Below are 63,164 nucleotides of genomic sequence, written 5' to 3'. Positions count from 1 at the left end.
AAGTCCTTCTTTTCAGGTTTGAATTTTTCATTGTGACAACCATTCAGGTGTGCTTATGTTGTTTTGCTATTTTAGGTCAATGCAAATAATTATACCTTACCTCCTTTTCTCTTTTGTGAGTTTGGTCTTCTATAAGAAAAAAGTTTAAGAAACAAAGATAATAGAAAGCATCACGTTGTACCACATATTGTTGGTCGAAGGACATTTCAAGTTGTTAGACGTGATCGGGTAAATAGTCTTAAACTGTTTAATTTGGTCTTATATTTTCTGCTATGTCACGTTTGCACTTAACTACATGCTAAATTTTAAACTTCCAAAAAATTTGCAGCGCCATCCTAGAACCGGTGTCGAGCCTGACATTCAAGAATTGACAATGAAACAAACTAGACCCTAAAGGTACTCCTAAAGTTGCTTATGGCTTTAATACATTTTCGTAGATGATTCTCATTTTATATTAGTATACTTTAATTTGTATATGGATCTATCTATCACATTTTGCTTGTGTCATGGTTGAAAAATGACAAATGTCCTATTATTTGGTTTGATAAATTTGGTTGGGTATGGCTGAGACATAAGTTGCGAATTGGTTGTGTTTGTTAGAACCGTGGACGGTGAAAATATCTAAATTTTAGGGGAGGTTCTGCCGAAATTTTTCTAAATATTTTGGATAAAACTTAGTGGAAAAAATAAAATTAGTGTTATATCTTGTTTCTAACTTCTTTGTTTCGGTTTTTCTTATTTACAGAAGTGCTGAAATGGTGATCATATGCTACCAAGAATTAGCTCAACAATGTTTTGATGCATAGAGACATTAATCTATGTTAGAACTTTTATGTTTTGGTTGAACTTTGTATGTTAGAACTTTTATGATAGGAAAAAAATTGACTGTCACGAAAAATACCTTCAAGATAAAAAATTGTTACCACTTTTGTAACGGCTTATGGTTTTTTGTATCAAAAAAAGTGTTACAAAATATGCTTTTGAATTGTAACAGTTCCATTTTTCGTTACAAAAACTTTTTGTAACGGGACTTACTGCAATGGACCCTTTTTTTGTTACAAAAAACTTTTGTTTCAAAATTTCGACGTTTTGTAACAATATTTTTTGTTACAAATGCGCCTTTTTCTTGTAGTGGTTGGAGTAGAATCCATTGATTCTTTTGCGTTTGTCATCACGCCCAACCTTCAGGAGTTTGAAGCTCGTCACAGTCATTCAATACCGGAATCCTACTCGGAATACCACAGACAAGGTTAGACTTTCCGGATTCCCGAGATCCTACTCGGAATACCACAGACAAGGTTAGACTTTCCGGATCCCCATGAATGCTTGCCATCTATCTAGCTTATACCACGAAGATTCTGTTGGGGAATCTAAGAGATATGCGCCCGGCCTAAAGTAGAACGAAAGTGGTTGTCAATCACGCGCGTTCATAGGTGAGAATGATGATGAGTGTCACGGATCATCACATTCATCAAGTTGAAGTGCAACGTATATCTTGGAATAAGAATAAAAGAGAATTGAATAAAAAGTAATAGTAATTGTATTGAAACTTGAGGTATAGCAGAGCTCCACACCCTTAATCTATGGTGTGTAGAAACTCCACCGTTGAAAATACATAAGTGAAAGGTTCAGGCATGGCCGAGAGGCCAGCCCCCTGAATGATCAAAAGACCGAATGGCCAAAAGATGACTAATACACTAGTAAAAAGTCTTATTTATACTAAACTAGCTACTAGGGTTTACATGAGTAAGTAATTGATGCATAAATCCACTTCCGAGGCCCACTTGGTGTATGTTTGGGCTGAGCTTGATCTATTCACGAGCTGAGGCTTTTCTTGGAGTTGAACGCCAAGTTATAACGTGTTTTGGGCGTTCAACTCCGGATCATGACGTGTTTCTGGCGTTTAACTCCAAACAACAGCATGTACTTGGCGTTCAACGCCAAGTTACGTCGTCAATTTCCGAATAAAGTATGGACTATTATATATTGCTGGAAAGCTCTGGATGTCTAATTTCCAACGCCGTTGAGAGCGCACCATTTGGAGTTCTGTAGCTCCAGAAAATCCATTTCGAGTGCAGGGAGGTCAGATTCCAACAGCATCAGCAGTCCTTTTGTCAGCCTTTTTCAGAATTTTGCTCAAGTCCCTCAATTTCAGCCAGAAATTACCTGAAATCACAGAAAAATACACAAACTCATAGTAAAGTCCAGAAATGTGAATTTAACATAAAAACTAATGAAAACATCCCTAAAAGTAGTTTGAACTTACTAAAAACTACCTAAAAACAATGCCAAAAAGCGTATAAATTATCCGCTCATCAACTATCCACTTGATGCCCTACTCAATCTATCTCTATTAAGATTAGGTGCCTGGAGCATTCAGATCCTTGGTTTCTATGAAAAGATTTTATTTTCGTTATCTTTTTTTAATAGATTTTTTAAAAAAATAAAAAATTTTATGTTTAAATATCTCATATAAAAAATATTTTCATCTATCAATTATATTTGAATATAATAATATAAAAATATTTTTTGTGTATTTATTATGTAAAAAAAATATCTTTTTGAAAATATGTAAATATTTCTTTTTATATTTTAGTTCTTTTATTTTGTTATTAGAAATTTGTCAATATTAAAAAATAAAAAGATCTTTTTTCATTAAACTTTTTTTATTATTTTAATGATACTCAAATAAATACTGAGTCATATTTATAAAATTTAAAGACTAAATTAGTGCAAATAAAATTTAAGAGACTAAATTAAGATTTATATGTAAGTTTTTTTTTTTTAATTTTTGATGACTGATTTATATATAAGTTTAGTTGACCAAATTAAATATTAATATGTACACTCTATCTAAAAAGAATAGAATAAAGAAAATTCACACATTTGATAACAACAACTTGCTACATTCCATTACAAATAAACTTTTCTTTTCTATTTCCGTTCCAAGTTTGTGAGGATGAGGCTGTTAAAAGTTGCCATTTGCAATCTCAACCAATGGGCCATGGACTTCAATTCAAACACTCAGCGAATCAAGGACTCCATTGCTGACGCTAAACAATCCGGCACCGTCATTAGACTCGGCCCTGAGCTCGAGCTTACTAGCTATGGCTGTGAAGACCACTTCTTGAAACTCGACATCATCACACATGCGTAATAACTTCACTCGTTTCTTTTTTCTATTTTTCTTTCTTTTCAATTAGAAAATGATGGAAATTGATTTGATTAGGTTGTGAAGCATGCGGTGGTTTTTGTAATACCCGGTCTAACCGAAATTAATTAAATAATGAGTTAAGTAGGAGCGAATATGGTTGGAAGATTTGGCAATTGGAATTTGATGATTTCAATATGATATTTGGATTCAGTGAATTTTTCCGAGTCGGAAGACATAGTTTTCTGCGTAAAAGCGCGCAGTGGAATTTTGATCGGCAGTACCGGCTGAGACCTGTCTGGTACTGCAGCTGAGAAAATTGATTATGAGTAAATAAGATTAAGAAATGAGGAATTATGATTAGGGGAGGTAGAAATATTTAAAGTGCGATTTGGAGCGCTAATCTTAAAGGTTTTAGCCCAAAATTGGACCAACGGACAAAAATAAGTGAACTGGGCCTAAGTGGGCCCAAGACCCAACATATATAAACATTAGTTATGAGCATTTCAGCTCATTTTACCCTAAAGAGAAGGGTTGGGGCGCTGAATTAAGAAGAGAGAAGAGAAGAGAGAAAACCTAACTCTCTTTGATCTTCAAATCACCATAACTTGAGCTACGGAACTCCGATTGACGAGCCGTTTGTGGCCACGCGTCGCTCTTCTCATCCTCTACAATTCTATCTAAGTTTTGTGGTGAGTATTCCATTCATCTCTGTCCAGTTTTCGAAATTCCCCACTGTTACACGTTTTTGGGAAGTTAGTGTTGAAATCTTGTGATTTTGGGTGTTTAGGGATACTCCAACATGGATTCTAAGTGGGTTCTATCCCTAATTCATATGGGCTGAGGTAAGAAGTGCTCAAACCCTTGTGATTTATCATCTTTATGAGCCCTAGGTTGATGTATGTATGTGATATTGGTTATGTTAGTGTATTTGGTGATTTTGATGCACAATTGGGAGGTTGGTATTGCTTGTGGACCTTTGGTGAGGCTTGGAGCTAAGGGTGGTGGAGACTTCCATAGAAGAGGCTCAATTGATTTGGCTACAAGAGGTACGGTTTAAGTTTCATTTAAGTACCGTGTGTGTGATGAGAATTCCTAGGCTAGATGCCCCTAGGATTAAGTTTGGATTGTGTAAATGGTTGATGCTAATATGCATAGTTGGTATGTAATGTGAATTGATGATTGGGTTGAGAATTGTGTGGCCTTGTATGCTTGGTGTATTGAAAATTTGAAGTATTGGATAATGAGTATTAATTTGTGGTTTATGCATTTAAATTGTGAAATTGGGCCGGAGGCCGTAAATTTTGGGCCGGAGGCCGGAAAGAGGTAAGGGAGGTAAGTTGATGTGTGCATTGTATGATGACACAAGTGATTGGATGAATTTCATATAATGAATATGCGAATGATTGGGTTGATTGTTGAATAATGAGGTTTGAGGAGTTGAAGGGTGAAATTATGTAGATGAAGTATGTTTGGTTTTGGGTTGAGAAATATTATGTGGTCATATATGTGATTATGATTATTGATGTCTTGATGGTATGGTGATGCATGAGAGGTATATATGTTGTGATATATGCTTGAGGGATGATTAAGGTTGATTTGTGGGTGAAACCACGTGATAGTGATTATGATATTGATTATGTATAATGATGGTTGATTGGAAATAGTATTGTTGGAAATTGAGATGAGGAAGGATGTATGACATGTTATTATGTTTGTAATTTAGCCATTTGCTTGAAATGGGTAAAGATGGTTATATGATGGTTTTGCGATTCGTGGTAAAGTGTTAATGTATGAGTTGAGGAGGCTTGATGTTGATTTTGGGTATATTTTGATTGGTTTCAAAAAGGGTTGAAATTGGCATGTTTTGGTTGATTTTGAAAAGAGTTGAAAATGGCTTGTTTTGAAAATGGCATATTGTAGTTTTGTATGAAAATATGGTGTTTGGGCATACTTTGATGGGACATAACTTGGACTACGGATCTCTGTTTTGTACCAAATCTGTTTAGAAATGAAATTGGATCCGGGATGTCCATGCCGTTCGAAGAATGGGTGAAAAACGATTTAAAATGAGGAAGTTATGTCCGTTGGAAGATTGGGGTTTAAATCTGTGAATTCTGCAGTTTTTAACTTAGAAAATTTTTAGCAGAATGACCCCTTGCGCGTGGGCGCACTTGGCGCGTACGCGCCGTTCTTCCGAAAAGTGCCATCCACGCGTGCGCGTGATGTGCGCGGACGCGCCGATTGTGCTGCACCCAATGCCCAGCCATTTTCCAGAGAGTTATGCCAGGACTGTGCCAGTGTTGTGCCTGGGGCACGAGAACACCCGCGCGTACGCGTGGTTGACGCGTGCGCGTCGATTGGCAAGTTTGTAATCCACGCGTTAGCGTGCATGACGCTTGCGCGTCGATGAGTTTTTAAGGCCATCCGCGCGTGCGCGTGGAGTGCGCGTACGCGTGGCCCTGCTTTCATGCCAAAGTTGATTTTTGAGTTCTAAGAGCCAAATCTCATACTTTTAAGCCTCCGATCTCACCCCTTATGTATTAAATCATTATGATATGCCTATCAATGAGAAAAGAGTTAGGGGATGTGGTAACTTGCGAGTGAAGCAAGGGGAAAAGTTATGATCAATGATGATCAACGATGAGTATATGAGATATGGAGGATGACGGTGGGAGTACCGTGTATGCCATGAGCCGAAGGGCTATATTTATTGATAAATGGCTGGTTCTTGATTGGACCATGAGCCGGATGGCTGAGTTATTGCCGGGTCACGGCAAAGCCATTATTGATTATGGCTGAGAATAATTGCATATATGATTAATGAATGAATGTATTTGTGATACCTGGGTAGTAGTAAGGGTGGTGGTTCGTCCCACTTGCTCCAGGTTAATGTTTGAGATTTGATAACAATGAGAATTGATAATATGAATTGAGATTGAATGAATATATGTTTGAGATACCTGGGCAGTAGCAAGGGTTGTGGCTCGTCCCACTTGCTCCGGGTTAATGTTTAAGATACCTGGGCAGTAGCAAGGGTTGTGGCTCGTCCCACTTGCTCCGGGTAATGGTGAAAAATGTTGAATGTAAGCATGCTTGTGTTTTCTCTCTGGTTGTAAGGGTGACAGGGCACTGATACCCTCTAATGGCGACAGGGCGCAGATACCCTCTAATGGCGACAGGGCGCAGATACCCTCTAATGGTGTTGGTGGATGATGGGGGCTGTTCTTGATGAGATGAATTGATAATGCGATTGCATAATGATGATGATTTTCGAATGAGATCATTTGAGCTCCCTGGGTAGACGCATTGATGTGATTTCACTAGCTCCAGGCGAGGGTATGATGTATTGATATAGAGTTGCTGAGGCAGAACAACTGATGATGGTTTTGCTTATGATTCTGAGTCTGATTCGTGAAAGAATCAGCGAATTGGGAAACATGTGTAACATGAACTAGATTTAGTATCCCCTTACGACGGATGCCTATTTATGGATTAGTGAGAATCTAGGCTGGATACTTGGTGAAAAGGAGTTTAGGACGCTTAGTGAGTTTTTATTGCAGTGCATTGTATTTATTTGGCACTTTTACCGTACTGGGAACCCATGGGCCCGGGGTTCTCATTCCGTATATATCTCTTGTTTTTCAGATACAGGTTCAGGTGCTCAGAAGTGAGCTGCGGTTCGTCTGAGAGACGGCGAAGATATTTATTTTCTTTACTTTGTGTTTTGCTTAGAATCTCTCCACCTTTGTTTTGAAAGGATTATATTATGTGTTGAACTCTTTTGGAACTTGCCTATAGAGGCTCTTATGTTTCCTTTGGGAGAGATTAGGATGTACTGTTGTCAACTACTTTCATACTGTATCCTAGCCGGCCTAAACTTCGCGGGTCGCGACTAGTGGCTATTACTTATGTTATATATATCTATCCGTTATTTATCTCTTTATCTCCTTTATGCCTTGTCCGCATATCGCATTCGGGCTAACAGTTTAACTTTTCGTTGTCGAAACGTGAGTGAAACATATTCGCAAATTTTATTTCTACTCTTTTCAGGCTTCTCGATTAATATTCCTTTCGAATTTACCTATATTTATATATTAAAAATCCACTTGAGAGTCGTATCACCATAATATCATTGACTTATGACTCGAGCATAAGGATTTGCATATTAGGGTGTTACATTATGGTATCAGAGCAGTTCGTCCTCGTGAGCCTGAGGGATGGAACTGCTTATGCTTCAATGCATACTCTGAGTCTGTGCCTGTGCTAGTTAGGGTATCTAACCGATACATCTAGCATGAAGTTCATGAGTGTACCTTTGGTACTTTGAAGCACTATACTTCCGATATTGAGACTGATCAATTTGATATCGATTGTTTGGTGTGTATAGGAACCAGATGGCGCCTCGTGGACCCGGTCGGGGACGTGAGAGAGATCGTACTAGTACTCAGGAACCGGAAATCAACCCGAATAACCCGGTAAACCTTATGGCGGCGTTGGAGAATATGGCTGCTGCTATGCAGGCCACTGCGGCGGCTCTTGGGCAACAGATAAACAATAATGGCAAAGGTGGAAGTGGAGCTCAGGGCCCGATGACACTGGCAACTTTCTTAAAGGTTAATCCACCTAAGTTCAAGGGAACCACTAATCCGACTGAAGCTGACACCAGGTTTCAGGCCATGGAGCGAGCACTGCAAGCGCAGTTGGTGCCTGAAGGACAGTGTGTTGAATTTGCTACCTATCTGCTCACGGGGGAAGCATCGCATTGGTGGCAAGGGGCTCGACGTCTCCTGCAGCAGGGGAATGATCCTATCACCTGGGGTGCCTTCCAAGTGGAATTTTATAAAAAGTACTTCCCAAATTCTGCTAGAACGGCCAAGGAACTTGAATTACTGCAACTGAAGCAGGGTACAATGTCCATATCTGAGTATACGGATAAATTTGAGGAGTTATTCAGGTTTTCTCGTATGTGTCAAGGAACCCCGGGAGACTTCGAGGAATGGAAGTGTATTAAGTATGAGGGGGGACTTCGAAGTGAAATCCTGAGCTCCATTGGACCGATGGAGATTAGGGTCTTCTCCGAACTTGTAAACAAGAGCCGTATTGCTGAAGAATGTGTGAGGAAGACTGTTGAGGCGAAGAATGACCATCAGGAGTCCCACCGCAGGGAGCACAATCAAGAGTACCCAACAAGGGGTCAAGAGTTTAAGAGAAGAGGATACCCACAACGTTCTCCCCAAAGGCGAAATGACCTTGCGACGAATAAAAATTCCCAAGAAAAAGGTAGGGAAAAACAAATAGTGGCTGCTTCAGATGTTTTGAGCTGTCAGAGATGTGGAGGTCATCACCCAAATAGACCGTGTCGTTATGGTTCGGGTTTATGTTACAATTGCGGAAAGCTAGGACATTGGGTCAGAGATTGCCCACACCGGAAGGATCGGGAGACTGCCAGGTCCGATTTTCATACCTGAGGTAATAAGAAAACTGATAACTTAATTCTTTACCACTTTAGATAATGCTGAAGGCGGGTATTCACTCATAATACATGGTTGAATGAAAAATTATGATTTGTTCTAGATAACCCTAAGTTATCTTAATAGAAGGTTTGGTGAGCATAAATGATTAGGTAGGCCTTTAACGGAAAGCAACCTCAGAATGGAATGACTGGTGGGCGATGTCAAAGCCATCATTCGAGAACTCCGTGTCGAGGTAGATTGGGACTTTGCCATGGTTGTAGAGGAGTTGGACATGTGTCCTAGAAACGTCCTAAGAAGGTCAACCGGAATACTACCAAGAGCCAACAACAAGGTCGTGTGTTCACTACAACAACGGGGGATACCGTTAGATCCGACAGTTTGGGAATTGGTAAGCGAAAGATTGGTAACAACGTGCTAAAAGTACGATTAAGTTGGTATGTGGTTTTGGCTATCATAGATAGAAATTTAGTGAATGCCAGTCAAGCTAAGTTGTGGTTGAGCACTTGAGGAAGTAAGTGATAGAGCTCGTACTAGACGAGAGATCAGAATAAAGCAACGGAAACTTATGGAAGCAGTAACACAGGATAGCTACGAATGAGAGCTGTAAAAGTTTACTATAGTATCTTATGTTTGAATACTAGAAGGGTTAAGCGGGTTACTGCAAGTAATGATCCCCAAGTAGTTTGAAATGATTGCGGCTGCGAGCTTTGATGGTTCTAAAGCGGATGAGGAAATTATCATTAATGCACAATTGGATTTAGATGATGAGAGAGTGCAAGTTGTGGTGTTGAGAGATGAGTACTGTGATGTTTGGTCATAGTGACCTTGGTTTTAGTTTGAGATTTATAATGATTGATTTTGAAAGACGAATGTGAAAACCATTAAATCGAAATGCCGATGCGGTATTGGGATTGGTTTGAGGGAACCCGTGACGGGTGGTAAACTCCAATTTTTGGAGAGGTGCTGTTGAAAATTTTTCCAAGAATTTGAAGGAGTATTTGGTTATGTTTTTGAAAATGATTTTTGATCTGAGTAACTTCAACAAAAGAGATGTGTCTCGAAAGCTTTTATAGATTAGTAAAGGAAAGCGGATTCTTAAGAGTTTGTCAGTTTGTTAGCACAAACTCGTTGAATTCTAAAAACGAAGAAAGCTTTGATTGATTATAGTGATGTGGGATGATGGCTATGATTAACGAATATGGCAATATTATTGATGACATGATTCGAGATTTAATAAGGTGTGAGTTGATAAGACGGTAAAAGTAAGGAACGAGGCTGTTGGTCGGCGTTGAACAAATGACCGAGACCCTTGGAGATAGAGAAATCAGAGCGCGGCAACGGAAGCACGTAGAGTAAAGGGACCTTGGAACTGTTATGTGTTTGATATAAAGGCATACTATGCTCGCGTACTCGTAGGGATGGATGGAATTTTCGAGGGCGAAAATTTCTGTTAGGGGGGTAGAATGTAATACCCGGTCTAACCGAAATTAATTAAATAATGAGTTAAGTAGGAGCGAATATGGTTGGAAGATTTGGCAATTGGAATTTGATGATTTCAATATGATATTTGGATTCAGTGAATTTTTCCGAGTCGGAAGACATAGTTTTCTGCGTAAAAGCGCGCAGTGGAATTTTGATCGGCAGTACCGGCTGAGACCTGTCTGGTACTGCAGCTGAAAAAATTGATTATGAGTAAATAAGATTAAGAAATGAGGAATTATGATTAGGGGAGGTAGAAATATTTAAAGTGCGATTTGGAGCGCTAATCTTAAAGGTTTTAGCCCAAAATTGGACCAACGGACAAAAATAAGTGAACTGGGCCTAAGTGGGCCCAAGACCCAACATATATAAACATTAGTTATGAGCATTTCAGCTCATTTTACCCTAAAGAGAAGGGTTGGGGCGCTGAATTAAGAAGAGAGAAGAGAAGAGAGAAAACCTACTCTCTTTGATCTTCAAATCACCATAACTTGAGCTACGGAGCTCCGATTTACGAGCCGTTTGCGGCCACGCGTCGCTCTTCTCATCCTCTACAATTCTATCTAAGTTTTGTGGTGAGTATTCCATTCATCTCTGCCCAGTTTTCGAAATTCCCCACTGTTACACGTTTTTGGGAAGTTAGTGTTGAAATCTTGTGATTTTGGGTGTTTAGGGATACACCAACATAGATTCTAAGTGGGTTCTATCCCTAATTCATATGGGCTGAGGTAAGAAGTGCTCAAACCCTTGTGATTTATCATCTTTATGAGCCCTAGGTTGATGTATGTATGTGATATTGGTTATGTTAGTGTATTTGGTGATTTTGATGCACAATTGGGAGGTTGGTATTGCTTGTGGACCTTTGGTGAGGCTTGGAGCTAAGGGTGGTGGAGACTTCCATAGAAGAGGCTCAATTGATTTGGCTACAAGAGGTACGGTTTAAGTTTCATTTAAGTACCGTGTGTGTGATGAGAATTCCTAGGCTAGATGCCCCTAGGATTAAGTTTGGATTGTGTAAATGGTTGATGCTAATATGCATAGTTGGTATGTAATGTGAATTGATGATTGGGTTGAGAATTGTGTGGCCTTGTATGCTTGGTGTATTGAAAATTTGAAGTATTGGATAATGAGTATTAATTTGTGGTTTATGCATTTAAATTGTGAAATTGGGCCGGAGGCCGTAAATTTTGGGCCGGAGGCCGGAAAGAGGTAAGGGAGGTAAGTTGATGTGTGCATTGTATGATGACACAAGTGATTGGATGAATTTCATATAATGAATATGCGAATGATTGGGTTGATTGTTGAATAATGAGGTTTGATGAGTTGAAGGGTGAAATTATGTAGATGAAGTATGTTTGGTTTTGGGTTGAGAAATATTATGTGGTCATATATGTGATTATGATTATTGATGTCTTGATGGTATGGTGATGCATGAGAGGTATATATGTTGTGATATATGCTTGAGGGATGATTAAGGTTGATTTGTGGGTGAAACCACGTGATAGTAATTATGATATTGATTATGTATAATGATGGTTGATTGGAAATAGTATTGTTGGAAATTGAGATGAGGAAGGATGTATGACATGTTATTATGTTTGTAATTTAGCCATTTGCTTGAAATGGGTAAAGATGGTTATAAGATGGTTTTGCGATTCGTGGTAAAGTGTTAATGTATGAGTTGAGGAGGCTTGATGTTGATTTTGGGTATATTTTGATTGGTTTCAAAAATGGTTGAAATTGGCATGTTTTGGTTGATTTTGAAAAGAGTTGAAAATGGCTTGTTTTGAAAATGGCATATTGTAGTTTTGTATGAAAATATGGTGTTTGGGCATACTTTGATGGGACATAACTTGGACTACGGATCTCTGTTTTGTACCAAATCTGTTTAGAAATGAAATTGGATCCGGGATGTCCATGCCGTTCGAAGAACGGGTGAAAAACGATTTAAAATGAGGAAGTTATGTCCGTTGGAAGATTGGGGTTTAAATCTGTGAATTCTGCAGTTTTTAACTTAGAAAATTTTAGCAGAATGACCCCTTGCGCGTGGGCGCACTTGGCGCGTACGCGCCGTTCTTCCGAAAAGTGCCATCCACGCGTGCGCGTGATGTGCGCGGGCGCGCCGATTGTGCTGCACCCAATGCCCAGCCATTTTCCAGAGAGTTATGCCAGGACTGTGCCAGTGTTGTGCCTGGGGCACGAGAACACCCGCGCATACGCGTGGTTGACGCGTGCGCGTCGATTGGCAAGTTTGTAATCCACGCGTTAGCGTGCATGACGCTTGCGCGTCGATGAGTTTTTAAGGCCATCCGCGCGTGCGCGTGGAGTGCGCGTACGCGTGGCCCTGCTTTCATGCCAAAGTTGATTTTTGAGTTCTAAGAGCCAAATCTCATACTTTTAAGCCTCCGATCTCACCGCTTATGTATTAAATCATTATGATATGCCTATCAATGAGAAAAGAGTTAGGGGATGTGGTAACTTGCGAGTGAAGCAAGGGGAAAAGTTATGATCAATGATGATCAACGATGAGTATATGAGATATGGAGGATGACGGTGGGAGTACCGTGTATGCCATGAGCCGAAGGGCTATATTTATTGATAAATGGCTGGTTCTTGATTGGACCATGAGCCGGATGGCTGAGTTATTGCCGGGTCACGGCAAAGCCATTATTGATTATGGCTGAGAATAATTGCATATATGATTAATGAATGAATGTATTTGTGATACCTGGGTAGTAGTAAGGGTGGTGGTTCGTCCCACTTGCTCCAGGTTAATGTTTGAGATTTGATAACAATGAGGATTGATAATATGAATTGAGATTGAATGAATATATGTTTGAGATACCTGGGCAGTAGCAAGGGTTGTGGCTCGTCCCACTTGCTCCGGGTTAATGTTTAAGATACCTGGGCAGTAGCAAGGGTTGTGGCTCGTCCCACTTGCTCCGGGTAATGGTGAAAAATGTTGAATGTAAGCATGCTTGTGTTTTCTCTCTGGTTGTAAGGGTGACAGGGCACCGATACCCTCTAATGGCGACAGGGCGCAGATATCCTCTAATGGCGACAGGGCGCAGATACCCTCTAATGGTGACAGGGCACATATTCCCTCTAATGATATTAATACGCAACAGAGAGACTGTGCCCGGGTTAGCTACCGGACACGTCGGGTTGGCTTGATAACCGACAGATGATATCATCAGCCATAGGGCAGGCATTCATCATTTGCATATGTTTGAATTGTTTGGGTTTGCCTATTTGTTTTGGATTTCTATATCATATATGCTATGTTACCTGATTACATGCTACTTGTTCTACTTGTACCTTATTTGTGTATTACTTGTCTGTATTGCTTGTGTTTGTACAACTGAGAGATCCCTCATGATGGTGTTGGTGGATGATGGGGGCTGTTCTTGATGAGATGAATTGATAATGCGATTGCATAATGATGATGATTTTCGAATGAGATCCTTTGAGCTCCCTGGGTAGACGCAGTGATGTGATTTCACTAGCTCCAGGCGAGGGTATGATGTATTGATATAGAGTTGCTGAGGCAGAACAACTGATGATGGTTTTGCTTATGATTCTGAGTCTGATTCGTGAAAGAATCAGCGAATTGGGAAACATGTGTAACATGAACTAGATTTAGTATTCCCTTACGACGGATGCCTATTTATGGATTAGTGAGAATCTAGGCTGGATACTTGGTGAAAAGGAGTTTAGGACGCTTAGTGAGTTTTTATTGCAGTGCATTGTATTTATTTGGCACTTTTACCGTACTGGGAACCCATGGGCCCGGGGTTCTCATTCCGTATATATCTCTTGTTTTTCAGATACAGGTTCAGGTGCTCAGAAGTGAGCTGCGGTTCGTCTGAGAGACGGCGAAGATATTTATTTTCTCTACTTTGTGTTTTGCTTAGAATCTCTCCACCTTTGTTTTGAAAGGATTATATTATGTGTTGAACTCTTTTGGAACTTGCCTATAGAGGCTCTTATGTTTCCTTTGGGAGAGATTAGGATGTACTGTTGTCAACTACTTTCATACTGTACCCTAGCCGGCCTAAACTTCGCGGGTCGCGACTAGTGGCTATTACTTATGTTATATATATCTATCCGTTATTTATCTCTTTATCTCCTTTATGCCTTGTCCGCATATCGCATTCGGGCTAACAGTTTAACTTTTCGTTGTCGAAACGTGAGTGAAACATATTCGCAAATTTTATTTCTACTCTTTTCAGGCTTCTCGATTAATATTCCTTTCGAATTTACCTATATTTATATATTAAAAATCCACCTGAGAGTCGTATCACCATAATATCATTGACTTATGACTCGAGCATAAGGATTTGCATATTAGGGTGTTACAGTTTTGGTTTTTAAATGGGATGTTTGAACGATATCTTAGTATGTGATTTGACGGATGGAATTATGTGAAGCATTGGAATGCGTATTATCAAGGACTCTGAGTGCTACAATTTTCAGGTTCTTTGTTTGAATCGCAAGATACTCATGATACGCCCAAAGATGTGGCTTGCAAACAATGGCAATTATAGATAACTTCGATAATTCACGGCATGGAAGCCGAGAGATCATCTTGTCCATTTTCAGCTTTCCGGCGAGATAGCTGAGGCGTTAGGTCAGTCATCGATTCCCTTTGGTTATGGATTTTTGAAGTTTAACGACACGTATGTTGCATAGTCACAAGTTATATTTTTAAAGTGTTTATTATTTTAGTTTTTTTTAAGGGTTATTTAGTGTGTTTACTTACAAATTCTAGATAATGTGTAAATGCATGTTAATAACTAGTGTGTTCCAACTACTGTGTATGCTTAATTTATTTATTGTTATTCCAACTTCTAATACGATGTTTATTTCAAAATTGTAGAGCTATTTCGGCTGAAGTTTATGAAGAGCTGTTTACTCCAACTCCCCCATATTCTGAGCTTGCATTGAAGGGGGTTGAAGTATTTATGAATGCCAGTGGAAGTCATCACTAACTTAGAAAGCTTGATGTTCATCTTCGTCCCTTTATAGATGCCACTCACACTTGTGACAGAGTATACATGTATAGCAATCACCAAGAATGTGATGGGGTCGTTTTTACTATGATAGAATATATTTCTCTTAATACAATGATATAATGCTTTGTAGTTGGTGTCTGATGCATAATCTGGAGAATAAATACCTTCAAATATATGCAAGTTGATATATAGACACGTTAACTGTTATTTTAGCTTCTTTTCCAGCTTCTGGAGATTTTACTTATGTGGCCTTTTTGTTCATTTCTTAAAATTTACTCTTAACAGATGGCTGTGCTTGTGTTGTGGTCAATGGCGATCATATTACACAATGGTTACAATTTTCTTTAAAGGTTGTTGAAGTTGTGGTTGCACAAATGGATCTAGACATGGTATTTGTTGCATGACCTCCCACCTATAATGCATGCAATGCCAATTTAATCCTCAACTGTTGACATTAGATTTAGTTCGATAACTCTATTTTTTCTATAGGTAGGTAGCAAGTCTAAGAGGATCTATAAGTAGCTTTCAAGAGCAAGCAAGATGTAAAACTAAGGTTCCTTCAGTGGAAGTACCATATAGTCTTTGTGTACCTTTTAATCTTAAACATCGTCTTTCCATTCCACTAAAGGTAATGCACGTTGTTACCATTTTGAGTTACAATTTTTAGATAATGTCACAATATTCTTCCTTCAATTGCTCAGGCTGCCAAGTTGCTAATTGAATAGATATATGCTTTACAGATCAAGTATCATTCTTCTGAGGAGGAAATAGAATTTGGAACTGGTTGCTGGTTCTAGGACTATCTAGAAGAAGTGGAGCATCTGGTTTTCTGCTTCCCCTTTCTGGTGGAGCAGACAGTTCATTAGTTGCTATAATCATTGGTGCATGTGTTTGCTAGTTGTTAAAGGTACATTTAGATTGATGTCAAGTGCTGTTGGATTTTGATATACCTTCAAGGTTCTATCACCTGCCCAACTTGTTGCATACAAACAAATACTGCTTATTTAGGAACAAGAGTAAACCATCAAAAATGCATCCAAAGTATTTTATCACTGACAAAATTGTCTCTGAAATTTATTATTGACAAAAATATTCTTAAATTATTTAAAAATGTGACAAAAAATGCACATCTATGAACTGAAATGTTCTACGTTAATGGAAAAGAACGATGTGACAAACGGAGAATGTCAGAGTCTCACTTGCCACGTTGAATACTCCGTTAGCCAGGTCACATTTTTTCTATAAACAGAACAAGCCTTTGATCATGATTCGGCATTTTGGCATGTTTTTAAATATTTTGAGGGCATTTTTATTGATAACAAAATTGAAAAATAGTTTTGTTAGCGCTAAAATAATTTGGGTGTATTTTTTGTGGTTTACCCTTAGGAACAAGCATACTATTAAACAGACCACTAATCAAACCTCTGTTAAGTACCACCAATAAAAGGATCTCAAGGAATGATGGTTAAAAGGTGATACATAATTAGATAATTATTGAATTACCTATAGAATTGGAATTTCATCGATATTGTACTTTTTCTTAGTTCTATGTGTTTTGAATTCTATCATTGAAACCAATCTGAAACAATTTCTAGTAATAAATCAGGATGTCTATCTCTTTTTTCTTTTACAGTTTTCAAATGTAGAAGAGGTGGAATATACAAAACCTTGTAGTTTATGTGGCATTCATTAGTGATTCACTACTACCTGCAGAAATTGTAAATGGAGATGAACAAGTTAAAGCTGATGCAATAAGAATAGGAAACTACAAAGATAGACAATATCCTACTGATAGCAGAGAATTCGCCAAGCGAATATTCTATATTATTTTTATGGGATCTGAAAATAGGTAAGTAATAAATTTAATGTCCTTCATTTTTTCAATCTTTATCCTAAATAAAAGCTTGGAAATCTGATGTGTTTAATTGTTTATGTTTTCATGCTGTTATACGTCAAATAATTTCTTTCTATGCCTTTACAGGTAGATGGTGGATCTAAGGTTGAGAATCTAAGCTTGCAAAACATACAAGCTAGAATTAGAATGGTGCCTGCTTTAATGTTAGCATTACTATTGCGTTGGGTTCACAACAAACCAGGGTTTTATCTTGTCTTAGGGAGTTTAATGTGGATGAAGGATTACGTGGTTATTTAACAAAGGTCTACACAGATTTCAATTATTATTTTTTGAATTGCTTGCTATTATTTCCCATTTTTGTGGTCCATTACACATTAGTTACCAAAGTTTATCTCTTTTACAGTATGATTGCAGTGCGGTAGATATTAATCCTATTGGTAGGATAAGTAAATAGGACCTTAGGACATTCCTGCGATTGGCAGCCGTTCGTCTTGGTTACTCATCTCTGGCAGAAATTGAAGCAGCTCCGCCTACTGTTGAACTGGAGCCTATACGTTCTAACTACACTCAGGTAATGTTTTGTTATCTTATATCTTCTGGAAGTGATCTTGAATCTCTTTAAGAAACCTTTCAGTTGTGTTTTTTAAATTGCAAACCATATTTAGTATGTGTTTTGTTGCCATATGAGATTTTTGTCAAGTGGAGGTGGTAATGGTGGAATATATCTTTACAACAACATGGAGTTCCATGCACTCAATCTTCTATCGAACCCCATCTTTTCTAACCCAATATCAACAGAGATCCACTTGACTCTGTCATAGGCTTTCTGGAAGTCCAATTTGATGATTGTTGACGCCTTCCTCTTTAATTTTAGTCATAGTACAGTTTCACAAATAAACCTTTCTTTTCTGTTTCCGTTCCAAGTTCGTGAGGATGAGGTTGGTGAATCTTGCCACTTGAAATCTCAAACAATGGGCCATGGAGTTCGATTCAAACACTCAACGAATCAAGGACTCCTTCGCTATCGCTAAACAATCTGGCGCCGTTATTAGGCTCGGCCTTGAGCTCGAACTTACTGACTATGGCTGTGAAGACCACTTCTTGGAATTCGACACCGTCACACACGTGTAATAACTTCACTCATTTTTTTTCTATTTTTCTTTCTTTTCAATTAGAAAATGATGAAAATTGATTTGATTACGTTGTGAAGTATGTTGTAATTTTGGTTTTCAGATGGGAATGTTTGAAAGATAGCTTTGTATGTAATTTGACGGATGTAATTGTATGTAGCATTGGAATGCCTATTATGAACGACTCTGAGCGCTACAATTGTCAGGTTCTTTATTTGAATTGCAAGATTCTCATGATACGCCCAAAGATGTGGCTTGCGAACGATGGCAATTATAGAGAACTTCAATGGTTCATGGCGTGGAAGCCGAGAGAACATCTTGTCCATTTTCAGCTTCCCGGCGAGATAGCTGAGACGTTTGGCAAGACATCGGTTCCCTTTGATTATGGATTTCTAAAGTTTAAGGACACGTATGTTGCATACTCACAAGCTATATTTTTAAAGTGTTTATTAGTTTAGTTTTTTTAAAGTGTTATTTAGTCTGTTTACTAACGAATTCTAGATAATGTGTAAATGCATGTTAAGAACTAGTGTGTTCCAACTACTGTGTGTTTTTGTTTGTGTATGCTTAATTTATTTATTGTCATTCCAACTTCTGATTCGATGTTTATTTCAAAATTGTAGAGCTATTTCGGCTAAAGTTAGTGAACAGTTGTTTACTCCAACTCCCCCACATTCTGAGCTTATATTGAATGGGGTTGAAGTATTTATGAATGCATCTGTCAGCTGGTTGTTAAATGTACATTTGGATTGATGTCAAGTGCTGTTAAATTCTGATATACCTTCAAGGTTCTATCACCTGCCCAAGATGTGGCAGTATGTAGAAGCTATGTTAATTGTGCATACAAACAAATACTACTTATTTAGGAACAAGAGTAAACTACCAAAATGAACCCAAAGTATTTTATCACTAACAAAAATGTCTCCGAAATTAATTATTAACAAAAATATCCTCAAACTATTTAAAAATATGACAAAAAATGGACATCTGTGAACTGAAATCTTTTACATTAATGGAGAAGAACGACGTGACAAACGGAGAATGTTAGAGTCTCACTTGCCACGTTGAATGCTCCGTTAGCCACGTCACATTTTTTTCATTAATGGAACAGGCAATGTTTTAAAATTATTTGAGGGCATTTTTGTGGATAAAAGTATTCAAAAATATTTTTGTTAGCGCTAAAATTATTTGGGTGCATTTTTTGTGGTTTACCCTTAGGAACAAGCATACTATTCAACTGACCACTAATCAAAACTTTGTTAAGTACCACCAATAAAAGGATCTCAAAGAATGGTGGTTAATAGGTGATACAAAATTAGATAATTATTGAAATACCTATAGAATTGGACTTTCATCGATATTGTAATTTTTCTTCGTTCTGTGTGTTTTGAATTCTTTCATTGAAACCAATCTAAAACAATTTCTAGTAATAAAATCAGGATGTCTATCTCTTTTTTCTTTTAAATTTTTCAAAGGTGGAAGAGGTGGAATAAACAAAACCTTGTAGTTTATGTGGCATTCATTAGTGATTCATTTCTACCTGCAGAAATTGCAAATAGAGATGAACAAGTTAAAGCTGATGCAATAAGAATAGGAAACTACAAAGGTGGACAATATCCTACTGATAGTAAAGAATTTGCCAAGCGAATATTCTATATTGTTTTTATGGGATCTGAAAACAGGTAAGTAATAAATTTAATGTCCTTCTTTTTTTCAATCTTTGTATGTACAACTGAGTTTAAACCTGCTATTTCTATAGATCTTCATCAATGTTTATAAAGATCAGTCTACTTCTGCTACTTGATCTTTCCATTGATGGAGTTGTATCTGTGTTTTTGTCAATGTTCCAAACACTTATAGGAAGAGATCATGCTATAAGTTAAATGAAGCATGGACTAGTGAATTATTTTAGTCATAGCTAGCAAGTACCAGAACTCTGTGTTTTTATACACTTGGACTTCTGCCCAAGAGTATGTTGATATTGAGATATATAAGTGTTGCAAATATAAATAGTTATATGTAGATCTCCATATTGATATTAGGACTAAGCTACTGACTGGTTAAACTGGCAGAAACTTAGTTTCATTGGGGGGAATCTAACATTTTTATCCTAACAAAAATCTTGAAAATATGATGTGTTTAATTGTTTATGTTTTCATGCTGTTATCGGTCAAATAATTTATTTGTATGCCTTTACAAGTAGATGGTGGATCTAATGTTGAGAATCTAAGCTTGCAAAATATACAAGCTAGAATCAGGATAGTTCCTGCTTTCATGTTAGCATCACTATTGCCTTGGGTTCACAACAAACCAGGGTTTAATCTTGTCTTGGGGAGCTCAAATGTGGATGAAGGATTACGTGGTTACTTGACAAAGGTCTACACAGATTTCAATTATTGTTTTTTGAATTGTTTGCTATTATTTCTCATTTTTGTGGTCCATTACACATCAGTTACCAAAATTTATCTCTTTTACAGTATGATTGCAGTGCAACAGAAATAAATCCTATTGGTAGAATAAGTAAACAGGACCTTAGGACATTCCTGCGATGGGCAGCCGTCCATCTTGGTTACTCATCTCTGGCAGAAATTGAAGCAACTCCGCCTACTGCTGAACTGGAGCCTATACGTTCTAACTACACTCAGGTAATGTTTTGTTATCTTATATCTTTCAGCACTAACCTTGAATATCTTTAAGAATGCTTTCAATTGTGTTTTTTTAATTGCAAACCATATTTGGTATGTGTTTTGTTGCCATATTAGATTTTTGTCAAGTGGAGGTGGTAATGGTGGAATATATCTTTACAACAACATGGAGTTTCATGCACTCCATCTTTTACCGAACCCCATCTTTTCTAGCCCAATATCAACAGAGATCCACATGACTCTATCATAGGCTTTCTGGAAGTCCAATTTGATGATTGCTGACGCCTTCCTCTTCAGTTTTAGCTATTGTACAGTTTCACAAATAAACCTTTCTTTTCTGTTTCCGTTCCAAGTTCATGAGGATGAGGCTGTTGAAGGTTGCCACTTGAAATCTCAACAAATGGGCCATGGACTTCGATTCAAATACTCAACGAATCAAGGACTCCTTCGCTATGGCTAAACAATCCGGCATCGTTACTAGGCTCGGCCCAGAGCTCGAGCTTACTGGCCATGGCTGTGAAGACCACTTTTTGGAACTCGATACTGTCACACACGCGTAATAACTTCACCCGTTCCTTTTTTCTATTTTTCTTTCTTTTCAATTAGAAAATAATGAAAATTGATTTGATTATGATGTTAAGTTTGCTGTAGTTTTGGTTTTCAGATGAGAATATTTGAAAGATATCTTAGTATGTGAATTGATGGATGGAGTTGTGTGTAGCATTGGAATGCCTATTATCATGGACTCTGAGCGCTACAATTGTCAAGTTCTTTGTTTGAATCGCAAGATTCTTATGATACGCCCAAAGATATGGCTTGCGAACAATGTCAATTATAGAGAACTTCAATGATTCACGGCGTGGAAGCCGAGAGATTATCTTGTCCATTTTTAGCTTTTCGATGAGATACCTGAGACATTAGGCAAGACATCGGTTCCCTTTGATTATGGATTTCTAAAGTTTAAGGACACGTATGTTGCATACTCACAAGCTATATTTTTAAAGTGTTTATTAGTTTAGTTTTTTTAAGGGTTATTTAGTGTGTTTACTTACGAATTCTAGATAATGTGTAAATGCATGTTAAGAACTAGTGTGTTCCAACTACTGTGTCTTTGTGTTTGTGTATGCTTAATTTATTTATTGTCATTCCAACTTCTGATTCGATGTATTTCAAAATTGTTGAGCTATTTCGGCTGAAGTTTGTGAAGAGTTGTTTACTCCAACTCTCCCACATTCTGAGCTTACATTGAATGAGGTTGAAGTATTTATGTATGCTAGTGGAAGTCATCACCAAATTTGAAAGTTTAATGATTGTCTTCGTGCTTTTATAGATGCCATTAACACTCGTGGCGAAGTATACATGTATAGAAATCACTTAGGATGCGATGGTTGCCGTCTTTACTATTGTAGAATACGTTTCTCTTAATACAATGATATAATGCTTTGAATTTGGTGTCTAATACATATACTGGTGAATGAATACCTTCAAATATATGCAAGTTGATATATTGACATGTTAACTGTTATTTTATCTTCTTTTCCAGCTTTTGGAGATTTTACTTATGTGGCCTTTTTGTTCATTTCTTAAAATTTACTCGTAACAGATGGTTGTGCTTGTGTTGTAGTCAATGGTTATCTCATTGCACAAGGGTCACAATTTTCTTTATAGGATGTTGAGGTTGTGATTGCACGAATGGATCTAAACATGGTATTTGTTGCATGAACTCCCACCTATAATGCATGCAATGCCATTTTAATCCTCAACTGTTGACATTGGATTTGGTTTCATAACTCTATTTTTTCTATTGGTAGGTGGCAAGCCTAAGAGGATCTGTAAGTAGCTTTCAAGAGCAAGCAAGCTATAAAATTAAGGTTCCTTCAGTAGAAGTACCATACAGTGTTTGTGTACCTTTTAACTGAATATGATATATGCTTCACAGATCAAGTCTCACCCTTTTGAGGAGGAGATATCATTTGGACCTGGTTGCTCGTTATGGGACTATTTAAGAAGAAGCAAAGCATCTGGTTTTCTGCTTCTCCTTTCTAGGGGAGCAGATGGTTCATCAGTTGCTGCAATCGTTGGGTGCATCTGTCAACTGGTTGTTAAATGTACATTTAGATTGATGTCAAGTGTTGTTAATTTCTGATATACCTTCAACGTTCTATCAGCTGCCCCAAGTTGTGGCAGTATGTAGAAGCTATGTTAATCGTGTAAACAAACAAATACTACTTATTTAGGAATAAGAGTAAACTACCAAAATGAAACTAAAGTATTTTATCACCTACAAAAATGCCTCCGAAATTTATTATTGAAAAAAACCTCAAATTATATAAAAATGTCACAAAAGGTGGACATCTGTGAACCGAAATGATCTACGTTAATGGAAAAGAAAGATGTGAAAGAATGTTAGAGTCTCACTTGCCACGTTGAATGCTCCGTTAGCCACGTCACATTTTTCCATTAATGGAACATGCAATGTTTTTAAATTATTTGAGGGCATTTTTGTGGATAAAAGTATTCGAAAATATTTTTGTTAGCGCTAAAATAATTTGGGTACATTTTTTGTGGTTTACCCATAGGAACAAGCATACTATTCAACTGACCACTAATCAAACCTTTGTTTAAGTACCAAAAATAAAAGGATCTCAAAGAATGGTGGTTAATAGGTGATACACAGTTAGATAATTATTGAATTAACTATAGAATTGGACTTTCATCGATATTTTACTTTTTCTTAGTTCTGTGTGTTTTGAATTCTTTCATTGAAACCAATCTGAAACAATTTCTAGTAATAAAATCAGGATGTCTATCTCTTTTTTCTTTTACATTTTTCAAATGCAGAAGAGGTGGAATAAACAAAACCTTGTAGTTTATGTGGCATTCATTAGTGATTCACTTCTACCTGCAGAAGTTGCAAATGGAGATGAACAAGTTAAAGTTGATGCAATAAGAATAGGAAACTACAAAGATGTACAATATCCTACTGATAGCAGAGAATTTGCCAAGCGAATATTCTATATTGTTTTTATCGGATCTGAAAATAGGTAAGTAATAAATTTAATGTCCTTTTTTTTTTCAATATTTGTCTGTACAACTGAGTTTATATATGCTATTTCTATAGATCTTCGTCAATGTTTATAAAGATCGGTCTACTTCTACTACTTTTGATTCATGGTACCTTGATCTTTCCATTGATGGAGTTGTATCTGTGTTTTTGTCATTGTTCCAAACACTTACAGGAAGAGACCATGCTATAAGTTAAATGAAGCATGGACTAGTGAATTATTTTAATCATAGCTAGCAAGTACCAGAACTCTGTGTTTTCATAACTTGGACTTCTGCCCAAGAGTTTGTTCATAATGAGATAAATAAGTGTTACAAATATAAATAGTCATATGTAGATCTCCATATTGATATTAGGAACAAGCTACTAACTGGTAAAACTGGGAGAAACTTAGTTTCATTGCGGGGAATCTAACATTTTTATCCTAACTAAAAGCTTTGAAATCTGATTTGTTTAATTGTTTATGTTTTTATGCTATTATAGGTCAAATAATTTCTTTGTATGCCTTTACAGGTAAATAGTGGAACTGATGTTGAGAATCTAAGCTGGCAAAACATACAAGCTAGAATCAGGATGGTGCCTGCTTTCATGTTAGCATCACTATTACCTTGGGTTCACAACAAACCAGGGTTTTATCTTGTCTTGGGGAGCTCAAATGTGGATGAAGGATTACGTAGTTACTTGACAAAAGTCTACACAAATTTCAATTATTATTTTTTGAATTGCTTGCTATTATTTCTCATTTTTGTGGTCCATTACATATCAGTTACCAAAGTTTATCTCTTTTACAGTATGATTGCAGTGCAACAGAAATAAATCCTATTGGTAGAATAAGTAAACAGAAGCTTAGGACATTCCTGTGATGGGCAGCCGTCCATCTTGGTTACTCATCTCTGGCAGAAATTGAAGCAGCTCCGCCTACTGCTGAACTGGAGCCTATACGTTCTAACTACACTTAAGTAATGTTTTGTTATCTTATATCTTCCGACACTGATCTTGAATCTCTTTAAGAACCCTTTCAGTTGTTTTTTTTTTAATTGCAAACCATATTTGGTATGTGTTTCGTTGCCATATGATATTTTTGGCAAGTGGAGGGGGTAATGGTGGAATATATCTTTACAACAACATAGAGTTCCATGGACTCCATCTTCTACTGAACCCTATCTTTTCTACCCCAATATCAACAGAGATCCACTTGACTCTGTCATAGGCTTTCTGGAAGTCCAATTTGATGATTGCTGACGCCTTCCTCTTCAGTTTTAGCCATTGTACAGTTTCACATGCTATCAACGCTCCATCATGTATCCTCCTACCCTTGACAAAAGCACTCCGTGATTCCCCAACTAAGCCTGACATTACGCTTCTCATTCTTCTTGTCAACACTTTTGATATCATCTTATAAATGCATCCAACCATACTGATTAGTGTAAGATCATTTATCTCCTTTGCGCCTACAAATTTCAGTGACAGCTCTACCCAAGTAACATTAGAATCTGCTGGTAGCCTTGCCGTCTAAAAGAAGGTCATCACAGATTTAGTAAATTTCACACCAATCTCCTTCCAGCATTCCTTTATAAAGTTCATGTTATGTCGATCACTACCCGGCGCCTTAGATGATTCGCAATCCCGTACTGTGTCCTCCACTTCCTCCTCCGACGGTAACACCTCTAACGCTTGAGCTTCTTCCATCTCCAACCGATTGACTAGACCATCTCGAAAGCTAATATTTGGCGAAGCTTTCTGTTGGTATAGTTTCCTATAGAAATCTCTAGTGACGACCATAATTCTTGCATAATTCCTTACCAATCTCCCATTATTCACTAAAGACTCAATCCGGTTATTCCTTCTTCTTACTGATGCAATATTGTCAAAATATCTTGTGTTCCTGTCCATCTCCTTGGCATGTCGAGATCTGGACATTTATTTTCAGTGTATATCTTGTCTCATATGCCATATCTCACAACATCTTACTAGCGCCTTTCTTCTTGCTTTTACTATACAATCATATACCCCATTGCTAACCATAACATCCTCTTGATCTCGTCCTCAAACTTTTTTATCTTCTCAGGTATATTCCCAAAGCGCTGCTTGTGCCATCTACCTAGCTGTTTTGACAACGCCTTCAGTTTATCCAGAAACTGTGCATCTCCCAAACCCCTCCATTATTCCTTCACCATCCTTAGGAAGCCTTCATCCATGAACCACGAGTCTAGGCTGCTGAATGGTCTTGGACCCTGAACTATTCTTCTATCTTCTAGTATCAAGGGGTAATGATCTGATAAATCTCTCGGCCTTCCTCTAAGTCGAGTATCTGGCTACGCGTCTAAGCATTCCAAGCTAACCAGGCTTCTATCTATACGATTACAAGACTGGCCTCTAAACCATATATACTTGCGATAATTAAGCATCAAGTCCACGAACTCTATATCATTTATCCATGCTCTGAAGTCTTCAGAAGATGTTGACAAGCTAGTCTCCCCTTTTCTTTCCTCCATATGCACAATTTCATTGAAATCTCCCATGTAACAAAAAGGAATTCGACACAGCCTTGTAATATAACTTAATTCCTCCCATAGTAAAAGTTTTTCATCTCTCACATCCGGTCCATATACCAGACAAATCGTGTAGTAAAAATTATCTTTAGTCATCACTCCTTCTACACATAACTACCTATCTCCTTTATAGAAATTTATCAATTTAAAAATAGATTTATCGCATATTGACAGTAAACCTCCCGATGCTCCAATTGAATTAACGCACTCCTAACTAGCTCTATCATTATCCCAAATACTTGCTACATCAAATTTATTCACCACCTCTTTTTTTGTTTCTATCAAACCCAACATATCTAATATATACTTATATTTGAAGTTTTTTTTATCATATTCAATTTTGCAACTCCTCCCAATCCCCTAACATTCCAAGAGCTTAAAATCATTTATAAATTTTATTACACACCTGCTTACGAATTTTTTGGCGAATTCTTTTGATTTTCTCTTTTTGTTTTGACTGTCTCTGTTTCATAGCTATTGTTTCATTTTGCTCTTGGAGAATCGCCATAATGTTGTCCTCATCACTACACGGGATCGCACCTGATTCTACTGCTAATTTTCAAGCCTCTTTATTCTCTGCCATTTCCTCTTCTTGACTCTGGATTTGGTTGCCTCTGTACAACGCCGAACCTTACTTCATATCCACCCCTGTGTTAGTCTCTTCTATTACTTGGTCTTCATTTTCCGTTCCTTGCCCATCACCGTATGCATCTTCCAACCACGTTGCCAATGTCCTACTTCTCGCATCACTGGGTTCCCGTCCCTCCTGGAGTTCTTCAATCGGTCCTCTTCCTTTCGTCTCATTCCGTTTCAAATTTCTTCTCCATCGTTCATTTTTATGCTACTTATAGCTGTGTCCAGACCTCTCAGCTGCAGGGCGTAGATCCACTATGTTAATGCCGGTAGCCTGCTCGCCGTTTGCCACACCCTCTGACTCCTTGCGCTGCAGAACATCGACCTTGCGCGGCTGCACCCTCTCCCCGAATCACCTCATCTTCTCTCCTCTGCAACCGTCACAAACCAGCTTGGAGACACACTGCGTTCACTGCTTCTTCATTCAATCGGGTCAGGTCCTCAACCAGGTCAGACCTAACCGGTCTGGGGAGCCCAAGGTTAGCTTCCTTCAAATGGGCCTTGTAACATCCTAATTAGTCTAAGCTTTACCTCGCGTCGTAAAGCAAAGGGTAATCAGAGATTACGACAGTTCTAAGCTCATACATATAATATATATAGAAAGAATAGTATAATCTAGAAGCCCTATGAAGAATATAGCTCAAAGACAGGATTTGAAAAGCGCAAAATGTACTAACGAAGCTTCTAACTTAAGACATAAGAAATAATTACAATATAACAAATATCATAGTATAATATCATAAGAGTCTAGCCACGGCTCGCGGAGTTTAAGCCGGCTAGCCATAAACAGTCACACAGAAACCAGACAATAAAAACAACTTATACAGTTTTATTGTCTCAAATACAAGCCTCTAGGCAAAACAAAATACAAAAGAGAGAGTCATATACAAAATAAATCAAAAGACTCAAAAGAAGTATCCGGTCCTCCGCTTTTGTCACCAATCAGACAACTCACCGGGGTGGGTTGCGACCTGCATTTGAAACACACAACAAAGATATGGCATGAGAACCGGAGGTTCTCAGTATGGTAACAGTACCCTGTAGGATATAAGACCCCGGAACGCCAAAGGCAATCATAGACTTCATATCCATCACAAGATTCAATCTTAAGGCATACTAAAACAGACAAACATAATTATATAAGACCTTAACAAAACTTAAGCCATAACACCATAAAAGGGTAATCTATCTTAGGGGATTTCTAATCTAATCAAACACCGCTGTCCCACAGCCTTCACCAACCGATCCTCCATGCGATCCCATCGCCACCGCCTTCCGAACCTCCTCAATCCGAGCAGAAATCACAATTATATACAAGGCAAGTAAATCACAAATAGAAGCATATATAGCAAGTAAGTCAAATAGCAATTAGGCATGTTATACAATTAGGCAAGTCAGTACAAGTAGTCAAAGCATACAAACAGATAGAAAACGCATATGATGAATGCCTGTCCTACTGGCTGTGATATCACATTGTCGGTTCAACTGCCAACCCGACACATCTCCATGGAGACGTCGCCCTTCGGGATTCTCATATGGGAACCCCCGAGATATAATGCTCGGATCACTGTCTAGGTACCGGCGCCTGCACGCTCTATAGATCCGAAGGGATGCGAGCGGGATCTATTGCCACTGACCTCACATCTAAGTGCAAGCGGGACGAACCACCGTCCTTACGCTGTCGCCGCTACCTCGAACAGACGGGATCCAACCTCAGCCCCTGCCTGGGCGCATAGCGTCTCTTTGTTTCAATAAAAAGTAGTGTAGTGGTTTTCAAAACATTTTCAATATATCATGGATCCTTCATCTCATTCAGAGTCCTCGACTCATCTCAACCACTATTAAGTCAACATTCCCATTCCTCATTCTCACTCTACCAACCCATCCTCAGTACACCAGAAAACTAAGCCTCCGTTCTCTAATATTTCATAATAATCATCGACTACAACCCTTAGCCTATTTCCCATATTCCCATACTCAAAATTAAGTTCAAAAGCCTTAAAATGGTGTTATAGAAGCTTACAACCTTGTTGGGAAGGTGAAATAGTTGAAAACAAAGTTAAATTTGTGAAACAGGGCGTGTGCGTCCGCACAGGGGTGTGCGTGCGCACGCCCAGGAAGATTTTGGAAGTGTGCGTAAGCATAGGGGTGTGCGTACGCACAGGTACTAAAATTTATAAGCCTGTTCACTCGCACAAGCTGTGCGAGCGCCCCCAACAGACGACCCTTCCCGACTTGTGCGTGCGCACAGGGCTGTGCGTCCGCACAAGTCGCAATTCTTCATTGATGTGCGCGCACAAGTTGTCTAACGTTGCAAGCAGAGAGCCTTTTCCTGCCTATGTGTACGCACAGGTCTATGCGCCCGCACAGAATAAGAATTTTGCAGGATTGTGCGTTCGGCCGTTCGCACAAGGCTGTGCGTGCGCACATATCAGAAATCCTGAAATTCTGCAACTCTGCAGAATTTTAGATTTTCAACACCAACTTTGAATGATCATAACTTCCTCTACAAAATTTCAAATCTTGAAAACTTTATATTGGTTTAAAGAGTTTTTAATGAACTTTAATTCTAAACAAACTTCAATCAATTTTGAGAACCGAGGAAAAAGTTATGATCAGACAAAGTTCACCAAAACCCAACTTTTACCCAAAATCACATTTTTCACAATTTTATTGTAAAACCCAACCAAAACCAAACCAACCCAATCCAAACTCCACTTTTCATCAAAATTAACTCCCTATACCATATTACACCAAGCTTACCACATTTTTCTTTCAATTTTCCTCATCCACAACATCAACATCCATATCATATATTTATATATCAACACAAATCACTTCTCAACTTCACAAATCATTCATCATTAACTCAACCATGCTTCATATTATTAATCAACAATGTTCAATCATCCAAATCCATCATATTTCAACATCATCATTTAACCATATCAACAATACCAATTTATTGTACACCATCAACCAACCAATCATCAACAACATATAAAATTTCAAACCTATCCTATGGGTCACTAGCCTAAGTGTCCATGAATATTATATGCTACATAGAGAAAACCGAAACCATACCTTGGTCGATCCCCAATATGCACCAAAACCCCAAATTGAGCCAAAGACAAGTTTTCAAGCACAATCTAAGCCACCAAGAATCTTCAACAAACATCAACAAGCTCCAAACTCACCATAAACAAGCTATATGTACATAAACTATCATAAATCAACCTAGGACTCATTATAATTGAAATTTCACAAGAGTTTCAATGCATCTTACCTTGTCCAACAGTTTTGGAAGCCAAAACCAACATCAATCAAAGGCTAGAGTGTACTTAAACACCCAAAAATCACACTTAGCCAAAACCCTAAAAACTCGAAACTTTGAGGAGAAGAACAGAAAAGATTTCGTGGTTACCTCTCCAATTTCTTGCATGGGTTTCGTAGAGCTCTTCACAAGGAACGCGTGGCCGTAAACGGTGCGGCGATCGGAGCTCTGTAGCTCAAGATATGAGCTTGTGAAGATGGTGATGAATAGTGACCATGGGGTTTCTCTTCTTCTTCTTCTCAGCTGGTGTGGGTGTTGTGTTTATGTGTGTTATGGCTGATTGGGTTCATTAATGAACCCTTATATATGATGGGCTTGGGTCCAACTTGGGCCCGGTCCAATCCGTTAGCGTTTTTAGCTCGTTCGGCCCAACTTTAGGTCAAACCTTTAACACTAACACCCGGTTTTCCATTTCTAATATTTTTCTAAGGTCTTGGACTGTTTTCACTTTTTCTCGCGCAGCGCCGGGCAGACCTGAACCGGTTCAACCGGTTCGATAGCCAGTTCACGGTTTTTCGCGGTTTTTTTTTGCAGAAAACACATTTTCTGACTCGGAAGGACCTACTGAATCCAAAAAACATATTTAAATCTCCAAATTCTCATCCTAACTTTCCAGAATTTAATTTGGGCATTTAAATGATTTTATCCATGAAAAATCCGGTTCTTACATCCTCCCCTCCTTAAAAAGATTTTCACCCTCGAAAATCTGAATCACGCGATGTAACTCCACGAAGCATCCTACTTTCGACGTTGCCAACCCAACAAGTTGCCAAAACATCTCGTTCAACATCATCCCACAGTGTCGATGTTCTTTCTCGCCAACTTCTCCATAGAATAGTTCACTCGGATAGGTAGAAAATGAGCGGATTTGGTTAAGCGATCCATGATCACTGATGAGCGGATAATTTATACGCTTTTGGCATTGTTTTTAGTATGTTTTTAAGATGTTTTAGTTAATTTTTATTATATTTTTAGTAGTTTTTAATTAAAAATCACATTTCTGGACTTTACTATGAGTTTGTGTATTTTTCTGTGATTTCAGGTAATTTCTGGCTGAAATCGAGGGATCTGAGCAAAAATCTGATTAAGGCTGAAAAAGGACTGCTGATGGTGTTGGATCCTGACCTCCTTGCACTCGAAATGGATTTTCTGGAGCTACAGAAGTCTAAATGGCGCGCTCTCAATTGCGTTGGAAAGTAGACATCCAGGGCTTTCCAGCAATATATAATAGTCCATACTTTTCTCAAAGAAAAATGACGTAAACTGGCGTTCAACGCCAATTTCATGTTGCAGTCTGGCGTAAAACGCCCAAACTAGCACCAGAATTGGAGTTAAACGCCCAAACTGGCACCAAAGCTGGCGTTTAACTCCAGAAACAGCCTAAGCACATGTAAAGCTTAAGTCTCAGCCCCAGCACACACCAAGTGAGCCCCAGAAGTGGATTTCTGCACTACCTATTGTAGTTTACTCATTTTCTGTAAACCTAGGTTACTAGTTTCAGTATTTAAACAATTTTTAGAGATTTATTTTTCATCTCATGACATTTTACATCTGAATTTGTATCTTTGACGGCATGAGTCTCTAAACTCCATTGTTGGGGGTGAGGAGCTCTGCTATGTCTCGATGAATTAATGCAATCACCTCTGTTTTCTATTCAAATACGCTTGTTCCTATCTAAGACGTTCATTCGCGCTTCATTATGACGAAGGTGATGATCCGTGACACTCATCACCATTCTCAACCTATGAACGTGTGCCTGACAACCACCTCCGTTCTACCTTCGATTGAATGAGCATCTCTTGGATTCCTTAATCAGAATCTTCGTGGTATAAGCTAGAACCCATTGGCAGCATCCTTGAGAATCCGGAAAGTCTAAACCTTGTCTGTGGTATTCCGAGTAGGATTCAAGGATTGGATGACTGTGACGAGCTTCAAACTCACGAGTGTTGGGCATAGTGACAGACGCAAAAGGATCACTGGATCCTATTCTGACATGATCGAGAACCGACAGATGATTAGCCGTGCTGTGACAGAGCACTTGGACCATTTTTACTGAGAGGATGGGAAGTAGCCATTGACAACGGTGACGCCCTACATACAGCTTGTCATGGAAGGAGCCTTACATGTTTGAAAGTAAAGAAGCAGTATGTTGCAGAGATCAGAAGACAAAACATCTCCAAAACTCCAACATATTCTCCATTACTGCACAACAAGTATTTATTTTATGCTCTTTTATTTTTCGCAATTCAAACTAATAATTATAATTGATATCCTTACTAAGAGTTACAAGATAACCATAGATTGCTTCAAGCCAACAATCTCCGTGGGATTCGACTCTTACTCACGTAAGGTATTACTTGGACGACCTAGTGCACTTGCTGGTTAGTGGTACGAGTTGTGAAAAGTGTGATTTACAATTCGTGCACCAAGTTTTTGCCGCCGTTGCCGGGGATTGTTCGAGTTTGAACAACTGACGGTGAATCTTGTTGCTTAGATTAGAAAAATTTTGTCTTTTGGGTCAGAGTCTTTTATTTTCTTTTCAAAAATTTTTTTTTTCAAAAATATTATTTTTTGTTATTAAATTTAATTTTTCTGTGAGTTTAGTGTCATATTTTAAGTTTGGTGTCAATTGCATGATTTTATTTTCTTTTAAATTTTTCGAATTACATATCCATTGTTCTTCCTTAATCTTCAAGTTGTTCTTGTTTAATTTTCTTGTTTGATCTTTAGTTTTTCTTGTTTTGTGTCTTTCCTTGTTTCTCTTGTGATTTTCGAAAAGTTCAAAAAGATTTTCTAAGAAAATACTTTTTCTTTCATAACTCAGTTGGTTAGAGCATTGGCTTATGTTTTTGGTATTTTCTTTTCAAAAATAAATTTTCTTTGATTAAATCTTGTGTCAAATTTTTAGTTTGGTGTTCTCTTGTTAATTTTTTTTTTAGTTTTCGAAAATTTTATTTTGGTTTTCTAAAAATTTTAAGTTTGGTGTTCTTTCTATATGTTCTTGAGTTCTTTGAGTCTTTGAATTTTGTTCTTGTTGTTCTTGTAAGTCTTCAAAGTGTTCTTGAGTCTTCCTTGTGTTTTGATCTTAAAATTTTTAAGTTTGGTGTTCCTTGGTGTTTTCCCTGCAAATTTTCGAAAACAAGGAGCATTAAATCTAAAAATTTTAAGTCTTGTGTCATTTTATTGTTTTTCTCTTTCCTCATTAAATTCAAAAATATCTTTTCTCCTTTTTAAATTGAATTTTCGAAAATTAACTTTAAAAATTCAGATTTTATTTCAAAACTTTCTATTTTATCTCATCTCAGTTTTAAAAATTCAAAATTCACATCTTTTTCAAAAAAATTCATATTCAAAAACTTTCAAATCTTTTCAATTAATTAGTCAATTCCACATTCAAATTTCTTTTTATTTTCCTTTTCTTTTAATTTTCGAAATCTATATTTTATCTTCTAATTATTTTACCTTATTCTATTTCATTTTCTTATTTCGGTTATTTTTTACTAAATAAAATAAAAATAAAAATATATTTTACTTGTAATTCACATCATCTCCCTTTCTCCATCATGGATCTAAGTGGAAATGAACAGTCCAGAAGGACTTTGGGATCATATGCTAATCCCGCTACTGCTGCATATGGGAGTAGTATCTGTATACCTCCCATCAAGGCAGGCAGTTTTGAGCTAAATCCTCAGCTCATTGTCATGGTGCAGCAAAACTGCCAGTATTCCGATCTTCCGCAGGAAGAACCTACTGAGTTTCTGGCACAATTCTTGTAACTTGCTGACACAGTACATTACAAGGAGGTAAGTCAGGATGTATACAGGCTGTTACTGACCTAGTTCTCGGCAAACCGGTCACAAAATCCCTCGCGATTCCTTCCCACTTCCACTAAGGAATCTTAAGAGGCTGTAGCATTCCTGATGACTTCTGATGCTCCACCTTCACCTTCTGACACGTCAAACACTTGGATACCGTTGAGGCTATACCACCTTTCATCCCAGGCTACCAGAACATATTCTTTAAGTCTTAAAACATCTTCGTGCTTTCTGGATGAAAAGAAAACCCACTAATGTGAGCCTCCAACAAAAGTCTGCCTTGGCCAACCCTAGGTCCAATAGAAGCAAGCCCTACAGCCAACCCAGTAGCAACAACAGAAGCAGCAGCAATCAGTGGATTCATGATAAGTTCCTATCATCCAAAAAAGGGAAAATGGTTAATGATACAAGCAACCAATGATATTCTAATATTATCTATATTAAGATTTGAAAAATAAGAAATGTTTCTTTTTTTAGTAAAAGCATAACCTTACTTATGATAAAGTAGAAACTAGAATCATCTTTAGGTCAAACAAATTCGATCAATTAGAATATTTATATATTAGAAAAATAAAAAATAAAAATTATATAAATAGAAATGTCTATTCACAACACAAAAAAGCAAGACGTGTAGGCGGATCTACTCATCAAGTTCCCATTGAAATAGGATCCACACAAGGAAAAGCACTTGCCATTAGAGATATCGCTCGTTGGATCAAATCCTTTTTGTTTACATGTTTTGTAATTATAAGAAAAAAATTCTTTTTTATTTGCTTGGAATGATGATTCATATCTAGAAATATATGAGTCTTTCTTATCTTTAATGGATTGATATGAACAAAGATCATATTCATATTGTGTGTGTGTCTTTTTTTTTAATGAGCCTAATTGTTGGTTTTTGTAAGGAATTGATATGGTTTTTTCATATGAATCACATTTTTTTAAATCTTTATTTTGAATGACATGACGTTTATGGATTCTATTTCTCCATTTTTCAAATGGATCTATTTCTCAAATGGTATTTTTTTTGCCTCAAATTCCAGACATCCGGTATGCAAATTCTCCCCTTGTATCTCCACAACCTTCATCATCCTTGGTGTAATCTCCAAGCCTCTTTTCACCAACTGGTTGGAATAATTGCTGAAGCTTCTGCTCATCTTACTGAGCCTTATGAATCTCCATCTTAAACGTACTTGAAATCTACAACTGATTCAAATAAGCTCCTCCGGCGACTCCACCATTATTCAATGTAAGATCCATAAATTTATCCACTAATTCCTCCTCCTTGATCCTCATCCAAGCAATTGTCAAGGACCTTCGACTCAATGCGTCCACTACCACGTTCCGGCGTTGCATCAACGCGCAATCCAAACCCTTCAGAGAAGCATCATAGTACATTTCGAATGGTTCATGCAGTTCCAACAAGATTAAAACAGGTGCTGAAGTTAACTTCTGCTTCAAAGTCTGAAAACTCTCTTCACACTCCGACGTCTAAACAAAAGGCGCTTCTTTTTTTTGTCAACTTGATCATCGATAGTGCAATCCGGGAAAATCCTTCAATAATGATGAGTGCTCCATTCATGTTTTGCTCAAGTGAGTGTGATATAAAGTTAAAGATTGACCAAGTTGACTGATGAATGACAAATCAATATTACTAAGCCATAATTTCATTAATTTCTTATATAAAATCATGTAAAGATAATTTTGAAATTGATGACCATATCTTGGCCAATCAATCATTTTGGACCCCATATGTCTCTGCGCTAACAACTTCATTCACATTTTGCCATCTTATCATGGGATTCATTATTTTGGCAGCATTTACTTCACATAATATTATGAGTTATGACCACAATAAATATTTTTTAACAGACTAGTTATTATGCCCTAAAAGTATAGGAGACTGAAAAGAGTGTACATCATTATTCAATTAGATGTTTATGTCTGTAAAAAAATTGTTATTGAATAGTTGAATCAAATTTTGGACTAGTATAATAATATATGATTATATAAAATTTTATTGAACATATTAACAAGGAAATGGTTTAATTAATGGATGTCAAACATATCCGAAATATAAACCCTCCTTCTTAGCCGCTAATCACTCCAAATGGCATGCATCCAACAAAATGGACTCGATCGAACTGTCTTTATGCAATTTCGATTTTGTAAATTGAAGATTCTAAAGGATTTTCATATATATTGTATACCCTGATCAAATTTAGATTAGTTGAGTGGTTAATTTATTCGTCTGTTAAATAAGTGTTAAGAATTTAAATTTTACTTGTGTATGTAATAATATATTGACTAATAGTAAATTCTTAAATGTAACTTTAATTTGTAATAAATTTATATATATACTGAGACAGTGCCTCAAAATGGCTATGATTGCGCACTTCTTGGGCAATTAGATTACACATGAGTAGTTAGATTTGTTTGTCATAGAACAAATTAAATTAAAGTCTTATAGTTGAACCCCACGAGTTCATATACCTATCATAGCCTTAGATAATATAAGGGAATGTGGGATATATAGTATCTACATTAATGCATTTATAATGAAGGAATATAATCCCAATAGAGAATGTAAAGTTTGGCATGTTACTAAGTAAAGCAAGACAAAGAAGGCATATAAGTATAGAAGAGAGTGATTTCTAGGGATACCTTCCTAGGGATTTATAAAATATTTTCAATGTAGGGCAATGTATGGCTAATATTTTAAGTGTATGAGCAACATTAGTCAACTGCAAAACCTTGAAAATGCAAAAGAGAGAAGGAAAAAAGGGGCAACATAAACAATGTAGGAGGTGAGATAGGTAGTATACCTACATTAACATTGTATAGTAAGTATTGTATTCAAAATGCATGAAAATCATCAATGGAATTAGTTTTAAAAGTGAGTAAAGTAAGACAAAAATTTGGGGATAAATTCTATTTGTGTCCCTAACGTTTAAATCGTTCTATTTGTATCCCTAACATTTAAATCGTTCTATTTGTATCCCTAAAGTTTATAAAAGTGATTCAATGTTATCCTACTATTAATTATACTAACAAATCAGATTATATTTTTCAATTATTCTCACTTGAATGTATTCATTCTCAATTAGGTCTCACTTGAATGTGTTCGATTTTAATATTATACCCACTATTTGTGTTTAGATTCAATTATGTCCCTAGAAAAGTGAATTACGTAAATGTTGTAGGAATTAGTTTTAACTTTGTATTCTAACTTCAAGAAGAGATTTTTAAAACTCAAACTAAAGCATTCATGATGTGTAATTGACGGCAGGATAACATTGAATCACTTTTACAAACGTTAGGAATACAAATAGAACGATTTAAATGTTGGGGACATAAATAGGATTTACCCCAAATGTTGGAGACAAAAACGATACTTTAATCTTTTAAAAGTTGAAAGGATAGGGTAAAAATAAAAAAAAAAATGAATAAATAAGGAAAAGATTATCTTTACTTTTGCTTCACCCACTTTATCTTTCTAATGATAAAGTGGAGAGAGACCGATCAAGCTGGACATGAAGAAAAAAAGAGGACTTACATTAAACTAATAATGATTGTGTAAGAAATAATGTAAAGAGAAATGTTTAGGATATATATATATATATATATATATATATATATATATATATGTGATGTAAATTATTAATACGAGAACTTGTTTGGATGAATAATAAGAGTCTGATCTGAATAATAAATTAATAATGCATTGAATGGTTAGCAACAATATAGTATAATACACATTATTACTTAACATATCTACCTACATAGAGTTATTTATATGTTATCGGTATTGAAAACAATACGTCATATTGCACAAACATTTGACTAGCTAGGCCTCGGGCATGTAGAAGAAGATAACATAAAACTAAAGAAGCAATTCATCACCGAAGGCATAAAAAAGTTGGTGAGCTTCTGATCTGGGAGGGAATACAGTGTGAATATATGGTAATAGCATAAACTAATAGATTTGCCCAAGTGGCTTAAGTAATCAGGCAGTAACAGCAGCAATTATTCACAGATTAATTAATAATTATTCAACTGTCACAGATTATTCAACAATTATTGTTATAAAATAATACCTAGAAGTTAGAAGTATAGAATAGAACAGAGCAGAGCAGATCCAAGGGAGTAGCGCTGGCCGGTGGAACAGAGATGGCGTCGGCGACGGTGGAACAGAGTTCGCGACGGAGGCAGGAGGCGATCCTGGCGACTGTGCTTCACTGCAACCTACAACAAAGTTCAACCAATAACAGCAGCAAAATTCAACAATTATTCAACCAATAACAGCAGCAAAATTCACAGATTAATTAACAATTATTCAACTCGTAACAAGTTTACAGATTATTCAACAATAATTAATTAATTATTCAACAATTACTGTTTAAGAAAAACCTTGAAGCTAGAAGCATAAAAGTATAAAACAGTGGGGGAATCAGTGACAGAACTGACAGGTGCAACCGAGCTGACGCCGGCGACGGTGGAACAGAGGTGCGCGACGGAGACAGGAGGCGAGTCCGGCGACGATGGTGGAGAGCTGCACGATGGCAACTGTAATCTTCGAGGCTCCATCCTACGACGGCGGCGGGAGCAGTCCAGCAGTTGGACGGAAGTGACGGAGATAGCTCGCCGTTGGTGAGGGGAAGGACGAGCTCAAGGGTGAGGGAGGGAGAGGGAGTGCTGCGCCGTTGTGTCTTGTGTGGAGCAAGCAAGGTTCTGAAAACCGGGTTCATTGGTTCATTGGTTCAACCAGAAAAACCGTTTTATAATAAACACCTGATTCTATAAAAAATTCAATGAATAAAGCAACTGGATCTAAACACTGTTCTACTGCATTTTTTAACTTCAAAAGGGGATCATAAACAACTAGTTCTATGAATAAACAAACTACAATGATATGTAATGCCAAAAATAGGCCAATGATGAAATAATAAAGGGTTTCTCTCTTCAATTCTATGTTCAAGCTTGTAGCAAACCAGAATCAACAGAGTAATACCGTTGAAATAGTCTTCCTTCTTAATTCTTATACACCTCAAAGAATTTCCTACAAAATGAAATTTGAACACAATACACAACTTTAAAACAAAAACAAAACAACACTCAGAAATCAATCACCTCTTCCAAACACAGCCTTAAAACAAAACAGAACAACATTCAGAGTATGAGCATTGACCACAAAAATTTGATTACTGAAACAAAACAAAAACAGCAGAACAACATTCAGAGTTTGAGCATTGATCACAAAAAATTGATTTCCAAAACAAAACAAACACAGCAAAACCAGCAGAACAGCATTTAGAGTTTGAGCATTGATCACAAAAAATTAATTTCTGAAACAAAACAAAACAATGAAAACAGAATTTTTTTTCCTTCAGAAGAAGAAAACAATGAAAACATGAAGCATATAATAAATCAATGATCACCAATATCCAGCAAGAATCTCAAAGGCAACAATAACTACACAACAACAATTTAGCAAATAAACAAGAAGAAGACCTAAATAGAAAATCCAACAAATTAAATCGCAGAAACCTAACAATTTAGCAAATTAAAACAACAGCAGCCCAAAAATTTACCAGAAGAACACTAATGCAAGTGGAATCATCATGCTAATATGTTTTCTACAAAGATGCTATTTGCGCAGCTAAAATTTCCTAATTACTAAGATCCAATTATTCTAATTTCACATGCAATCAACTTACTAAGTTTCTAAAAGCTAGAAATGATAAAACCAACCCGAAATATGGTTAAAGCATTTCATCAAACATGTTGAGTGCGGTAAACTTAAAACAAAATAAGAGATTTCAAAGCTTAATATCAATGTCATAGATAAGAGAACATAACTATTGTATACTTTAATTCAGTCTATGAAAAAAATCTAAACCACTACCAAATCAAATAATTAATTATTGTAATAGAAATAAGAAGTTGCAGAGTTTGAAGCAGAGTATTGGTGTTGTGTGAGGGTATTGTCTGGTGGCGGGTTTAGGGAACTCACGGCGGCTACAAAAGAGAGCAGTTCGACGGCTAGGTTGAGCGCGCGGGTTGGTCGCAGAGTTTGAAGCAGAGCAACGTGGCTTCCAGACGAACGCGAATGCGAACCCGAACGGTGATCGGCGAGTGAACGCGAACGGTGAACGCCGAGCAAACTTGAACAGCGAAGAACGCGAACGAAGACGCGAACGTGAACGGCAAACAAACGGCGGCGGAAGCGCGGCTGAACAGACAAAGACGACGGACGCCGAGCTCGAGGAAGCAACTGCGATCGGTGACAGCGAACAGGGGTTGAAGACTTGGAGCACGAGGGAAGCTAGATAGACGGCCGGACGGCGGCAGTATGCCACTCCTTGCGGCGGTGGTGAAGGCTTACAGTGCTAGGGTTTTTTGGCTGAGTTTCTGTGAATGAAAGACAGGGAGGGGGAAAGGGAGAAAGAAACGACGGAGATTCGGAACCAAGAGTGGAAGTAAGCCAAATTTGCCAAAAACGACGCCGTTTCTTTTAAACCGGTCAGGGGGCAAACCGGACCGTAATTGCTGCCAGTTCATGGTTAGACCGCTCAAACCGGCCGGTCTAGTCCGATTTTCAAAACATTGGAGCAAGGGTTAGTGGGTTATTGATATAGGGTTGCCGAGTTAGATGAAAAGGCCAAACAACGGCGTTTTTTGACCGACCGATTCCTAGCCAGTTTGGCGGTTCAAAGTCGGTTTTCTAATCCCGCAATTTTGTAATTAGTCTGAACCAGAATTTCTATCGGTTTGCGGTTCAATTGGTTCGACCGGCCGGTTCGAACAGATTTTCAGAACCCTGACTTTTACGAAAAGATTTTTTTTAGTTTTCTTTTTCTAATAGATTTTTTAAAAAAATTAAAAAATTAATGTTTAAATATCTCATATAAAAATTATTTTTATCTATCAATTATAATTGGGTAAAATAATATAAAAATATTTTTTTGTGTATTTATTATTCAAAAAATATTTTTTTACAGAAAAAAAGATTTTTTAAAAAGATGTAAACTGTAACTTCTAAAAAAATAGTTTTTTTATATTTTAGTTCTTTTATTTTGTTATTAGAAATTTGTCAATATTAAAATATTAAAAAAATATATTTTTTATTAAATTTTTTTATTAATTTAATGATACTCAAATAAATACCGAGTCATATTTATAAAATTTAAAGCCTAAATTAATGCAAATAAAATTTAAAAGACTAAATTAAGATTTATATATAAGTTTTTTTTTTGTGACTAATTTATATGTAAGTTTAGTTGGCCAAACTAAATATTAATATGTACACTTTATCTAAGGAGAATAGAATAAACAAAATTCACACATTCGATAACAACAACTTGCTACATTCCATTACAAATAAACCTTTCTTTTCGGTTTCCATTCTAAGTTCGTGAGGATGAGGCTATTGAAAGTTGCTACTTGCAATCTCAACCATTGGGCCATGGACTTCGATTCAAACACTCAGCGAATCTAGGATTTCGTCGCTATTGCTAAACAATTTGGCGCCGTCATTAGGCTCGACCTTGAGCTCGAGCTTACTGGCTATGGCTGTGAAGACCATTTCTTGGAACTCGACACCAGTCACACACGTGTAATAACTTCACTCGTTCCTTTTTTCTATTTTTCTTTTTTCCCAATTAGAAAATGATGGAAATTGATTTGATTACATTGTGAAGTATGTTGTGGTTTTAGTTTCAGATGGTAATGTTTGAAAGATATCTTAGTATGTGATTTGACGGATGGAATTGTGTGTAACATTGGAGTGCCTATTATCAAGGACTCTGAGTGCTACAATTGTCAGGTTCTTTATTTGAATCGCAAGATTCTCATAATACGCCCAAAGATGTGGCTTGCGAACGATGGCAATTATAGAGAACTTCGATGGTTCACGGCATGGAAGCCGAGAGATCAACTTGTCCATTTTCAGCTTCCCAGCGAGATAGTTGAGGCGTTAGGGCAGACATCGGTTCTCTTTGGTTATGGATTTCTAAAGTTTAAAGACATGTATGTTGCATAATCACAAGCTATATTTTTAAAGTGTTTATTAGTTTAGTTTTTTTTAAGGGTTATATAGTGTGTTTACTTATGAATTCTAGATAATGTGTAAATGCATGTTAAGAACTAATGTGTTCCAACTACTGTGTGTTTGTGTATCCTTAATTTATTTGTTGTCATTCCAACTTCCGATTCGATGTTTATTTCAAAATTGTAGAGCTATTTCGGCTGAAGTTTGTGAAGAGCTATTTATTCCAACTCTCTCACATTCTGAGCTTGCATTGAATGGAGTTAAAGTATTTATGAATACCAGTGAAAGTCATCACCAACTTAAAAAGCTTGATGTTCGTCTTCGTGCTTTTATAGATGCCACTCACATTCGTGATGGAGTATACATGTCTAGCAATCACCAAGGATGTGATGGTGACCGTCTTTAGTATGGTAGAATATGTTTCTCTTAATACAATGACATAATGCTTTGAAGTTGGTGTCTAATGCATATTCTGGAGAATGAATACCTTCAAATATATGCAAGTTGATATATGGACACGTTAACTGTTATTTTAGCTTCTGTTCCATCTTTTGGAGATTTTACTTATGTGACCTTTTTGTTCATTTCTTTAAATTTACTCGTAACAAATGGTTGTGCTTGTGTTGTGGTCAATAGTGATCTCATTGCACAAGGGTCACAATTTTCTTTAAAGGATGTTGCGGTTGTGGTTGCACAAATGGATCTAGATATGGTATTTGTTGCATGACCTCCCACCTATAATGCATGCAATGCCATTTTAATCCTCAACTGTTGACATTAGATTTGGTTTCATAACTCCATTTTTTATATTGGTAGGTGGCAAACCTAAGAGGATATGCAAGTAGCTTTCAAGAGCAAGCAAGCTGTAAAACTAAGGTTCCTTCAATGGAAGTACCATATAGTTTTTGTATACCTTTTAATCTTAAACATCGTCTTTCCATTCTACTAAAGGTAATGCACATTGTTACTATTTTGAGTTGCAACTTTTAGATAATGTCACAAGGTTCTGATATACCTTCAAGGTTCTATCACCTGCCCAACTTGTGGCAGTATGTAGAAGCTATGTTAATAGTGTATACAAATAAATACTGCTTATTTAGAAACAAGAGTAAACCACCAAAAATGCACCCAAAGTATTTTATCGCTAGCAAAAATGTCTCCAAAATTTATTATTGACCAAAATATCCTCAAATTATTTAAAAATGTGATAAAAAAAATTCACATCTATGAACTAAAATGTTCTACGCTAATTGAAAAGAACGATGTGACAAACAGAGAATGTCAAAGTCTCACTTGCCACGTTGAATACTCCGTTAGCCACATCACATTTTTTCCATTAACGGAACAGGCCTTTGATCATGATTAGGCATTTTGACATGTTTTTAAATATTTTAAGGGCATTTTTATTGATAACAAAATTCAAAAATATTTTTATTAGCGCTAAAATAATTTGAGTGCATTTTTTGTGGTTTACCCTTAGGAACAAGCATACTATTTAACTGACCACTAATCAAACCTCTGTTATGTAGCACCAATGAAAGGATCTCAAGGAAGGGTGGTTAAGAGGTGATACATAATTAGATGATTATTGAATTTCTTATGGAATTGGACTTTCATTGATATTGTACTTTTTCTTAGTTCTGTGTGTTTTGAATTCTTTTATTAAAACCAATCTAAAACAATTTCTAGTAATAAAATTAGGATGTCTATCTTTTTTTTCTTTTATATTTTTCAAACGAGGAAGAGGTCAAATAAACAAAACCTTGTAGTTTATGTGTCATTCATTAGTGATTTACTTCTGCCTGCAGAAATTCCAAATGGAGATGAACAAGTTAAAGCTGATGCGATAAGAATAGGAAACTACAAATTTAAAGATAGACAATATCCTATTGATAGCAGAGAATTTGCCAAGCGAATATTCTATATTGTTTATATGGGATCTGAAAATAGGTAAGTAATTTAATGTCTTTCTATTTTTCAATCTTCGTCCGTACAACTGAGTTTATAGCTGCTATTTTTATAGATCCTCTCAATGTTCATAAAGATCAGTCTACCTCTGCTTCCTTCACATGTTATCATAATGTTAAAAAAAGAAATTTCCTTGCAGTTTGGACATGACAAGGTCACAGGCCAAGGTGTTAGCTGATGAAATTGGTTCATGGCACCTTGATCTTTCCATTGATGGAGTTATATCTGTGTTTCTATCATTATTCCAAACACTTACAAAAAAGAGACCACGCTATAAGGTAAATGAAGCATGGACAAGTGAATTATTTTAATCATAGCTAGCAAGTACGATAACTTTGACTTTTCATACACTTGGACTTCTGCCCAAGAGTATGTTGATAATGAGATAAATAAGTGTTACAAATATAAATAGTCATATGTAGATCTCCATATTGATATTAGGACCTAGCTACTGACTGATCAAACTGGCAGAAACTTAGTTTCATTGTGGAGAATCTAACCATTTTTATCCTGACGAAAAGCTTGGAAATCTGATGTGTTTAATTTTTATGTTTTCATATTGTTATTGGTCAAATAATTTCTTTGTATGCATTTACAAGTAGATGGTGGATCTAATGTTGAGAATCTAAGCTTACAGAACATACAAGCTAGAATAAGGATGGTGCTCGCTTTTATGTTAGCATCACTATTGCCGTGGGTTCACAACAAGCTTGGGTTTTATCTTGTATTGGGGAGCTCAAATGTGGATGAAGGTTATGTGGTTACTTGAGAAAGGTCTACACAGATTTTAATTATTACTTTCTGAATTGTTTGCTATTATTTCTCATTTTTGTGGTCCATTTCACATCAATTACTAAAGTTTATCTCTTTTACAGTATGATTGCAGTGCAGCAGATATAAATCCTATTGGTAGCATAAGTAAACAGGACCTTAGAATATTCTTGCGATGGGCAGCCGTCCATCTTGGTTACTCATCTTTGGTAGAAATTGAAGCAGCTCCGCCTACTGCTGAACTGTAGGCTATACGTTCTAACTACATTCAGGTAATATTTTGTTGTCTTATATCTTCTGGCACTGATCCTGAACCCTTTCAGTTGTGATTTTTTAATTACAAATCATATTTGGTATGTGTTTTGTTGCCAAATGAGATTTTTGTCAAGTGGAGGTGGTAATAATGGAATATATCATTACAACAACATGAAGTTCGATGCTGTCCATCTTCTACCGAACCCCATCTTTTCTAGCACAATATTAACAGAGTTCCACTTGACTCTGTCATAGGATTTCTGGAAGTCCAACTTGATGATTGCTGACGCACTCCTCTTCAGTTTTAGCTATTGTACAGTTTCACATGTTATTAACGCTCCATCATGTATCCTTCTGCCCTAGACAAAAGCACTCTGTGATTCCCCAACTAAGCCTGGCATTACTCTCCTCATTCTTCTTGTCAACACTTTTGATATCACCTTATAAATGCATCCAACCATACTCATTGGTCTAATATCATTTATTTCCTTGGCACCTACAAATTTCGGTGCCAGCGCTACCCAAGTAACATTAAAATCTCCTGGTAGCTTTGCCGTCTCAAAGAAGGTCATCACAGCTTTAGTAAATTCCACTTCAATCTCCTCCTAGCACTTTTTTATAAAGTTCATGTTATATCCATCACTACCCGACGCCTTAGATGATTTGCAATCCCATACTGCTTCCTCCACTTCCTCCTCCGACGGTAACACCTCTATCGCTTGAGTTTCCTCCATTTCCATCCGATTGACTAGACCATCTCGAAACCTAATATTTGGCGAAGCTTCCTATTGGTACAGTTTTCTATAGAAATCTCTAGTGGCGACCTTAATTCTTGCATGATTCTTTACCAATCTCTCATTAATCACTAAAGACTCAATCCGGTTATTCTTTCTTCTTGCTGATGCGATATTGTGGAAATATCTTGTGTTTCTGTCCATTCCTTGGCATGTCGAGATCTGAACATTTATTTCCAGTGTATATCTTATCTCATGTACCATATCTCACAACATCTTACTAGCACCATTCTTCTTGCTTCTATTGTACCATCATATACCCCGTTGCTAACCATATCGTCCACTTTCTTGATCGCGTCCTCAAACTTTTTTTTATCTTCTCAGCTATATTCCTAAAGTTCTGCTTGTGCCATCTACCCTGCGATTTTGACAATGCCTTCAGCTTATCCAGAAACTGTGCATCTTCCAAACCCCTCCATTCTTCCTCACCATCCTTAGGAAGCCTTCATCTGTGAACCACGAGTCTAGGCTGCTGAATGGTCTTGGACCTTGAACTATTCTTTTATCTTGCACTATCAATGGGCAATGATCTGATAAACCTCTCGGCCTTCCTCTAAGTCGATTATCTGGCTACGCGTCTAACCATTCCATGTTAACCAGGCTTCTATCAATATGACTACAAAATTGACCTCTAAACCATGTATACTTGCGATCATTAAGCGTCAAGTCCACTGACTCCATATCATTTATCCATGCTCTGAAGTCTTCAGCAGATGTTGACAAGCTAGTTGCCCCTTTTTTTTTCTCTATATGTAAAATTTTATTGAAATCCCCCACGTAACAAAAAGGAATTTGACATATCCCTGTGATATAACTTAATTCCTCCCATAGTAAAAGTTTTTCATCTCTCACATCCGGTCCATATACCAGAAAAATCGCGCAATAAAAATTATCTTTAGTCATCACTCCTTCTACACATAACCACCTATCTCCTTTATAGCAATTTATCAATTTAAAAACAGATTCATCCCATATTAATAGTAAACCTCCCAATGCTCGAATTGAATTAACGCACTCCCAACTAGCTCTATCATTATCCCAAATACTTGCTACATCAAATTTCTTCACCACCTCTTTTTTTGTTTCTATCAAACCCAATGATGAGCGGATAATTTATATGCTTTTTGGCACTGTTTTTACATAGTTTTTAGTATGTTTTAGTTAGTTTTTAGTATATTTTTATCAGTTTTTATGCAAAATTCACATTTCTGGACTTTACTACGAGTTTGTGTGTTTTTCTATGATTTTAGGTATTTTCTAACTGAAATTAAGGGACCTGAGCAAAAATCTGATTCAGAGGCTGAAAAAGGACTGCAGATGCTATTGGATTCTGACCTCCCTACACTCAAAATGAATTTTCTGGAACTATAGAAATCCAATTGGCACGCTCTCAATTGCGTTGGAAAGTATACATTCTGGACTTTCCAGCAATATATAATAACCATATTTTGCTTGAGATTTGAAGGCCCAAATCGGCGTTCCAAGTCAGCATAAAAATTCTGGCGTAAAACGCCAGAACTGGCATAAAAGCTGGAGTTAAACGCCCAAACTGGCACCAGAGCTGGCGTTTAACTCCAAGAAGAGCTTATGCACGTGAAAGCTTCAATGCTCATCCCAAGCACACACCAAGTGGGTCCCGGAAGTGGATTTCTGCATCATTTACTTATTTCTGTAAACCCTAGGCTACTAGTTCATTATAAATAGGACCTTTTACTATTGTATTTTCATCTTGGGATCATCTTTTGATCTTTTGATCATCTTTTAGAGAGCTTCATTTCATATTTGGGGAGGCTAGCCATTCGGCCATGCCTAGACCTTGTTCTTATGTATTTTCAACGGTGGAGTTTCTATACATCATAGATTAAGGTGTGGAGCTCTGCTGTTCCTCATGAATCAATGCAATTACTACTGTTTTCTATTCAATTCGAGCTTATTCTTGTTCTAAGATATCCATTCGCCCTTCAACATGATGAATGCGATGATCAAGTGACACTCATCACCATTCTTACCTATGAACGTGTGCCTGATAAACACTTCCGTTCTACATGAAAACAGGCTTGAATGCATATCTCTTGGATCTCTATTCAACGATTCACATCGTCTCTCCTGACAACAGAGCATATGAATCTGAGATTAGAATCTTCGTGGTATAGGTTAGAATTAATAGACAGCATTCCTGAGATTCGGAAAGTCTAAACCTTGTCTATGATATTTCGAGTAGGATCTGGGAAGGGACGACTGTGAAGGAGCTTCAAACTCGTAACTGTGGGGCGCAGTGACAGTGCGCAAAAGGATAAATGTATCCTATTCCGACACGATCGAGAACCGACAGCTGATTAGCCATACGGTAGCTGTGCCTGGTATTTTTCATTCGAGACGAGAAATCTGACAGTTGATTAGCCGTACAGAAACCGTAGAGGACCATTTTCACTGAGAGGATGGACGGTAGCCATTGACAACGGTGATCCCTGAACATACAGCTTGCCATGGAAGGGAGTACGCATGATTGGATGGAGGCACTAGGAAAGCAGAGATTCAGAAGGAACAAAGCATCTTCATACGCTTATCTGAAACTCCCACCAATGAATTACATAAGTACTTCTATCTTTATTTTATGTTTCTTTTATCTTTTAATCCCATAACCATTTGAATCTGCCTGACTGAGATTTACAAGATGACCATAGCTTGCTTCAAGCCGACAATCTCCATGGGATCGACCCTTACTCACGTAAGGTATTACTTGGGCGACCCAGTGCACTTGCTGGTTAGTTGTGCGGAATTGCAAAAGTGTGATTATAATTTCGTGCACCAAGTTTTTGGCGCCGTTGCCGGGATTGTTCGAGTTTGAACAACTGACGGTTCATCTTATTGCTTAGATTGGGTAATTTTATTTTATGTTTAAGCTCTTTAATTTTTATTTTCAAAAAATTCAAAAAATAAATTATATTTAATTTTCGAAAAATTTATCAAAATTTTTAAGAATGAATTCCACCTTTGAGCTTCATGATGATATGTTAAAGCTTGGCTGGCTATTAAGCCGTGTCTAAATCTTTTGGACCGGAGCTTTAACTTATCATATTCATTGGATTGTTGTATGTATTTGTTGTGTTAAAGCTTGGCTGGTCATCTGGCCATGTCTAACTCTGTTGGACCGAAGCTTTAGAATAACATTGCATACACCTTTGGATTCTCATTTATAATTCTATGCTAAAGCTTGGCTGGCCATTGGCCATGTCTAATTTCTTGGACTGAAGCTTTAGATCAACATGGTATGAATCCTGGAATTCTTATTAAAAATTTTGAGTTTCTCTATTTTCTTTTTCAAACATAATTTTTGAAAAATACAAAAAAATTTAATAAAATCATAAAAACCAAAAAAATTTTATGTTTCTTGTTTAAGTCTAGTATCAAATTTTAAGTTTGGTGTCAATTGCATGTTTTAATTTTGCATTAATTTTTTGAAAACATATGCATTATGCTCTTCATGATCTTCAAGTTGTTCTTGATGATTTTCTTGGTTCTAATCTTTAAATTCTCTTGTTTTGTGTCTTTTGTTATTTTTCATATGCATTCTCAAATTGTTAGTGTCTCCAGTATGAAAATTTCTAAATTTGGTGTCTTGCATGTCTTTCTTTTCTTAAAAGTTTTCAAAAAAAATATGTGTTGATGTTCATCTTGACATTCAACGTGTTCTTACATGCATTGTTTATTTGATCTTAGTTTTTCATGATTAGTTTCATTTTGTTGTTGTTCTCTCTCATCATTAAAAATTCAAAATTTTTTTTCAAAATTATGTCTTTTCAAGTCAATAATACAGAGAATTGAAGATTCAGAATATACAGCAGAGGAATCACAGAGAAAAAGCTGGGCATTCAAAATGCCCAGTGAAGAAGGAATTCTGGCGTTTAAATGCCAGCCAGGGTATCTGGCTGGGCGTTTAACGCCCAAGGAGGTAGCCAAATGGGCGTTAAACACCAGAATGGATACCATTTTGGGCGTTTAACGCCAGGATTACACAAGGGAGGTAAGTTAGTTTTTAATTCAAATCTTTTTCAAATTTTCATAATTTTTCAAATCATATCTTTTTCGATTTTATCTTTTTCAAAATCAAATCTTTTCCATTTTTCTCTCACTATTTTCGAAAATCCTTGCTAACAATTAATGATTTGATTAAAAAATTTCAAGTTTGTTACTTCCTTGTTAAGAAAGGTTCAATATTTGAATTTTAGAATCATATCTTTTAAATTTCTTATTAGCCAAGTCATTAATTTTAAAAAAATCAAATCTTTTTAAATTGTTTTTCAAAAGCAAATCTTCTCAATCACATCTTTTTCAAAATAATTTTCAATCATATCTTTTTTATTGATAATTTCAAAATCTTTTTCAAAATCACTTAACCACTTCCTCACTTTTAATTTTCGAAAACGGTCAACCACTTTTACAAAATTCTTTTTAATTATTTTATTTGTTTTTGTTTTCGAAAATTTTCTCCCCCTTCTCACCTTCTTCTATTTAAGGACTAACACTTATCCTCTATTAGCAATTCGGACTATCTCCTTCTTTATATGTTCGAATTCTTCTTTATCTACCCCATCCTTCTATCCTTATTTTCCTCTGACACCTCAAGGAATCTCTATACTGTGACATAGAGGATTCCATACTTTCTTGTTCTCTTCTCTTTCATATGAGCAGAAACAAGGACAAAGGAATTCTCGTTGAAGCTGATCCTGAACCTGAAAGGACCTTGAAGAGGAAGCTAAGAGAAGCTAAAGCACAACTCTCTGGAGAGGACCTAACAGAAATTTTCGAAAAAGAAGAAGACATGGCAGCTGAAAATAACAACAATGCCAACAATGTAAGGAAGGTGCTTGGTGACTTTACTGTACCTACTCCCGACTTCTATAGGAGAAGCATCTCTATTCATGCCATTGGAGCAAACAACTTTGAGCTTAAACCTCAATTAGTTTCTCTGATGCAACATAATTGCAAGTTTCATGGACTTCTATTGGAAGATCTTCATCAGTTTTTGGCTGAATTCTTGCAAATTTGTGACACTGTTAAGACCAATAGAGTTGATCCCGAGGTCTACAGGCTATTGCTTTTCCCTTTTGCTGTAAGAGACAAAGCTAGAATATGGTTGGACTCACAACCTAAGAAAAGCCTGAACTCTTGGGAAAAGCTGGTCAGTGCTTTTCTGGCCAAATTCTTTCCACCTCAAAAGATGAGCAAGCTTAGAGTGGAAGTCCAAACCCTTCAGACAGAAGGAAGGTGAATCCCTCTATGAAGCTTGGGAAAGATACAAGCAATTGACCAGAAGGTGTCCTTCTGACATGCTTTCAGAATGGAGCATCATATGCATATTTTATGATGGTCTGTCTGAACTGTCCAAGATGTTATTGGACAGCTTTGCTGGAGGATCTCTTCATCTGAAGAAGACGCTTGCAGAAGCTCAGGAATTCATTGAAATGGTTGCAAATAACCAGTTTATGTACACTTCTGAAAGAAATCCTTTGAACAATGGGATAATTCAGAAGAAAAGAGTTCTTGAAATTGATGCTCTGAATGCCATATTGGCTCAGAACAAAATATTGACTCAGCAAGTCAATATGATTTCTCAGAGTCTGACTGGATTGCAAGCTGCATCCGGCAGTGATAAAGAAGCATCTTCTAAAGAAGAAGCTTATGATCCTGAGAACCCAGCAATAGAAGAGGTGAATTACATGGGAGAACCCTATGAAAACACCTATAATCCTTCATGGAGAAATCATCCAAATCTCTCATGGAAGGATCAACAGAAGCCTCAACAAGGCTTCAACAACAATAATGGTGGAAGAAATAGGTTTAGCAATAGCAAACCTTTTCCATCATCTTCTCAGCAACAAACAGAGAACTCTGAGTAGAGTCATTCTGGCTTAGCAACCATAGTCTCTGGTCTATCTAAGACCATACTAAGTTTCATGAATGAAACAAGATCCTCAATTAGAAATTTGGAGGCACAAGTGGGTCAGTTGAGTAAGAGAATTACTTAAACTCCTCCTAGCACTCTTCCAAGCAATACAAAAGAAAATCCCAAGAGAGAGTGCAAGGCCATAACCATGACCAACATGGCCGAACCTGGAGAGAGTAAGGAGGACGTGATTCCCAGTGAGAAAAAACCTCATGGGATGTCCTCTGAACAAAAAGAAATTCCCCTTTGAGGAACCAAGGGAATCTGAGGCTCACACAGAGACCATAGAGATTCTATTGAACCTACTTCTGCCATTCATGAGCTCTGATGAGTATTCTTCCTCTGAAGAGGATGAAGATATTACTGAAGAGCAAGTTGCTAAGTACCTTGGAGCAATCATGAAGCTAAATGCCAAGTTATTTGGTAATGAAACTTGGGAGGATGAACCTCCCTTGCTCACCAATGAACTGAATGACTTGATTAGGCAGACATTACCTCAGAAGAAATAGGATCTTGGAAAGTTCTCAATACCTTGTACTATAGGCACCATGACCTTTGAGAAGGCTCTGTGTGACCTAGGGTCAAATATAAACCTCATGCCACTCTCTGTAATGGAGAAACTAGGGATCTTTGAGGTACAAGCTGCAAGAATCTCATTGGAGATGGCAAACAATTCAAGGAAACAGGCTTATGGACTTGTAGAGGATGTTTTGGTGAAGGTTGAAGGCCTTTACATCCCTGCTAACTTCATAATCCTGGACACTGGGAAGAATAAGGATGAATCCATCATCCTTGGCAGACCCTTCCTAGCTACAGCAAAAGCTGTGATTGATGTTGACAGAGGAGAGTTGGTCCTTCAAGTGAATGAGGACTACCTTGTGTTTAAGGCTCAAGGATCTCCTTCTGTACACATGGAGAAGAAGTATGAAAAGCTTATCTCAATACAGAGTCAAACAGAGCCCCCACATTCAAACTCTAAGTTTGGTGTTGGGAGGCCCCAACCATGCTCTGAATATCTGTGAGGCTCCATGAGAGCTCACTGTCAAGCTATTAACATTAAAGAAGCGCTTGTTGGGAGGCAACCCAATTTTTACTTATCTATGTTAAATTTCTATTTTCCATTGTTATTTTATGTTTTCTTTAGGTTGATGATCATGTGGAGTCACAAAAAAAAAGCAAAAATCAAAAACAGCATTGAAAACAGCACACCCTGGAGGATGAGCTTACTGGCGTTTAAACGCCAGTAAGGGTAGCAGAATGGACGTTAAATGCCCAGTCTGGCACCATTCTGGGCGTTTAACGCTAGAAAAGGGCACCAGACTGGCGTTTAATGCCAAAAAGGGAAGAAAAGCTGGCGTTTAACACCAGAAAAGGGCAACAAGCTGGCGTTAAACGCCAGAAAGGGAAGAAAAGCTGGCGTTAAATGCCAAAAATGGGTAGCAACCTGGCGTTTAACGCCTGGATTGGCACTCAAAGGGGCGTTTACACACCAGAATGGTGCAGGAATGAGAAATTCTTGACACCTCAGGATCTGTGGACCCCACAGGATTCCCACCTACCTCAACTCACTCTCTCTCTTCTTCACCAATCACCTCCATCTCTCTTTCCCAAATATCCTTCACCAATCACATCCACCCGCTCTTCCCCACAACCCCCACCCACCTCACAATTCAAATTCAAATCCTTTCCCTCCCAAACCCAACTCCTAATACACGAACCCAACCCTCTCTTTCCACTCATATATAAACCTCTCTTCACTCTTTCATTTCCACATATCCCAAACACTACTCCTCCCCCTTGGCCGAACCACTAAACCCCCTCCATCTCCTCCATTTCTTCTTCTTCTCCGTCCTTCTTTCTTCTTTTGCTCGAGAACAAGCAAACCTTTTAAGTTTGGGGTGGAAAAAGCATTGATTTTTGTGTTTCCATAACCATTTATGGCACCTAAGGCCGGAGAAACCTCTAGAAAGAGGAAAGGGAAGGCAAAATCTTCCACCTCCGAGTCGTGGGAGATGGAGAGATTCATCTCAAAGGTCCATCAAGACCACTTCTATGAAGTTATGGCCAAAAAGAAGGTAATCCATGAGGTCCCTTTCATGCTCAAAAGGAATGAGTATCCGGAGATCAGACATGAAATTCGAAAAAGAGGATGGGAAGTTCTCACTAATCCCATTCAACAAGTATGAATCTTAATGGTTCAAGAGTTCTATGCTAATGCATGGGTCACAAAAAACCATGATCAAAGTGTGAACCCGAACCCAAAGAATTGGCTTACAATGGTTCGGGGAAAATACTTAGATTTCAGTCCGAAAAATGTAAGGTTAGCATTCAACTTGCCAATGATGCAAGGAGATGCATGCCCCTACACTAGAAGGGTCAACTTTGATCAAAGGTTGGACCAAGTCTTCATGGACATATGTGTGGAAGGAGCTCAGTGGAAAAAAGACTCCAAAGGCAAGCCGGTTCAACTGAGAAGGCATGACCTTAAACCCGTGGCTAGAGGATGGTTGGAATTCATCCAACGCTCCATCATTTTTACTAGCAACCGATCTGAAGTGACTGTAGATCGGGCTATCATGATCCATAGCATCATGATTGGAGAGAAAGTAGAAGTTCATGAGGTCATACATCTAGAACTCTACAAAGTGGCTGACAAAACCTCCACCTTGGCAAGGTTAGCCTTTCCTCATCTCATCTGTCACCTATGCAATTTAATTTAGCTGGAGTTGTCATAGGAGAAGACATCCTCATTGAAGAGGACAAGCCCATCACTAAAAAGAGGATGGAGCAAATAAGAGAGCCCACTTATGGACCTCAACAAGAGCATGGGGAAATCTCTCATCAAGAAATCCCTGAGATGCCTCAAGGGATGCAATTTCCTCCACACAACTATTGGGAGCAACTCAACACCTCTTTGGGAGATTTGAGTTCCAATATAGAGCAACTAAAGATTGAGCACCAAGAGCACTCCATTATTCTCCATGAAATTAGAGAGGATCAAATAGCCATGAGGGAAGAGCAACAAAGGCAAGGAAGAGACATAGAGGAGCTCAAGCGTTCCATTGGATCTTTAAGAGGAAGGACTAGCCGCCATCACTAAGGTGGACCCGTTCTTTGATTTCCTTGTTCTTATCTTTCTATTTTTCGATTTTTATGCTTTATGTGTTATCTATGTTTATGTCTTCATTACATGATCATTAGTGTCTAGTGCCTATGCTTTAAAGTTATGAATGTCCTATGAATCCTTCACCTCTCTTAAATGAAAAAAATGTTTTCTGAAAAAGAAAGAGAAGTACATGAATTTTGAATTTTAAAATAGTTTAATTATTTTGATGTGATGGCAATACTCTTTGTTTTCTGAATAAATGCTTGAACAGTGCATATTTTTTATAGTGAAGTTTATGAATGTTAAATTTGTTGACTCTTGAAAGAATAATGAAAAAGGAGAAATGTTATTGATAATCTGAAAAATCATAAAATTAATTCTTGAAGCAAGAAAAATCAGTGAATAGAAAAAAATATATATGTGAAAAAAATGACGAAAAAAATAATAAAGAAAAATAAAAACCTAGCAGAAAAAGCCAATAACCCTTTTTACCAAAAGGCAAGGGTAATAAAAAAGGATCCAAGGCTTTGAGCATTAATGGATAGAAAGGCCCAAAGGAATAAAACCCTGGCCTAAGCGGCTAAACCAAGCTGTCCCTAACCATGTGCTTGTGGCGTGAAGGTGTCAAGTGAAAAGCTTGAGACTGAGCGGTTAAAGCCGTGATCCAAAGCAAAAAGAGTGTGCTTAAGAGCTCTAGACACCTCTAATTGGGGACTCTAGCAAAGCTGAGTCACAATCTGAAAAGGTTCACCCAGTTATGTGTCTGTGGCATTTATGTATCCGATGGTAATACTGGAAAACAAAGTGCTTAGGGCCACGGCCAAGACTTATAAAGTAGCTGTATTCAAGAATCAACATACTGAACTAGGAGAATCAATAACACTATCTGAATTCTGAGTTCCTATAAATGCCAATCATTATGAACTTTAAAGGATAAAGTGAGATGCCAAAACTGTTCAGAAGCAAAAAGCTAATAGCCCCGCTCATCTAATTAAGACTGATCTTCATAGATGTTTTTGAAATTTATTATATATTCTCTTCTTTTTATCTTATTTTGTTTTTAGTTGCTTGGGGACAATTGGTGTTGTGATGAGCGGATAATTTATACGCTTTTTGGCACTATTTTTACATAGTTTTTAGTATGTTTTAGTTAGTTTTTAGTATATTTTATTAGTTTTTATGCAAAATTCACATTTCTTGAATTTACTATGAGTTTGTGTATTTTTCTGTGATTTCAAATATTTTCTGGCTGAAATTGAGGGACCTGAGCAACAATCTGATTCAGAGGCTGAAAAATGATTGCAGATGTTGTTGGATTCTGACCTCGCTGCACTCAAAATGGATTTTCTGGAGCTACAGAAACCCAATTGGCGCGCTCTCAATTGCGTTTGAAAGTAGACATCCTGGGCTTCCAGCACTATATAATAGTCCATACTTTGTCCGAGATTTGATGGCCCAAACTGGCGTTCCAAGTCAGCATAAAAATTCTGCCGGCGTTTAACTCCAAGAAGAGCCTATGCACGTGAAAGCTTCAATGCTCAACCCAAGCACACACCAAGTGGGCCCCGAAAGTGGATTTCTGCATCATTTACTTATTTCTGTAAACCCTAGGCTACTAGTTCATTATAAATAGGACCTTTTACTATTGTATTTTCATCTTGGGATCATCTTTTGATCTTTTGATCATCTTTTAGAGAGCTTCATTTCATATTTGGGGAGGCTGGCCGAGGTATTTTCAACGGTGGAGTTTCTACACATCATAGATTAAGGTGTGGAGCTCTGCTGTTCCTCATGAATCAATGCAATTACTACTGTTTTCTATTCAATTCGAGCTTATTCTTATTCTAAGATATCCATTTTCCCTTTAACATGATGAATGTGATGATCAAGTGACACTCATCACCATTCTCACCTATGAACGCGTGCCTGACAAACACTTCCGTTCTACATGAAAACAAGCTTGAATGCATATCTCTTGGATCTCTATTCAACGATTCACATCGTCTCTCCTGACAATAGAGCATATGAATCTGGGATTAGAATCTTCGTGGTATAGGCTAGAATTAATAGACACCGTTCCTGAGATCCGGAAAGTCTAAACCTTATTTGTGGTATTCCGAGTAGGATCTGGGAAGGGACGACTGTGAAGGAGCTTCAAACTCGCAACTGTGGGGTGCAGTGACAGTGCGCAAAAGGATAAATGTATCCTATTCTGACATGATCGAGAACCGACAGCTGATTAGCCATACGGTAGCTGTGCCTGGTATTTTTAATCCGAGACGAGAAATCCGACAGTTGATTAGTCGTACAGAAACCGTAGAGGACCATTTTCACTGAGAGGATGGATGGTAGCCATTGAAAACGGTGATCCCCGAACATACAGCTTGCCATGGAAGGGAGTACGCATGATTGGATGGAGGCAATAGGAAAGCAGAGATTCAGAAGAAACAAAGCATCTTCATACGCTTATCTGAAACTCCCACCAATGAATTACATAAGTACTTCTATCTTTATTTTATGTTTCCTTTATCTTTTAATCCCACAACCATTTGAATCTGCCTGACTGAGATTTACAAGATGACCATAGCTTGCTTCAAGCCGATATTCTCCGTGGGATCGACCCTTACTCACGTAAGGTATTACTTGGACGACCCAGTGCACTTGCTGGTTAGTTGTGCGGAATTGCAAAAGTGTGATTGTAATTTTGTTCACCACCCAACATATCTAATCTATACTTATTTTTGAAGCTTTTTATCATATTTAACTTTGCAACTCCTCCCAATCCCCTAACATTTCAAGAGCTTAAAATCATTTAAAAAATGTTATTACACACCAGCCTACGAATTTTTGGGCAACTTCTTTTGATTTTCTCTTTTTGCATCGACTGTCTCTGTTTCATAGCTGTTGCTTCATTTTACTCTTGGAGAATCACCATAATGTCTTCCTCATCACTGCACGGGATCGCACCTGATTCTAGTGCCAATTTCCAAGCCTCTTTATTCTCTGCCATTTTCTCTTCTCGACTCTGGATTTGGTTGCCTCTGTACAACGCTGAACCATCCTTCATATCCACCCCTGTGTCAGTGTCTTCTACTACTTGGTCTTCATTTTCCGTTCATTTCCCATCACCGTATGCTTCTTCCAACCTCGCCGCCAAGGTCCTACCCCCCGCGTCACTGGGTTCCCATCCCTCCTAGTGTTCTTCAAGTGGTCCTCTTCCTTTCGTCTCATTTCATTTCAGATTTCATCTTTATCGTTCACTATTCTCAAAACGTTGTACTATTGTGACCTTCCCATAGTCCCGTTCATGCTCCTCATAGCTACGTCTAGACCTCTCAGCTGCAGGGCACAGATCCGCTGCGTCAATGCCAGTAGCCTGCTCGCCATTTGCCGCACCCCTCGGCTCCTTGCGTTGTAGAACATCGACCTTGCGCGGCTGCACTCTCTCCCCGAATCACCTCATCTTCTTTCCTCTGCAGTTGTTGCGAACTAGCTTGGAGACACGCTGCGTTCACTGCTTCTTCATTCAACTGGGTCAGGTCCTCAACCAGGTCAAACCTAAGTGGTTTGGGGAGCTCAAGGCCACCTTCCTTTAAATGAGCCTTATTCTTCTTATGTTTGCTATCCTTAAGTTTCAAGACATTGGGCCTGTTTGCAATAAGCCCAATAAGCTCCCTTCCATAAACATTTGAATCCTCATTTTGAAACCCCTCATAATTGTACGATAGTGTGCAATCCTAATCAACCTCCTGGACAGTTGCAGCTGGCCCCAACAAGATCTCTTTCCCCTCTGTAAGCACATAATCACCGCTCTCATAATGACAATTTAAATACTGGATATTCCATTCACTCAATTTGAAGAAAAAATCACAACTTTGCCCTTGTCCTATTCATCATCCAATTGTTTCTCCACCATAAGCCCCGCCACCGGATCCCATTTAACCACCATCGGCTCAACGCTACCACTGACTGCATCCTTTATATCAACATGCTGCATATCTTTCTTGACCACTATGCGCTTATCTCCTTGGTCAACAAAGGAATAGGCTTTTTAAGATATACTGTTTCAGCTTTCCGCTTCAAAATCAAGCTAGAAAAAGACTAATCAAGTGCTGTCCTAATGAAATGGCTGACAGTAGATCAGAGGTTTTAGCTTGGTTTACCGTGTATTCTTTGATGAGGGCTTAGATGGGACAATGGCTTGACTCTGTCGAAAACGGATCGCTTTGTTTGTAATGAAAGGGAGAAAGAGAAGGTGGCTGTAGAGATAGAGTTTTAGCGGGCAATAGCAACTAACAGCAGAGAAAAGACCCGCATAGAAGATAGGCGTATACCTATGTACATAGCATCTGGTAAGGACGTTATGTACCACAACTATCATACTTCACGAATTCCCTAAGAGTAAATATCGACTAAGAAATTAGAAAGTTTGAAAGAGAGAAACACTTTACTTTCGTATAATGAGAGAGATAAAAAGAGGTGGACTGGACTTGCTTAAGCTTGAGTTCATTCATAAGAAGGAATATAATAAAGCAGTTGACTGCCCGCCTTCTAAAAAATTTCATCCTTAAGCTGGATAGCCTTTAGGCTTAGTTAGTTAAGAGTAATCCCCCTTGCAAATCAATGATTTTGGTAAGAAAGAAGCGTTATTCTCATTCAAGAATGGACTCAAGCCTTCGGCCAAACTCGAACTTCATAGACGTGGAGTCAAGACCGTCACTGAAGCAATGAGGGAGGCCAATCCTTAGGGGATTGGAGGAAGTTTAACAACCCACAATCTTCTTCAAAGAACAAAGAGAAAGTCTAAGGTTAAGGAGCATCACAATGATGAATGAGGTAAGAGTAGCGGAAGAAGAAAGAGCACCCAAACCAAGATCTGTTGAAGGAAATCGAGACTCTTCGAGGTCCTCCCTGTTCTCCTGTCTTTTTCGTCTTAAGCCCTTGTGAAGGTAATTGACTAAGTAGAAGCGAGTGATAGCAAGGAAGATTTACAGCCAAGCATTCTTCTTATGGCTATATCCAATCTCCACATTCTGATCAGCCCTGCAGAAAGGAAAAAGAATTTCAAGCTCTTCCTTTTGGAAAGGGAGGATTAGGTAAATCTTATTGATTGCAGCTTTCTCTAGACCTTCGGGAAAAGCATGAAAAAAATTTGCTTGAATGATACGATCCCTCTGTCACGCCAGAATGAAGTATTCTATCTCAACTTTAGCTACTTAGAAACCTAAATGATGGATGTTTTTCAATGATCACAAAAAAAGGCTTCCCAAACCAATTTACCTATGTGAAATGTCTCCATGTGTGGCGTTTTTTAATTTTAGACGATGAAAGCGGCCGTTAAGATATATAAAAAAAATACTCGATTTGAAAATGTCGAACGAAATGATATGTCACAATTTTTTTGATACATGTCAAAATGATGGAAAAGAAAGAATATCTTTTGCCTATCCACCCAATTTATCGACTTTCTAAAAATGATGGAAAAAGGAATAGACCCTACTTAATTCTAGAAGAAAACATATTCAAAGAGCTAACTAACATATTCAAGGATAACAAAATCCACTTGGAGGATTCGGAAGACATTCAGAAAGGCTTTGAACTCTACAAGGAGAGTTTTGATAATCTAGCCCCTTAACCTAAGTAGGCCTAAGAATCAAAGAATGGTGAGAATTCATTCCGATTTGTCGACTAAGGGGCCCCGGGTTGATACTTTATTAATCAGGCTACTCCTCGAACATACCTATGGAAGGTAGGGGAAAGTAAGGACCAGATGAGCAGCTTCTAATGAATTGGGTAATAATAAGTGGGATTTTTGTAAAAAGATGAGGGAGATTCTGAGTAAGATATTCGTCATATACCTGAAACACGACACAAAACCTAAAAGAAAGTAAGTAGACAAGTCTACTTTAGGAGTGTACCATGTTCGGCAATAAACGGGAGGGTCTATGAAAGCCTCCAAGCTAACTGCTTGGTCAAGTGCGACAGTACACAGTTACAGGCATGCTGAATAGGGTCCTCACTCCCATTCAGCAGAATGGCATCAGCAACTCAGTATTCTGCCTGCACATTCCAATTGCAGCCTTCTTGTCCTTTCTCAATATGGGCCGATTTACTTTGAAGGCAGAAGAGCTAGCCCTCCGCATGTTTAGATTAGCCTTCGTTAGCTTAGTTCGAAATCCCCTTATATAGATCTGAAGGTGCACCGGGAGCTGGAAGAGTGATGAGCGGATAATTTATACGCTTTTTGGCATTATTTTTAGGTAGTTTTAGTAAGTTTAAGCTACTTTTAGGGATGTTTTCATTAGTTTTTATGTTAAATTCACATTTCTGGACTTTACTATGAGTTTGTGTGTTTTTCTGTGATTTCAGGTAAATTATGACTGAAATTGAGGGATTTGAGCAAAACTCTGAAAAAGGCTGACAAAAGGACTGCTGATGCTGTTGGAATCTGACCTCCCTGCACTCGAAATGGATTTTCTGGAGCTACAGAACTCCAATTGGCGCGCTCTCAACGGAGTTGGAAAGTAGACATCCAGGGCTTTCCAGCAATATATAATAGTCCATACTTTATTCGGAAATTGATGACGTAACTTGGCGTTGAACGCCAAGTACATGCTGCTATCTGGAGTTAAACGCCAGAAAAACATCATGATCTGGAGTTGAACGCCCAAAACACGTCATAACTCGGAGTTCAACTCCAAGAGAAGCCTCAGCTCGTGGATTGAACAAGCTCAGCCCAAACATACACCAAGTGGGCCCCGGAAGTGGATTTATGCATCAATTACTTACTCATGTAAACCCTAGGAGCTAGTTTATTATAAATAGAACATTTAACTATTGTATTAGAAGTCTTTTGACCACGTTTCATCTTTGGTCTCAGTTTTGTTTTATTCTTCATTCTAAGAGGCTATTGATCATGTTTAAGGGGGCTGGCCTTTCGGCCATGCCTGAACCTTATGTATTTTCAACGGTGGAGTTTCTGCACACCATAGATTAAGGGTGTGGAGCTCTGCTGTACCTCAAGTATTAATGCAATTCTATTTTCTTTATTCAAATCTCTCTTATTCTTATTCCAAGATATTCATTCGCACCCAAGAACATGATGAATGTGATGATTAGATAACCCTCATTATCATTCTCACTTATGAACGCGCGTGATTGACAACCACTTCCGTTCTACATGCAACCGAGCTTGAATGTGTATCTCTTAGATTCCCCAACAGAATCTTCGTGGTATAAGCTAGATAGATGGCGGCATTTATGAGGATCCGGAAAGTCTAACCTTGTCTGTGGTATTCCGAGTAGGATCCTGGGAATCCGGAAAGTCTAACCTTGTCTGTGGTATTCCGAGTAGGATTTCGGTAATGAATGACTGTGACGTGCTTCAGACTTGCAAGTGCTGGGCGTGATGACAAGCGCAAAAGAATCAAGGGATTCTATTCCAGTAGGCGCAGAAACCAACCAGTGATTAGCCGTGCTGTGACAGAGCGCGTGAACGTAGTTTTCACTGCGAGGATGGGATGTAGCCTTCGGCCAGGTGATGCCTCCAGACGATTAGCCATGCGAGTGACAGCCGCAGAGGACCATTTTCTCGAGAGGATAGAAAGTAGCCATCGTCGAACGGTGAACCCCTATACACAGCTTGCCATGGAAAGGAGTAAGAAGGATTGAGTAGAAGCAGTAGGAGAGCAGGCGTCCTTGAGCCATACAGTATCTCCATTCACTTGTCTGAAATTTCTACCAATGAGGCTGCATAAGTATCCCTTTTATTATTTCTTTTTTATTATTTAATTCTCTAAATTCCACAATTTTATCTGCCTAACTGAGATTCACAAGGTGACCATAGCTTGCTTCATACCAACAATCTCTATGGGATCGACCCTTACTCACGTAAGGTTTATTACTTGGACGACCCAGTACACTTGCTGGTTAGTTGAACGGAGTTTTGAATTTAACCAGTGCCATAAGAAAGCCTTCATCTCAAAATAGTTAGAACATGGATCACAATTTCGTCCACCAAGTTTTTGGCGCCGTTGCCGGGGATTGTTCGAGTATGGACAACTGACGGTTCATCTTGTTGCTCAGATTAGGTAATTTTCTTTTCAAAAATCTTTTTCAAAATT

The 63,164-nt window shown here is 37.7% G+C and overlaps 2 protein-coding genes and 4 pseudogenes across 10 annotated transcripts; 4 read left to right on the top strand and 2 right to left on the bottom strand.

The window, feature by feature from the left end:
• The first annotated feature begins 2,959 nt into the window (after positions 1-2,959).
• LOC130982782 (glutamine-dependent NAD(+) synthetase-like) lies at positions 2,960-17,798 on the top strand (annotated as a pseudogene).
• Positions 17,799-17,910: 112 nt separating this feature from the next.
• LOC130982771 (glutamine-dependent NAD(+) synthetase-like) lies at positions 17,911-20,893 on the top strand (annotated as a pseudogene).
• Positions 20,894-21,114: 221 nt separating this feature from the next.
• LOC130982762 (glutamine-dependent NAD(+) synthetase-like) lies at positions 21,115-24,775 on the top strand (annotated as a pseudogene).
• Positions 24,776-24,932: 157 nt separating this feature from the next.
• On the bottom strand, positions 24,933-26,338 carry LOC130982753 (uncharacterized). Its single transcript, XM_057906836.1, has 4 exons — positions 26,159-26,338; positions 25,827-25,921; positions 25,449-25,728; positions 24,933-25,328 (listed from the first exon to the last, which is right to left on the bottom strand). Exons 1-4 carry the CDS (start codon positions 26,336-26,338, stop codon positions 24,933-24,935), a joined length of 951 nt encoding a protein of 316 aa, XP_057762819.1.
• Positions 26,339-38,117: 11,779 nt separating this feature from the next.
• On the bottom strand, positions 38,118-40,623 carry LOC130973818 (uncharacterized). 9 transcript variants are annotated; one of them, XR_009084443.1, is made up of 4 exons: positions 40,164-40,623; positions 39,162-39,209; positions 38,618-38,941; positions 38,118-38,395 (listed from the first exon to the last, which is right to left on the bottom strand). XR_009084443.1 is itself a non-coding variant. In XM_057898700.1 (3 exons), the coding sequence occupies exons 2-3, from the start codon at positions 38,735-38,737 to the stop codon at positions 38,255-38,257; spliced, it is 318 nt and encodes a 105-aa protein (XP_057754683.1). In that variant the 5' UTR covers positions 38,738-39,209; positions 40,164-40,623; the 3' UTR covers positions 38,118-38,254. The 9 variants fall into 9 exon arrangements, 6 of the variants coding, with proteins under 6 accessions (XP_057754683.1, XP_057754511.1, XP_057754749.1 ...); XR_009084435.1 differs by having other exon boundaries at positions 38,618-38,881; XR_009084432.1 differs by having other exon boundaries at positions 38,618-39,209.
• Positions 40,624-41,570: 947 nt separating this feature from the next.
• On the top strand, positions 41,571-46,481 carry LOC130982744 (glutamine-dependent NAD(+) synthetase-like; annotated as a pseudogene).
• The last annotated feature ends 16,683 nt before the right edge of the window (positions 46,482-63,164 follow it).

This window comes from Arachis stenosperma, chromosome 1 (genome assembly GCF_014773155.1).
Source record: "Arachis stenosperma cultivar V10309 chromosome 1, arast.V10309.gnm1.PFL2, whole genome shotgun sequence".
In the NCBI taxonomy this organism is placed as follows: domain Eukaryota; kingdom Viridiplantae; phylum Streptophyta; class Magnoliopsida; order Fabales; family Fabaceae; genus Arachis; species Arachis stenosperma.
Note: the sequence above shows the minus strand (reverse complement) of the source record. Positions and strands in the feature narration are given on the sequence as shown.

Coding starts and splice junctions, on each gene's coding strand:
- LOC130982753 (XM_057906836.1), bottom strand. CDS start 26,338: ATGGGAGATTTCAATGAAATTGTGCATATGGAGGAAAGAAAAGGGGAG. Junction 25,729..25,826: donor ATGTTATGGTTAGCAATGGG/GTATATGATTGT, acceptor ATAAATGTCCAG/ATCTCGACATGCCAAGGAGA. Junction 25,329..25,448: donor AGGAGGAAGTGGAGGACACA/GTACGGGATTGC, acceptor ACCTTCTTTTAG/ACGGCAAGGCTACCAGCAGA.
- LOC130973818 (XM_057898528.1), bottom strand. CDS start 38,898: ATGAACCCGGTTTTCAGAACCTTGCTTGCTCCACACAAGACACAACGG. Junction 38,396..38,613: donor CAGCTCGGTTGCACCTGTCA/GTTCTGTCACTG, acceptor ACTTTGTTGTAG/GTTGCAGTGAAGCACAGTCG.